Source organism: Catharus ustulatus, chromosome 1, assembly GCF_009819885.2.
Source record: "Catharus ustulatus isolate bCatUst1 chromosome 1, bCatUst1.pri.v2, whole genome shotgun sequence".
NCBI classification, from domain to species: domain Eukaryota; kingdom Metazoa; phylum Chordata; class Aves; order Passeriformes; family Turdidae; genus Catharus; species Catharus ustulatus.
Window position 1 is genome coordinate 64,040,715 of NC_046221.1, and position 72,089 is coordinate 64,112,803.

Consider the following 72,089-nt stretch of genomic DNA (forward strand, 5'->3'; position numbering starts at 1 on the left):
GAGCTGGATGCAGCACTCCAGGTGGGGTCTGACCAGAGCAGAGTAGAGGGGCAGACTCCCCTCCTTTAATGTGGTGTCCACACTTCTGTAGGTGCAACCAGAATAAGGCTGGCTTTCTGGGGGTACATGCACATGTTGCCAGCTCATGCTGAGTTTCCTGTCAATCAGCATTGCCAAGTCCTTTTCCTCAGGACTGCTCTCAATCCATTCCTCAACCATTTAGCTTGTATTTGTGTCTGGGATTGCCCCAGTCTAGGCGCAGGACCTTACACTTGGCCTTGTTGAAATTTAGACCCACTTTTTAAGCTGGTCAAGGCCCCTCTGGATGGCCTCCCTTCCCTCCAGCCTGTTGACTGCACTGCACATTTTGGTGTTTTTGGTAAACTTGCTGATAGTGCGCCAATCCCACTGTCCATGTCACCAACAAAGTTGTTAAACAGTGCTGGCCCCAGCACCGACTCCTGAGGGACACCACCCATCATTGTCCTCCACTTGGTCATCAAGACATGATTGGAACACTTTGAGTGAATCTGTCCAGCCACTTCCTTACTCACCAAGTGATCCATCCATCAGATCTGTGCCTCTCCAATTTAGAGGATGTTATGTGGTACTGTGAAATGCTTTGCACAAGTCCAGGTAGATGACATCAGTTGCTCTTCCCTTGTCCACCAGTATAGTAACCATGTCACAAAAGGCCACCAAATTTGTCTGGCATGATTTGCCCTTAGGCAAGTCAGGCTGGCTGCCACCAGTCACCTCTTTATTTTCCACATGACTCAGCACAGTTTCTAGGAGGATCTTTCCCATGATCTTGCCAGGCGCTGAGGTGAGACTGACTGTTCTGCAGCTACTTTGGTCTTTCTTTTTTCCCTTTTATGTTTCCCCTTTTCCAGTCAGTGACAACTTCACTGGGCTGCCATGACTTTTCATGGCAAAATTTCCAGGCCCTTTTAAAACCCTTCCCTATCTTTTGTTGAAGTTACTCTGGTACTATTGTTTGAAATGAATGGGTTGTAAAACAGATAATTGGGTATGGGAGGAGAGGGTAGAATGAACAGATATTGGGTACAGAAGGTGACAGATGAGCTGAAGCAGTGGTCATCCTGCTGCACATCTGGATCCACAAGATCCTGCAGCTCAACTAGATGTGTTAGAGATATTATCATACTCTCTTCCTAAAGCATGTATTTGCTACAGTACTAAGGCTGAGAAAACCTAAGGTTGAAGAGTCATAGCTGGACAGGACCTCTCAAAGCAAATTTACTCACCCCACTACTCCAGTGACCTGATTAATGATCCTGAGTCAGCTCTAGGTCCTCCTCCCAGAAAATCTCTTCTGTTGAGGATACGTTGCCTATTGTACCTTCCTCCCTGCTGCAACACAGCCTCTGCACCAAAGTATTACATGAGCTGCCTGAATTCCCTGGGCTTCACAGAGCTTCACAAGGGGAGGGGGAGCTGTCCAGAAATGGTTGGCTCTTGGTTCTCTCAGAGGAAAGGGGAGGGGGAGTAAAAACCCCACTGATCAATCAGTTTGTTTCTTTTTATTGACAATATGCAATATTCCTATAAATCCATCATCTGCAGGACAAGACAATTACCTGAAGAGCTAAAATACTCTCAGGTCACAAGAGAGGCTGAGATGTCTAGGTAATATCAGAGGCACAATTACCTACAGAGAGGAAGCAGTCAGGAAGAGGATGATAAGTACCAGCAATTTGCTTATATAACAACAGGGGACAGAGAGCCATATGTCTTCAGCAAAATAGCATCTTGCTTCTTCCAAGAAATTGAACTATAATCTCAACTGGCAAAATACAAATTTCAGAGTATTATTTTAGGATGAGGAATAATCTTACTACCAACTTTGCTTCTGTGCTGTGCCTGCCTCGCTTTCCAGTTTCTCCAGTTGGCTGTTCAGAGATGCTCAGGCAGAAGCTGTTTGAGCAGGGACTGGAAAAATTCCTGTAATAAACCAGTGTGAAGTATAGGTCTGTGTTCATTGCCTCTCGTGGAAGAACAGAATTAATTATTTAGCTGCTCATGGCCTTTGAACCTTAAGGGTTGTGATCTGAACAAGTATACAGCCTGTCCCTGAAGTTCACTGAAGTGCAGATGCTGAAGCTATGAGGCTAATTCCCTTCCATAAAGGCAATCAAAACACCCTGATGGCACCTGGTGAACATTAAAGGCATCTTTGGTTTCAAAGTCAGAAGCCCTTGGGAAAAACAGAGGTCACATTTGTCAGGTCACTCTGCTCTCCAAACATTGCTTTCCTCCTTTCTTTTTTATGTTTTCATTAATACTATCAAGCCTGACAAACACTTCCCTTCTTCTTTTCTTTTCTTCTCTTTTCCCTTTCTCCCTGACTCCCTTGATTTCTTCCACCATCTGTACCAGCTTGTTCTATCCTTACCCTGTGAAAACTTGTTCGAGAAAGTGACCTCATTTTCATGGTAAAGTAGCAAACCAGAGCTGGTAAAGCCAAGCACATCTGTTTTGTAACCATTGCATGGCTGTTCTCCTGTGCATTGGCCTGTTAGTCAACATCCATGCAATGTTATGCATGGATAGCAATTCCTGTACCTTAAAGCAGAACCACTACCCATGTGGCTCCTGAGGGTGAAATAAGCAGGGAACAGCTTTTATAGGAAAAGCAAAAAAACATGACACAGAAGTAGTGGTCTAGGAGTTTGTTTTCAGGAGAGGTTATTGGCAGAAAACAAAAATAAAGGAGTAGGGGAAGAGGAGAATTCTCCCTATAGGGAGATTTTTCTCATCATTTCAGTGGTGATGAGTTTGCTTCCTAAACTAGGGAGGCTCAGACCCCTTTCCACAAATTTCACACCTTATGTAACATAGTTGAGACGATTTCATTATCTATATAAGCTACCTAGATATCGTGGCAATACTTAATTATACACTTGCTAAGTCATTACATTTCATCACTAAATAAAACAGTGTTTCAAAGCTGGAAATACCTTGTGGAAGTCAGAATTGCTGTACTGCTTCTAACAACTCTGCACAGCAGAACTGAAAGCACCTCCTTACATGGGTCTAGGCATCTATGCCTATTATTATCTGTTGGTGAAATGGAAAAACATGAACACTGTTGGCATGGCAATATAGGGGCAATTTGTTCCCAAGCAGGCTCTTACCCTATAATTTTGTAAGTCTGTGAATACACTTAATGAGGAGGGCTACAGTATTTTAATGGATGAAAAAGTGCCTTTTTTCCTTGAAAAGGATTGCTACAGTGATTAACACCACTCTTTCTGAAAACCCTGCTATCTCTTGCTTATGTGTAAAGACAAAATTATTGAATAAGCCCTTTAATTTGAAATTCTTCATACACTTGTTCATGAGCAAGGTTTAGACTGCAGCTGGAAGTCCTCCAGGCTCTGAAAGGATAGACTGCTACAGGCAGGTTGAAACACACCTTAATTTCTGGAGACATTGAACTTTTGAGATCCTGCCCACAAACAATGGAGACGTCATTCTGCCATAACAGCATGCCCAGGACTGGAGGCACCTACCATCTCCACAGTCCTTGGATCTCCTCCTCTGCCCACTGGCATATGTCAAAATAATGTGATCCAACATACTACATCTGCATAGCAAAATAATGGCTAATACAGATATCCTACATAAATCACCTATATCCTATATTAATCACCAGAAGGTGACACTGAATTTTTCTCTCATATGTGCTCATACAATCCAGAGACACTCTACCAAATTCCCAGGGGCAAATTAAGCCAGTGATGCCCTTCCACACTTACCTGGACACAGAGCAAAGTGCAGAGTATTTTCACTACATATAGTCAATTTATTTACATGTAGGTGTTGGTATACTGCTACAAAACATTGAGACAGTAAAATAGAGGGCTGGGTAGGGTGAGTCTGCATTTATTCTTGGTTCACCTTTTAAGGAACGAAAACAATGGGCAATATTGGTGCTTAGAAAAAAAACAGCACTAAATGGACATGAAAGCAGTAACTCTGCAAGAACTTCTCCCCACAGTACAGCATCTGTCTGTGCTTCAAAAACTTTCCCAAGTTTTGGTCATGACTAATCTAGCCAACTCTGCTCTTGGCTGGACACAGGTTTGGTTTTCCCTCTCTCCATTTATAACTGGTTGACACCTTAAAGAGCGTGGTATTTTGTAGAGAGTGTTATATGGAGATCTACAACATTTTGTAAAACCATCCTCCTCATTCTTCTTTCCATCTATTCTGCTCCAAAGCACCTGTGAGAGAAAAGGATGGTTATAGGTGATCTGAGTGCTGGACTAGAATTAATTCCAGGAGGTAGACCTGATGAACAGAGAGCACAGGCCAGGCATTGGTGTTGCCCCATGGCAATGTGACAGTCATCTGATGTCACCAGGAGCTCACACACCTGCTCCAACGGCGCCAGGGCTGAGGGTTTTTCCTGATTGATGTGTGAAGCTGTTCATGGGCCTGTGTGGGTGGAGGATGTGGGCTGGCCCTGCCACCACACGACCTGAACTTCCCCCTGACATTGCACAAGAAGACAGACCAAGACTCATACCTGCCCACCCACACAGACAAGCCAGCAGAGATAAAAATACATGACCTTAAAAAACAGCACACAATCTCTCCATTTTAATTTTTTCCCCCTTTCTCACCAGTACCAGGTCTACAGACTCAAAATAAAGTTACACACGCTAAAAGGGCTGGGCTGCTGCCTTCACCACATTTGCTACCACATTCCTATGGCCACCCTCCTAGAAATTCCCTCAGATATTTCTAACTTTCCACTTCTCTATTTAATTCCAAAAATAAAAAAGGGTGGTGGGGAAGAAAAAAGAAAAAAATAAGCTCTCCTGTCTGTACGAAAAGTACAAGTTTGGCTTAAAGAAGTATCTATAAAATACAGAAGAACCAACTTCTCAAGTTTAGAAAAGCAACCACTTCTACCACATATGCTCACCTATCTCCTGAAAGAAAATTCACTGCTCAGAAATCCGATATTCCACATGCTCTAATTAAGGAAAAAGGAAATAGGTTTCAGTCTCTTGTTCAAGGGCCAATGAACATAAGTCAAACACTCACCTAAAACCATGAAAACACTTTGAAAAGAGTCAAAACAAACATTCTGCTAATTTCCCAGATGCATTTCCAGCAATGTTTCTAATATAGACGCAATGGGTAGGAAAGAGGAAAAGAATTTAGTGATGTGGAAAACTTACCTTTATAATCCATCCTCAGCCCATTTGATGCATTTGTGATGGAGGGATTTGTTCTTCCCTGCTCTAGCAGGGCTCCCAGGGTGACATAAAATGGCCAGTGTCACATCTCAAAAAAGCTACTATCTGAGAAGCATTGTGGGTCTCTGGTCACACTTATTTCTCTAGCACCTCTTAAATGCTTAGATAAAGTTAGCAAGAGTCAAGGGATACACGGCCCAGTAAGTCTTCATTTACATGCTGAAGTTTCAGGAAGGAAATATTCCTCCTCCAAGTGTTTAGGAAACTCCAAGACTTCCTTCACATTGAAAAAACTCTGTGGTGTAACCTTGTTACTTCACTTGCTTCCAATTGGCTTAGTGATGGTGAGTATTCATCACATTTGTACCAAAGAAGGAAAAAGTAAAGCACTAATCACAATTAGCATTTACATGCACATTTCCAGTTCCCCTGAACATCACAGTTATCTGCCCATGTCTGGCCCCTTTGAGCTCAACAGTGCTGAAAGAAGGTAGGTTTTGAAATCAGGGATTGCAACAAAGGATTGTTCATTAAACAAGCCAGATACGGCTTTTTTCCAAATCTAGAGACTTATAAGAACACACTCAAGGTTTTCAAAGTGAATGCACTTTTTACTTGGGCCAGCGAAATTGAAAAGGTGACAGTGACAGAAAAGAGATTACTCATCAAGAGACAAGACCTGATGCCGAGACACGGCCATGCATCCTTATGCCCATTCTGCCTCAGAGTCAGCTGCAGCAACAATAATGGAGATGCAAAGGTATAAATAAGAAATGTAACTCTTCTTATCTGTTATATTCCACCACTATTAGTTCAGTGTAAGACACACTGTTCTTTAGATGCGATTGCTATGGGAGATCCAGCCCCTTCCATCTTGTTTTGCAAAACACAAGCCACCTTCAAAAACAGAAAGCAAGTGCTAGCTTCCTTTCTCAGTGTGTTTTATTTGTTGATCATTTCCTGGGAAAGTGTTAAACACTTCTGCTAAAAATCATTGATCTGAAAATACTTTACTGCTATGAGCTATGTTACACACCAGAAAAAAAGCAAAGAACTGCAGAATCTTTACAGGTTATGCCTATGCCATACCTTCAGAGAAACTGTAATCTTGTATCTTTACAACTTTCTGTTTTCTGTTCACAGAAAAAGAGACATAATTCTGTGGGAATTAAAACCATGGTGAGAACAAATAAAGTATTATCATATATATTATTATTACCATTAGCAGTACTAAAGCAATTTTTATACAGCACCTTTTTATCCACAGAACTCAGGGCACCTTGCTTATGGTTCTCATTTTACAAATGTAAGACCTTGGGAACTTTGAGATGCAGTTTCTTTATTAAGGTCATACAACATGCCACTGGCCAACCCTGGGACACAGCACAGGCTCTGCAATCCTTCCAGATGGTAGGCAAAAAAGCTGGATACCCTGTTTTTTTTCTTCTTTTAATTTCCATCCCTGCCTCTGTGTATTTTTATCTGCCTCATTCGCATTTAACATAGTACTGCTTAAAATCCTGGCTTTCCAGGAGCACAACTGCTTTTTTTCTCTAGAACTGCCCTGCTTTGTGCAACACTGAGCATATACATGTACAAACACACTCAACCTCAATTTGTGCCTGAAGAGTCATCCTCCCTCTGCTGACTGAAGTACCACTAGAGTGCATATTTGGAAAAATGCAATGAAAAAATACTCAAAACTTTGAGATTCTGCTGTGTCTTTTTTCTGGCAGGGTAAAAACATTACGTACATACTATTGCAGTTTCTTCTTCTGGTCAGAGTGCATAACGTCACAATCAGATCTACAAAAGCAGCATTTTCCAAATAATTTGTATTTGTAGTGTATCCTTTCTCCCACTAAGACAGCAACACCTTTGCCTCTCATCCTGAGCTGTTCTAATAAATGCAGGCTTGGAAATGACAAAAGACAGCAAGCATGTCAAAAAAAAAAAGAAAAAATCCAAGCCACAAAGAACCACACATTTCAGGAACAATAAAAAACCCACAGTGATTCCTCAATTGCAGATAACAGTAGAATGTCATAACCATCTTCTTTCCCCCCTACCTCTATTTCATCTTGAATGCCTGGGACTGCCAGAACTCCCTTTAACGGAGCACAAATTTCCCTGCCAGCTACAGCTGTTGAAAATTTGAGCCAACCAGCCCAACACAGGTGGATGAATTGTAGTAAGTTATAACAAATTCAAGGACCTTCAGCTACCAGCTATACATCTTTTCACTGCAGAGGTACCTCTGCAAATGGAAAAGCTGCATAACTCTAGCGTCCTGCTATCCAGCTGAAGCAAGCAAAAAGAAGCATCCTTTAGTCTCACAGAAAAGTTCTATAATTTGCAGTTTGAGCTCCACAACAAGGTCTTTGCATTACATTGCACTGTCTTTTTCCTTCCCTTATAAATCTCCCATGCCAGGCAGCAGCTCCAAATTTTGAGGCACCAGTATGCTGGCACACTACGGAGTGAAAGAAGATTGAGTGGATGCAGTAACCAGTGCCCACCCAGCATGCCCAGCCTCACACAACCTCTCCCTAAGCCAGGTTTCCCTTTGCATGGAAAAATTAAAATGGAGAGTAACAAACACTGTGGTGTTTCACCCTGTGTTCTGTAGTTGGGATTTCAAAGCAAGGGGCCTGAGAATCAGGAGATGTTTTAAAGGCCCTCTGCCTATAGTTTGCTGAACTTTCATCTTTGAGACAAAATGTAAAGGCAGTTTCCTCTACTAAAGGCAGTTCATCTACTAAAAAATATCAACCAACTCAATTTTCTGTGTAACTGTAATACCTAGTACTTTGGAAGTACTTCTCTAAAGTTTCATTGTGCGTTTTCTGACAATTAACACAATAAATCAGTTACAGGCCTTTTCATACTCAGAAGTAAGTATCAACTATTCAGACACTAATCTGCAGTTACTGGTAGCAGGACAATAAACACTCTGCGAATTGTCTTGCTAAGCAAAAAAACCAAGTGGAATGCATGAAATAATTTTCTTACATCAAGCACATAGTCAGATTCCAGCTCATCTTCCTGCTCAGGTCTGTACACACTCTCAATACAGGAGAAATCTCATCTTTTAAGCAAACAAACACATAAAGGTATCAACTAGATTAGAAACTCCACAGAGCTGACAAATTATGATCTCATCACTTTTTTTTTTCCCTTTTTTTCCCCAAGCATTTCCTTTCCAAACTGAATTTAATTCATTTGAAAAAAATTAAGCACAGAATACATTGAACTCTCTGGAGGAGGTAAGTTGCTCAGCCATGACTGCACTACTCTTTCAGTCTGGTTTTAATTTGACTTAAACCAATTTATTAGTTTGATTCAAAGCAAACACAGAAACCTGGTTAGAGTGGATGCCACAGTACTAAATGACATATTATTACAAACAGCAAATATAAATGCATTTTAGAGAAAAAGAACTCTCCTGTCTTGAGCTATATGCAATGTATAAAGAGTTAAATTTAGAACAATAAACCATTACTTTTTTTTTTTTCCCCAAAGGCAAGACCTTGTAATTAGCCCTCAAGGAAAATCATCAACTTCCACATTGCTCAGTTCTCTGTCCTTGAGACATTTATGGCAAAAATAAGCCCTGTGAGGCCCCACGGTGCAGAAACGCCCAAGTGCAGGTGTGTCTATGGATATTTGTCTAATTTTTTTTCAACATTTCCACCCTGTGGCTGCTTATCTAGACTGCCCTCTCCCTTCTATATTAATCTCTGTTTATTCTCCTGTTTGGCAGCAACAAAAACACTCACACACTCCTGTTTATGGTCCTCTGGATCCCGCCTAGTAGCTGTGCTTTGACTCAACAAATTTCAGGAAAGTCAGTGCTGAGAAGAAATGTGCAACTTCCCAGCCACATCGCTCTGGAAGGAAATGAGCTGTGCTCTGTAGGGAAAAGGAATTTGCTTTGGAAGTCTAGACTGAACCCTTCCTTTTCCATCCCTCCTCCTGTTTCCCCCTCGAATATCTTTAAGACAAAACAAAAGGAAGCTGAAGAATGAAAAAGAATGATTGGGCAGAGTTTCCATCTCTGTGTGTAATAAAAACACAGGTGGACGTGGATTTAAATGCCAGCGAAGCATCAGCTAGAGGAAAAGCTGGAGAAACACAGGACTACAGAAGCACCCCAGAGAAAATGGTGTTGGCAGCATCTGGTGTAGCAAAAGGGTAATCAGCAGTGTGGTGAAAGGCAATATACTGCAGGCAGCCACTCTGATCCTCCTCTAGGCTGGATTTGTCTTCAGAATGCAGTAAGTAATGCAGCTGCTGATCTAGTTGCCTATGATTGTGACAGCGAGAGGGAACAGGCTGCAGGATATTAAGTAAATGTCCCTTGTTCCCTCAAACTGAAGACACAGTAAGAAAAGCTGGTGTGAAATAGGACTGGAAGTGCAGAGAAGCTTGAAACAATCAAATGAACTCATGTGAATTTTAGAAGAAGTCCACGGAGACTCTATGAACAAAGATAGAGGTCAGACACTTTGACCAACAAAGCCTCAATTTGGCAGGGAATGCCAGCAATAGAAATAGTGAAAAAAAAATATCAAGAGTAAAAAATATGAGTATATTATAAAAGAAAATCAAGAAATCACCAGATAAGTTTGGTACTATTTGATTCAAATGTGGACCAGAAAATACAAGAGCAAGCTAAGAGAATTTTCCTGATACAAAGAGCAAAAGAATGACCAAGGGAATGGACAAAGAAGTTTCTGGGTAGTGAGGATCAAGATGGGAAAAAAAGTCTGACTGTAAATTTAAAAATTACTAAATGTTATGGTAGAGGAATTTTTAAAACACATCGGCACAAGGAGTACCAAGGAAGGCAATCCTGTTAAGGAGGAAGCAATAAAATACAGGTGCCTGTGGGCATTTAAACTAAACTGCAACATGGGCAAGCACCAAGTTTCACAAGCTTCCTTTATTTCCTGCTTAAATGAAAGGATATGTTTTGTTTGAGTTTGTTTGGTTTTGATAAGAAGCAACAAAAGGGGAAAGAGTGGGAAACCAATCCATCATAAAATTCTTCTGGTGCGCACCTTGGGAATTCTGCACAATCTGAGTACTCTGAATTCATGCTGTAGAGATTCACTGCAGCTTATGTGACCTTCCCTCCACACACACATATAGGAAAAGGAAACCAGAGATACATCAAGAGAGCAGTGGGGCTGCAAGTTCACAACTTTCTCGTACCCAAGGTCAGAGCTCAGACATTGCCCTTGGTCTGTCTTTCACAAAGATGCAAACCAATACAGGCAGCACTCTCAGCATTTTCTGACTCACTCCCCAAGGACAAAATAAGAAAAGACAACACTTTAAAACACCCTTTAGCTCCTGCTGGCACACGTCTCCATATGGAGCAAGGGAGAGGAAAGGGAAGCAACGATGGGACAAAGTATCAGCCAAAAGTTCACAGGGAGGAGGGCTGTAAATGCCTGCTAAAATCACACCACTCATATCCTGAGATTATACTGGCCTGCAGCATGTGCTGGAGCTTAATGTTAGGTTTATTAGTTGTGCTACTTTCCAGTAAAAAAAAAAAAAAAAAAAAACAGAGAAGGGTTTGAGTTTGTTTTGTTTCCGACCAAGTGCAGGAAAGAAATTTTATTCCTTAAGGAAAGTTCTCAGGAGTAGGAATGAATATGAGGATTGTATGTCTGAATCATCCTGTTAATTCCCTAAATCCCACACCATGTGGAGTTCAGATAATGTTTTCAGCTAGGAAACTTAAAAAAAAATAATTGAAATTTATTTTTTTAAAAGGAAAGAAAAAAAAATTTAAAAAATAGAAGTGGTTTAGAGCTCCTCCCTTACTAAATCACAGTTGGACCCAGAAAGACCAGTTTTGTTTTTAAACAAAGTCAGCAAATTGCCCCTAAGCTGGTCGGTTCCAGTAATTGGCATCAGAGTAATAACAGTCACTCAGTCAGTTTCCCCTTTGCCAGACCAAAAATAACCATTCAGCCAAATTCTTCCCAAAAGTGTTTATTTCAGCTGAAGCAAGTACAGTTAGGTTGCAGACACATCTTTCTCACAGCTGGAAAATGAACACCTCTATACATAGTGTTGTTTCCACACCCCTCTCTACATACTCAGAGTTACCACTAGACATATTAGAGATGGAAAAGAGCTACAAGTACCTCTTCCCTTTCTTGTTAGGAACAGCAGCTACAGAATTACTTTTATCAGATGCTGCCTGTAAAATATAGCATTTGTGTTGTTTACAGCATGCTTGTAATGCACTACAATCCCCTTAGTTGTAATACCCTACAATCATTGGAAACTCATGGTGATTACAGGGATTAATAAATCAATATAAAAGCACCTTTTGCATTTATTTGAGGCAGATACATAGTTTCATACACCTAAAAAGCATAAAATCGTCAAAATCATGGTAAGTTTTCCAGAAGTTAAGTTAAAGCACTCCCAGTTAACAGACTTAGACATGCCAAGCAACCACAATACTATTTAGTGTACTTACAGCACAGAGAGCCTCAAGTGCTGAGATAATGTGAAGCCTGATCTGGGACAGCCCTTCCAAGACACCCCATCACAAGGACACTGTACAGCAGTGTTGGCCTTGACAGCTGGTTAAGAGTGATCCATGTGAATCTCCTAAGAGAATAGAGACATTACACAAAAGAGATTTGGACAATAATAATTTAGAACCACTAAATACAGATATTTCACACCACTATGGCTACTCATGTCCCCTCACAGTCCTTCCAGTCTTCAAGAACAGGAGAATCACACCTCAGTCTCATCTAAATAGATATAAACCAGCATTTTTCCTAGAGCTTGGAACGGAAATTGGTGCCAATGCTGGGCATAGGAGAATAACATGGAGTTCACAGACATAACTGTTCATAACTTTTGAAAAAATTAGCTGAGTGAGTCTCCTGGAACATTAACTAAAAGGAGCAGCTGAAAACATTTTTTCTGACCATGGTCACTCAGCATGAGGCAGTGGAAGGAAATAACAGTGAGTCATCTTGACAAAGGATGGAGCAAAATCTGAAGGAATATTGGATATAAACCCCAGGAGATATAGGCCAGAGTAAGCTACTGATGAATCCTGATGAAGTCACATCCAAAAGGAATTGATCTCTAAACTCCAGTCTCCAAAACACAACACATTTCTTGAATTACTTAGCTTTAAGTTTGCTTTAAAAATGTAGTAGGAAACTAATCCTTTTCATTTGTTACATTTTCTCTTCTAAAAATGGATAACATGCCTATACAATTTAAATGCAAATGTGACAATATGGTAGCTGTTGCTGCACCTATAGAACTGCATTTGTGTAGACATGTATGAACATGTATGCATGCAGTATAAGCCAATTCTATCTATACACAAACTATATAAGGTTTGTGCCTCCAAAAGATATTTTCCTGCATCAGTTCATGTAACAGAAGACGTTTCTTCTCTGATCCACACGGTGTTAGACACACTATTTCCATTGTAGAGGTATTTGCAAACATGCAACACACACTTATTCCGCTCTCCTTTTCAATTTTTTGACCTGCATCAGTTGACTGAAAATAATTACTCTGTATCAACTCATAAAAATACAGGATCTACACTTTAAAAAAAAAAAAAAGAAAGAAAAAAAAAGAGCAAGGTGTTCTTCTTACTAACCCACTTGGCTTCTTAAACAGCACATTAAAAAATGTGTATTTAATTTTCCTGATAACAAAACAGTAGTATTTATGTTTTGCACATAAGCAAAGGATAAAACCTTCACAATGCAACTGTTTAAAGCCCCATAATTTACACTTTGGTGTCATAAACCAGCAATAAAATATTTTAGAGATAGTCATAAAATTGTGATTCAAGTCCTTTCTTGTCAAAATCTCTGCTTCAACTCAGCAGTTACAGTCTGTGCAGGAATATTTACATTTAATCAGTGGCAAAGTTCACATGTAGTCTGAACTGTTCTAAAGTTTGTCCATTTTCTGATGAATCTTCCCAGCTCAGGCTCACCCCTGCGCCTGGAAGGGACTGGACATTTTGCTGCAAATGCTTTCACCTAAAGAGGCATCTGTCACTGCCCCCAAACTTCTCCATCTGAAATTACATGGAAGTTTGGGGCATGGCAACGAAAGGCAGAGCTGTCACTGAACATCAGATTTCTGGTGGGCTATGATGGATGTGGAATTTGGGAGCTGGTCTTGTAGCAGGGTTTGCTTCAGCTCTGGATTTCATTGTTTCCAGAACCTGAATTTTTGAGGCGATGAAGCACTGCACAAACTGAATCCAAAATTTCCCCCACTATCTGTAACACGATTATCTGTGAAATCTTTGAAGCTTACCCATGAACAGATCCAGTGAATCTGAGAGTGGAAACCAGAGGTAGACCCTCTGGAATCTGACTCCTGCCTTACCTTTTGGGCTGCCAGAAGCCATTATCCCCAGTCCCAGAGGAGTCCAGGGCAGCTAGAACCAGCTCCAGGGACACAGATGACATACCTCAATGGCAGGTGCTGTGTCTGCCTTACAGGCTGTGCTCCAATTCCAGCCACTTCTAGACAGTCTCCATACAGGAGATGTGTTTGTTTTGGCTCTCTCATTTCAAGTTTCAGGTCCAAATAATATATTAAAACAAAATACCACTCCAATCCAATTCAGACTGAAAAGTTGGAAACATACATATAAGGTGTCACACACACATCAGGAAGCTTTTTTCAACTTCTTCTCTAGCAGGACAAAGTAAATAAGAGGAAGTATGGAACATTCCGCATTCATAGGATGTTTCACCAAAAATCACAAGTTGCTTTAAAAATTATTTGAGATTTCAATCTACACTCATTGCAGTCAGCTGGAACTTTGCATTTTTTTAGGGGGGATATAAGAACATTGCAAAAGATGAAGCAGTGAGCTCTGGCAATTCAACATACTATTGCAGAAAATACCAAGTCTAGGTCTCATAGTAAGGTGTTTAGACCCAATCCACAAGGAGCAGAGTGGTTATGTTAATAAATAACTCACAATGAGTGATAGATTATCTTTGATTTTGCTGTTGACCCACTGAACTAGAGCAAAGACATTGGCCTATTACTGCAAAGAGTTATCAGCAGGATATTACAATAACTGAGCAGATGTCATACAACAGAAGATAAGTATGGGAAAGTGGTAGACATTGTTACATAAAATGATAAAGCAAAAGCTTGCATTTTGGCTTTCCAAATACTCATTCCTTTACTTGACCACAGGAAGCAGGGTACAAAATACAACCCCGTCCAGTGAGAAATATTACACTCAGGAAGTGCATAACAATTCAATTACTCTCATTGCTTCTTTCTTCGAAGAATAAATTCATTTTACCAAATATAATTTTTTACCATTTCCAGATGACTAGGGATGTGTCATTTCTTAAATTTATTTTAAAATTACAAAAATGTAAACAGTCTGCTAGCATTTCCTTGACAAGGCAAGCATCAATGATGACCAGATACAGATTTTAAAAGGTTTTCCTGCATGCTTCACAGTCACATGGTGTGGATTTGTTTTTCAGTTGTAGGTCTTATTCAGCTTGGAATCAGCAAAGTCAGTGTTTCAGGATGTTCAAGATTCCTGGAAACCTCTAAGAACCATAACATGTCAGGCCCTGATTTGGGAATGTGCCTACCTGTTTAACCTCAAGCACAAGACCTCACATCTTCATTACATGAAACTTTAATCGAGCATTTAACTTTGAACATATATTGAAGTGCTTTGCTGAATCAGGAAGGATCTGGACCTTTTTAAAGAGCAGCATTGTTAATTGACTGCAAAGATGTTATATCCTGCAACTAGGCTCTTAATGAGCCGTGCCTGCTGGCAAGCAGCTCTGATAGCACACAGCAGCCAGCTGGTCCTCAGAAGCAGGGCACGTGGATTGCTGCATTACTCATGGGCTAATGAGTACATACCCCCTCTCAAATAACTGCAGGACAGGTTGCTACTTGCTTCAAATATGCTGGTTTGTGTGCATACCTGGCCACTAGTCGCTAAAATTGGAAAAAAAAAAATTATCCTTTTTACAGTCATCTATAGTACAACACTGAAGTGATTTACTTAAATAGTGGAAGAATATACAACGCAATAAAACATCTTTTACAGCTGGTTAAGCACTGAAACAAAGCTGAGACGTCATAACTACAGGAGAGTTGCTGGTGAGGATGTTCTAAGGCAGTGAATACTCACAAAATAAAAGGAGATAAAAAAATCAAATCTCATGCTTGTTTCCTTCATGTTGCTTCATCTTTCAGAGCTGCACAGAATGCAGCTGACACTTCCTTCAGACTTTTTCAGAAGCTGGTACCAAGGATGTGCAGTTTGGGCACACATGGAACAAAGAAAGGTTTTGAAAAGTGTAAATATGTTTGAGGACTGATAAGTAAATAATTTATCAAAGCCGCATCCTTAGTGAAAAAAGAATTCTGTGATTAGGAAGCATGTTTCCAAATTATTTGCTTCAGTGTATCTTTAGCAACTTAACTTTGAAAAGCTGAGGAGATCACACTCAGCCATGACACAGGCGTGTGCAAATCATTTGAATTCAAAGAAGCTAAACCCACTATATCAGCTCTAAATTCATCCTAAGTGGGGAATTATCCATTTTGTGCATGTAAATGTTACCGTCCATCACTACAGATATTATTCTGAGGAGCTGCTTAAGAAAAGTGTTCCATGGTGTCAATAAAAAACTTTGGCGGTGTTCGTCAAGGGAACATTTGCTGTTTCTAGGCTACAATTCTCATCTTGTCATAGACTACCATATTGCAGAGCCTGAAAGTAAAAGCATATTGAAATAATGCAGCTCCTTTAGGCTAGTCCAGATTAAAATCAGGTTTCTCACATCCTTCTCAAATAAAAAGAAATTTAAAGGAATTTAAGCAAAACTTCATGTGCTTTTATTTTAATTGTAACAGAATCAACACCTTTATTCCTTCTCCTTTTTCCCATAACTCTTTGTACAACTTTCTCAAGTCAAATCTTTACTGTGTGTACTCTCTGTGTTCTCTCCATACACTGTGATCTGCTTTTAAATGGAATCAAACTATACGACCCCTCACATTCAGCTGGAACTCTTATAAAGCATTGTCATTCAAATTAAAGAAAACATTCTAGAAGTTTAATCTGGTTTTTGTTTCTTCTGCTCCAGCTAACATTGCTGCATACTTTGGATGGGCTGTAGTCTCCAGTTACAAACTTTTACATGACTTAAATAAAGCGCAGAGGATAGTTTAAAAAAAATATTTGGGCACATATTGTGTGAAAATACTTTTCCAAACTGCTCTGAAAACTTTGGCCCAACACTGGAGCCGCTGTTACTAATAATTTCTAATATAACTCTGAAGAACAAAGTTATCTTCAACCCTTTTAGTTGCTGTAGAATAGTTGAATTTTAGCACAAACTGTACCACTTTGACATGCGTCTGTTACCTTATTTGTGGCATCTTGAATAAGGCCATTGCTGTTTATGATAGGTAGTTTTGTGTTTGAAGAATCCTTGTAGGAATTCAGAACTAGGGGAACTAATTTGATATTATTTTCTTTTCTCCTTGAAGATGGAGTTGCTTTGGATATGTTGTCAGAATCTCTTAAGTAACACATTGCAAGGAAGCATATGTTCTCTTAATGTCCCTTTATTCAGAACTACAAATCGAGTTTCCTTTTCTTCTTTGCGATTTTCAGCAGGAGTTTGCACCATGGAAGAGCAGTGTAGCGTTCTGGTTCTTCCACCATCTCCAGTGTCCTGGAAATGACATCTGAAGGGTGGAAAGAGTGTCAGCTCTTCTATCACCATAATATTTGGATTCCTACTCACACATTCAAACAATTTTTGGGAGACTTAATTTAAACCAAGTCTAAGCATTTGTGATTTTCTTAGCCCGCAACCAACTCCCAGGACTTTCAGTTTGCAAAAGTCATCAGAATATTAATAACTCTTCTCCCTTGAATCACAGATACTCTGTTCCCATTTATTCATCTTTCTGTAAACACATTTTTTGCTTCAACAGATAGCAGATACATCCTACACATCTAATCAGCACAATCACAGTACTGCAAACCTGACTTTAATCAAAGCTAAAGTGTCCAGACTATTTTTACACACAGCTGCCACAAGTGTCTATTTTAGTTGTAGTGGGAAACTCTGCATTTTTCACACATCCCTTTCTACTTATCAATGAATAATATAGCTCTGTGTGATTAACCTCCATATATACCTAATACCCAGGACTCAGAAATCACACAGATGAGGCATGGAGGAAGTAGGTCATTCTGGCATGACAGTGTTTGTATCATGTCTCCATTAAAACCTGATCCCCAGGTTTACCAACATGTTCCCCTTCCTCTGCCCAGGAGGATTCAAATCTGGAGGAGAATGTTCGACTCCAGCGTGTTTAAAAATTATCTGCTCTTTTCTGCATTTGCTTATTTTAGGCTACCAATAAATTCCTCCTAACCTGATGCTTTCCCTACCCTTCTCTATTCCCACCACCTCCTTTCCTGCAGGTTGTTTTTCCCTCACTGAGATTCCAGTGGGTCTTGTGAACAGAACTGTAGACATACATTGATTTAAACACAGAAGTACAGAAGAACTTGGGAGTGGAGGAAGTGCTACAAAGAGAGGATTGTAAAGCTACCAGTATTTCAAGCAAGGCTTTTTATTTTTCTTTAATTCCATCCTCCACCACAGTGGACCCTGTAAAACAAGTGTCCCCTTTCTCCCTCATCCAGCCTGATTCTGTGCTGCTCTCTCTCTTGACATTACCGAGAGTCTCATGACTCAAAGACGCAGTTCCCAAAGAGAAATGCTCAAATGAGAATGTCATGACCGGTTGACCACAAATGCTACCATTATTCATCGTTAGGCTGGATTAGTCCTGCCCACCATGGATCACATCATTATGCAAAGGCATGAGCTAAGAATATGGGAAAAGACTGGCAAAAGGCCTCTTTAAGAAGCATGCCAAATTTCATCAATTCATTTAAAGAACAAAGCATATCTATCAAGGTAATCTTCATATATTCTGAATACTTTTACGTTAAAAGAAGTCCAGGTGTTTATTTCTGAACTTCCATGCACACATTTGCCTGACTTATATTTTCAAAAGAGGGGACTAGATATTATAACAACATCAACATATAAAAAGATTCAGCTGTTTTTTCCATAGCTTCATACACTACTGCGGTCATTTCTCTTGGCAGAAACATTTTAAAACCTAAGAAAAACCAGTAACAAACTTGACTTTCAGATTTTTACTTTTTGCCTCTTTTCTTTTTTAAACTTGAACATTTTCAGACTCGTGTTTAGCAGGAATATTTAGTTTTTTGTCAGTCCATTTCTTTTTCCTAGGCTCTATACAGAGAAGTAAGCTTAAAAGTCAAAAAAAGCATCCACTAACAAAATTAATGAAGAAAAACCTCCCTCAAGGGAAGACTTCTTTTAAATTAGAGAGGAGACTAATCAAAGAGAAAATGACAGTAATTCATTTTCAGGGCACCACCGCATGAAGACCCAGTAAGCAATTACACACAAACGTGACAATAAGCCACACACAGCTTGAATATGCTGGAGCTGGACCCACGTGGTATTGCAGCTCAGTGATTTCATTTCTCTGCTGCCTGGGATCATAGGGGATGGACAGTTGTGGTCGGCTTTGGCACACATGTACAATCAGGAATGCTGCAGAACTGTCATCACTCTCACATTGTCATTAGTGGCACAACTGAAGGCAAGCAGAGGAGATGTAAAAGGCTACAGCAAAGAGACCACAGCTTGATGTGCACTTGCTGCACCCCTATGAGCAGCATCAGAGGATGCTGAGATAAAGGAGTTACAAGCACCTGGTTTATTCAAGAAATGCAGGATCTGAAATGAAGCCACCAAGGATCCCAGTTTGTGAGCACAAACACATCATTCCTGACTTCATACTGACCAAGCAAAAAGCCTCCTGAGGAGCAGCATCAGCAGCACAAGCTTCATTTCTCCCCTTTCTGCCTCCATGTACTGTGTCCTTGGCATGTCCCCCACAGGAAGAGACATGGAGCAGAGTTGCTGCAGGAAACACGCAGGAGGGAAGCAGTACAGCTCCCCAGCCTGCTCAAGGCTTCACCTTGCACTGGTACTCAATTTCCCCTTGAGGAGTTGTTAAACAACCCCCTGACTACAGCCAGCGCCCCTCAGGGGCCAAGTCTAAGTGTGTTATTGTACATTTATGCAAGGAAGGTTCTCAGATTTGAAAGTATTTTTATGTAATATAAATTAAAATAAAAATAAATTTACTGCACTTAGAGATTAAGTGCATATATTCTGAAGAAAGAAAATGAAGAAAGAAATAGCCTAATGACATGTTTCCCACAGGCCCCACAGGTTGCTTGGAAAGCAGGAGCAGAAATAAATGTATAGCAAAGATTTTGTTATATGTTCATCTCACCTATACCAGCTAGTTTGGGTTGATTAACAACTCCATGAAAAAGAGCAGGAGGCACAGAGTGGGAGAAAGAATCTTTAAAGCTGCACTTACCCAAGGTTTGTATAATGCTTAAGTTTCTAACCCTTTAGCCATGCTCTAACCTTTTGCCAGTGAAACACACTCAGCAGTGTCCACAGCAAAGAAATCCAACCTCCTTACAGCAGCTGAAAATGTGAACTGCCTCCTTCATCTGCAGGCAGTATTAAGGGTCTGGGAAGCTCTGCCAGCTGTGTTGCATCCTCAGCTCAGACAGGGACTCTGAGAAGAGGGGTCAGAAAGCAGTAGCTGCTCCACCTAACCTGGGCACAGAAACCATAAAAAACTTCATATTGTGAAGGTAAGCAGCCTACACAGCATGCCTGGAAAATGGTGCTTTAGGATGGCAAAAAGCTACACTTTGATGAGGTTGTTTAAAAGCCACTTGTGAGTCTAACAAACAGTGGACTTAAGGAGAGATGGAAGAAATTGCTTATGCCAAAGGAATGGAAAAATGTCTTGAAGAAAAGGAAAAAAACCAAAACACTTCTCCTCCCATCCCATTTTTTTCCCTTCTATAATGTTGAAAAGAAAAAGCCTCATATTTGGTAATCCTGTCATAACATTCCTAGCAGGTAGGGAAAGACAAATATAGGGGAATTCCATTTACCCCAAAGGTTGGATTTTGTTTTATTTCAGTTCACTTTAGCTTTTTTCTTCTTTTTTTTTTTTTTTCTTTTTTTTTTTTTACCCAAGGCTTTGAACTTTTTTTTCTTTAATGTTTCAGGAAACCCTACAGAAATCATGTCCAGGTTTAATCTCTATGCCAAGTTCTCCACCTCTGTGCTTCATGCTGCACATTCAGTGCACGCCTCACTCTCTCAGAGCTCCTCCATGCCGCCCTGCTGAGACCCAGGCTGAGGGAATAAGAAATGACTCAAGCACCTCCCACTAATGCTGCAGCAGTTATTCATTTCCATGTCTACTCTGAAATCAAAACAAACCCCAAAATTAAAAAACTACATCAGGAGAGCACTATCTGAGAGCTGGACAAAATGGTTGATTTTTCACACCTCATTGGCCATTTTTGCTTCCTGCACTACTTTTTTCCTCTTCCCTTCTGCCAGACACCATCCCTCTTCCCACTGCCTCCCTCTCAGGAGGGCTTGCAAAGGACCCCAGGGCAGCAGAGTGCAGATGCCAGAGCCCGACCTCCATCCGTCAGTAGCCAGCCAGTGGCCTGACCTCCATCCATCCATCGCCAGGCAGGTACGGTGTGGGAATGAGGTTTGGTGCCAGTTTCCATGGCAATGACACCGCACACCGAAGGCGTGCTCCCCATAGGGCTGGTTTTTCACAGAGGTACAAGAAACAACAGGCTGAGCTTAGGATATATAGCTAAGCTGAAGGCATGTAAGGAGGAGCCACCACTGTCACATGAAGGCAGAGTGTTTCTCTTAATGTTTTCCTGTGACTCCCTCTTACTTCTTTTTTCCTGCAGCAATCTGTCCTATGCAGACATTGAAGAGCACCAGTTTCAGCAGCCCTCGCATGCATGTGGCTGCATGCAGTCATACATGCTTGCAGACAGGAGAGACCATGCCATCTATATATGGTCAAACAGTACTTCCAGTGACCCCTCTTTACCCTCTTATGTCTGAGAGAGTTTCTTAAGGGCTTTCCTCAGAACCACAAAGCCGGAGCTTTAATTCCTGACCTATTTCCAAAGCTCAGCAAAAGCCAGCACAGATGTATGTTCACCACAGAAACATCCTGTGATTTTGTAAAGCAATTTAAAAAAAAAATAAATCTGAAGTTGCAAGGCTAAGCACTCTGAAAGCTCTTGGATCAAAAAAGTCATTAAGAAAAAAAATAGTTATTGTTTGGTTTAATGTTTTCCGTTTTAAAAGAAAGTGATTTTGATTAGAGGAAAGAGCTTAATGGCTTGAACAAAAATCTAAGGGTTTCAAACCTCCAGCATGGGTGTAGCATTTGATAATTAAATATTTCCTAAGCTCATGGGAGGGCAGAACATCCTTCAGCTCCACAACCTTCCTGCCTCACTCCTGCCAAGGGGCTTGAGACATCCCTTGGAGACAAGCATGGGTTCCTAAATTCAGGGTACATCAGGTTTCTATTCTCAAAGTCCCATTTTTGGGCTGGCCACTGCGGGATCAGTCATTCCCCAGGATTAGGAAATGAATTGATCTATTTTCTTAAGTCATAAAAATATTATCTTGCCTTGACAATATTTTACTCTAAAGACCTTTTTCCAGAGCTGAATATCTTAATCAACCCTGCCAAGTAACAAACACACTTTTCTGGGCTTTTTAGCTCTCTCATATAACTGTCTTCCACAAATGCCAGACATCAAAGACTAATGTTGCCTGACGAGCCATAATTGACACAATGACAACCAAGTATCTCATATTATCATGTAATCTTTTTTTAAGAAGCGTGGCAACCTTTCCAGCTATCCACATTTCCTTTAAACATTTCACTTTAAACTCAGTGAAATGAATTTTAAAATTGGCAGTTTAGTATAATGAAGCATTTGCGAGAGCTGTAATGTCTTTTTCTCATTTTGCTCCTAATCGGTTCCCATAATTTGCACTTAATTCAGATTATCAACGTACCACTACTATAAAGGGGAGAAAATTGCACTGTTTGACTGTAAAAGATTAAAAATACTGCTGAAAACCTAGCAGGTAAAATATGAATGCACAAAACAATCAGAAAGTTCTCACACCTGGCGTGAGAAAGTGGACGCAAATATATTGAAAGTTCCCAAAAATCTTGGTCTCCTTCTTTCACATACTACATAGAGGAGCATGCCAAACCCCAGAGAAACATTCCCACTTCAGGGGGGAGGAAGTAAACCACATGCCTTCCATAAATAGTACTCTCCTCCCCTAAGTAAACCCTGTGCACTCAGCCTGTGACTATGCTACAGTTTAAATATTTTGCTAACCTTATGCTATATTTTCAGCACAGCGAAAACCAACACTGAAAAACATCTGCCCTCAAGTTATAAGTGGGAGTGCTTAAGAGGCAGCTTTTCTTCTGCTTAGGAAAAGGGGTGCCCTTGCTAGGAATGCAGTCCAATTCATCCTAGGTCATCTGGAATGGCTCGGCTCAAAGGTCCCGCTATTTACCCACAGCTAAGAAATTGCCTGGCTGCCTTTATAATGAAGCTGGCTAACCCTGCACAAGGGAAGGGAAGAGAATGGCATCAAAAGAATCAGTCTTACTGGGACTTTTAAATGAGAAATCAGCTGAGTAAGCCACTATCCAAAGAAAGGGGAGGAGGTTTCCTTGCACACATTATACAATTTAATTAATTAAGGCACATAGCAGAAGCTATTTGAGTGCAAAGACACAGCTCAGGCTGCTCCAGAGCCACTCACCAGACTCGGTTTGGCTGCATCTGGGAGGACACAGGCACCAGGAAAGGCCATGTTCTGTATGCTATGGGAAAGGCAGACTTCTTTTCCCTTTAAACTTTGCATTGCCTCGCCATACCCTCAGCTGTGGAGTGGAGCAAAAACCAAAGGACTCTGGTGAGAAATCAGCACCCACTCAGCCCTCCTCCAACTCTGACCCCTAAGTGAACAAATTCGCGCTTTGTGTCTTTGGACACGCCACTCTGAAGGCCATATATCATATATGTCTCCTTTTCCACTCTCTCATCAGCAAAACATCACTCTTGCTTTTAAAACCTTGACTATGAGGAGATTAAAAGCAGGGAATAGGGAGATTACAATGGCAAATACAACAAGCCTGACCTTTCAGTATAGGAATTCTGGGTTGAAAAAAGCCGACCTGGGCAATGCAGTGTAAAGAGGAAGAAGCAGAGACAATCAGATAGGCCAACAAAAACAAAAAAAAGGGGGGGAATCCCAACCACTACTCTTAATAACTAAGTTAAAAGAGTGAAAATTGTCGTCTTTTGATCTGTCTGTATCACAGGCACAGCTATCAACAATCAAGCTTGCTTAAAAACTGTGGTGTCTAAAATAATTCTCTCAACTCCTCATTTGCATTGGAGGAGGATTCAGCAATACAATAACACACAGATCCTGCTTTCAGTATTTTGCTTCACAGAAAATGGCTAGAAAGTTAATACCATGAAAACAAAAGCTGAGTCATAGCTGATCATATCATAACTGAAAAATAGCTTGAAATTACAAAATAAATTAGGAAAACAACTGCTAAATAACCCCAAACAAACAAAAGAACTGCGAAACAAACACACCAGTAAACCAAAACCAAACACACCACATAAGGAAAGCCTCCTGCAAATACTGCTGGTGAATTATCTTTTACGAGTTGGGTACCTCTGATTTCTAAACTCCAGCAGCCTACCCGTGCTCCCATCACATTTGTCTTCAGGGGTTACACAGAACAACTTTCATTTTACCCTAGTAATGTTCCAGTTAGGGTCACAAAGGATGTCACTTCCCTCTTCCTTCTTTACCACCAAGGAGGAGAAGAAAAATTTAAACCATAAAGTAGTTCTTTGGAGACCAAGAATGTGAGGACTTTGCTAGAGCTGACTGTGATCTGAACTCATTCTTTGCATTTCCTACCACAGGTAGCTGCCATGGCTGCACAAATCTTTCCCAGGGTAGAAAGCATTCCTGGGTTTGTCATTTAAAGGCTCTGATTGCCCCCTGTGAAATTGCCCCCTTTTAAAGAAAGACATGAGTCTTTCTTTAAAAATATAAAAATAGATGTTTCAATGTTCTTGATACATACTGCTAACGCAGACCCACAACAGATCCAGAAGGGCACACCACAAGTCAAATTTTTCATACATTTTAATTACAGTTTACACAAAGTGAAAGGCAGGTTAATAAGCTCAGTTCATTAAAAAAAATAATAAGAAAAGGCATTCTTGTATGGAAGAACAGGGGACTTAGCCTTCAGAGGGCTGATCAGAAAATACATATTACATCCAAGAGTCACTTATAGTTCTCAGCTGGGAAAGAGGAGGGAACAAAAGGGGCAGGGAATGGAGAAAGGAACAAGGGACCTTATTTAATAAAATCTTTTTACAGAGAAGTGTTTCTCATTAAACTGGTCCCTCTATACCAGAGCAGTAGATTCAAAAGGTTTTCTCCCATGTGAGGTTTCTCAAGACCATTGAACACACACAGTTCTGCAGACAGAGGAAGCAGAAGAAAAGCATTTCAAGCAGCAAAGCTCCAAGAACAGACAATAGGTGCCACCTCCAGATAGCAAGGAAACGCTTCCCTGAGAGACCCTGGCCACCCATATTTAATGTGGGTAGCTGAGAAAATGCTCCATTCTGGCCAGAGTGAGGCCCACCACCACAGCTGTTCACTCAAAGCACTGGGTGGCCCTGAGTGCTTTTAAATGGGAAACATGAACACAGAGATCTGGGTGGTGTTCTGTGTGCAGTGGCCTGAGAAGGAGGGGGAGGTGAGCCTGTCCCCTGCCAAACCTGAGTCCCAGCCCCGTGCCAGGGAATCCCATGCAGAGCCCCATGCACTGAGGTGCTGGGCTGAGCATCAAGGAAACACCACCCCAAACCTCCTGGTAACGCCACCAAAATCACCCAGCCTGTGACATATCCTTTCTTATGTCATGTTTTGGCTACCCCAAGTGTGACACTACTGGTTTTGGTAAGCAGAGAGCGTGAGAAAGGCGCTGAGAGCCAGGCTTACTCTACACCCCTTCTTTTCCTCACCCCACCTTCACCTCTCCCACTCCAGGGTTACAGTAATTTCACGAATACAAGCCGCACCAATTTGACCAAAATTTTGGTGGAAACCCGGAAGTGCGGCTAATATTCCGGGGCGGCTAATCTATTAACAAAATTCTAAAAGCTACCAACACGGAAGTGAGAGCCCGCGGCAGCCCCAAGCCAAGCTGGAGCCCGGCCGGCCCCGGCTGAGGTGGGAAAGCCTGGCAGAGGCGGGGCCAGCAGTGTGGGGGGCGGGCGGCTGAGCCTGAGCCAGCAGGGCGGGGCAGGGAGGGCGGCAGAGCCTGAGCCAGCAGGGCGGGGGAGCCCGGGAGAACTGGGGCTAGCAGTGCAGGGGAGCATGGCAGAAGCAGGAAGGCCGACGGGTGGGGCTGCCTGGCAGCGGGGGAAGCCCAGCAGAATCGGGGCCAGCAGCGTGGGGGAGCCTGGCGGTGCGGGGGCCTGCAGTGCCGGCCAGGGCGAGGAAACCCGGCGGTGGTGCAGATGGGAGGGGGCGGCCGGCGAGCCCGCCGGCGGGGCTAGGGAACGCGGCGCGCCGCGGCCGGCGAGCCCGCCGGCGGGGCTAGGGAACGCGCCGCGGCCGGCGAACCCGGCGGCGGGGCTAGGGAACGCGGCGCGCCGCGGCCGGCGAGCCCGCCGGCGGGGCTAGGGAAGGCGGCGCGCCGCGGCCGGCGAGCCCGCCGGCGGGGCTAGGGAAGGCGGCGCGCCGCGGCCGGCGAGCCCGCCGGCGGGGCTAGGGAACGCGCCGCGGCCGGCGAACCCGGCGGCGGGGCTAGGGAACGCAGCGCGCCGCGGCCGGCGAGCCCGCCGGCGGGGCTAGGGAAGGCGGCGCGCCGCGGCCGGCGAGCCCGCCGGCGGGGCTAGGGAACGCGCCGCGGCCGGCGAGCCCGCTGGCGGGGCTAGGGAACGCGGCAGCGGGGCGGTGCTGACGAGAGAGGGGGGCCAGCGAGCCCGGCGGCGGCGGCAGTACCACCCGGCCAGCCCCGCCAAGCCGTGGCGCTGAGCTGGGCCACCCGGCCCCGTCGGCAACCATGAGCGGGCCGAGCCTGCCTGGCCCCGCCCCGAGCCAGTAAAGCCCGCTATGCCGCGATCCTGTTACTAATTGGCCAATTTGTGAAAGCTGCGCACGGATTCTCGCTACGAACGAAAGTGCGGCTAATATTCGGGGTGCGGCTTATCTATTGACAAAGACAGCAACATTGTCGAGGCACCGGGGGTGCGGCTTATAATCCGTGCGGCTTGTATTCGTGAAACTACTGTACTCATCACAGGCCCCCACCTGTCCCTTGGAAGTGGCTGTGCCTGCAGTTCTTCATACTAAATGTACTTCTGAATGTGCAGTGGGGAGTATTAACACATGATCTGGTCTATGATTAAAAAGGGATTACTTTTTTTTCCCACCAAACAGGGTGAAAGGGAAATTATAAAGTTGTAGCCAGAAGAATATCATTTCCAAGTTAGACACCTTCAGTTTTAAAAAACCCTATGAGGTTTTAATTTATTAATGAATAGCTGCTGTCTTTGTAATTTTGTCATACTTATTCCATTACTGTCTGACACTTCCTATTGTCACTGCTTGAATTTTTAAACACTTCCACATGACTAGTGCTAATCTCCATGTTTCATGGAGGGCTGCTAATAAAAGGATAGAGATGCATGAGTGTGTAAGAACGATTATAGCTAAATGTGCTCTAAAGCCTGCTCTTAACATCTCTGAGTTTCTAGCATTTTCCCCTTCCCCCTAACTCACAGCACCTGAAAGGAAAAGAAAAATGAAGAAAATATGTCTTTCCCCTTTATTTTGGCCTTGAATGGGATTTATTTCTGATCAAGAGAGAAAAAGAGAACTCCTCATAGCAAGAGGCTCCCAGAGCAGGGTGGAAAGATGCAGGACTCTTGTGTGAAACAAACCTTGGCAAGCAAACAGCAAGCTTCCTATCTTGATTTTTCTTTCAGAAAATCTTGTAGAACTGGTACAACAAGCTATTGTGAACAGCTGCTTTGAGGATACAACCTCATAATAAACAACCTCTGATTTAAACACAGGACTACATTCACCTAGACAGTCTTTTATTTCTCTATTCCCAAGGACTTCAACACCTCTTTCACCCTGATTCTCTGTACCACAGATTCCTAGTAGGTATGTACAAAGACCTTATGCATTTGAAAGCACTATTAAAGCACCTTTTAAAACTCATATTTTCTAAAAATCCTCCTGTCCACACCTTTAAAGAACCATCAAAGAACAATACTGACTCCCCAGTTCCTTCTCAGCCTGCTCTATTGGTCTGTTTCCCATCCCCAGATTAGGTCTTAGGTGTTTATTACTGGCCCATTTAATTCCACTACCTTAAAATAGTTTAAATGCATAAATGTGAGCACAAAATTTTCTTAAAATTCTATTAAATTTACACCTTTACTGTAAAGATAACCATGGTAAACAGGGACAAATGATCCTGACTGCTGCTTGAACACATGTATTTTGTGCAATCAACACTGTTTTTCACTGCCTCATTCCAATAGCACCTTCTCCTTGCTCTGTGTGCACAGTGTGTGTTCATATGGGAAGCCCTTGATCCGTTTAACAATTTGCAAGTACCTCGAACTTCTTTACTCAGAGAGTAGTGAGGCAGTGGAACAGGTTGCCCAGAGAACATGTGGATACCCCATCCATGGCAAGTGTTCAAGGACAGATTGGAGAGGACTTCGAGCAACCTGGTCTAGTGAAAGGTCCTGCTCCTGCTCAAGACAGGAGAGTCTAGATGATCTTTAAGGGGCCTTCCAAAACAAGTCAGTTTGTGATTCTGTATCTGAAAGACTTGCATAGCACACCTGCTTCAAAGAGAGGTTAACACAACTGCTAAAAGACATTGCTTACTTGTTTGGATATTATTCCAAGAGCAATCCTGAGCTGAAAATAGTTCGTAAGAAATAGAGTTTTGGTTTTCTATGACTTCCACAGTGCCCCCCCACCCCAATTCCCAACTCACTCAACCAGAGTCAACCCACTCTAGTTCCAGAAAAAGCAGTATTTCTAAATGCTACACTTACAGCTAACAGTGCTGCACATACGTTAGAGCTGTCCAATTTTGATGCAACTGGCATATACACTGACAATTTAACAGCAGCCCTAAAGCTATGTCTAGCTTGCATATGCATACCTATTTACATGAATTGTTACCAAAAGAAATTCAAACCATCATGAGAGCTGATTGTTCTTGTGATTTCTGTTCAACATTAATGAAAAGCCTGCAAGCAAAAAAATGTTCTTCTCACCTTGAAATGACAGGGAAACTGAATATGCAGGCCAGGCTTTGAGGGCTATACACAGCTTTTAAAGTTCAACCTGGACCGCCCAAAACAAAGTTTTCCAAACTCAAAGCCCCTCAGATCTCATCTACTGAGCTCTTTCAAATACAGGACAAAGTCTAAAATATATACTCTTCTCACTACAAAGAAAGAAATATTGCCAACCCTCCAGGCAATGCTTTGAAAAATTATTCCTTCGTGCCTTTATATTTAAATAATGACATTTGTCAAAAACTTACAATGATTGTATTTAAGACCTTTCAATTCGCTTTAGGTAACAAGATCACACTAGCAGTGGTTTCTTTATTCATCCCTAGGAATCCCTAGGTAAACTGTCAGAAAGGACAAAAAACTCTGAAAGTCATGAGGCAACATGATCTACTTGTCCAGGGATAAAACAAGAGATCTTCTGATCATGAACCCAGTGCAGGTCGAGTTTGCAATGTGAATCAATTGCCTAAATGCAGGGATTGAGCCTAAAATGGCTTGCACTGGCATGGTGCCCTAGTACAATATAAAACAGTAACTGCTTACTTTCTAAACCCTTCTCACTTTCATTCCCCTCCTCCAGGAAATAGTTACAGACTATTTTTTCCAAAGATACTTAATTGCCTACTGCAGTCTCAGATCAAACAGGTATTTTCATGTTTTAATTTATGTCTACAAAGTTACTTCTGGGCACAAACTAAGAGCTAGACTAAAACTAGCTTAACCAGATTTTGACAGACAAATGTAAACCAACCAGCCTTATTGCCTATTTTGCATTTGAAATTTTGTGTTGATGCACAATTAAAAAAAAAAAAAAAAAAGAAAGAAACGGTGCAGTCACAGCAGAGCTGTGTTGTAAAACATAATTTGAAACACGTCTGCCTATTCAATTGATTCACAATATTCAAATGCCAGGTTGATTTTTCTCTCTGCCATGATAAGGGCACATGCACAAGGCAGAGGAGCTCATGAATTCGCAGGCCAGAAGGTGCTCTTGGGAATTTCCCTGATAGGCACTTCTGGCACATGGGAACCACCTTGCACTACTTCAGATTAACCATAGGTCAAAAACATGTACTGAGGCAGTAACCAACACTGAATTTATAATGAACTCACCCCACACTAATTTGTTTTTATAGCCACAGCCACAGTTACGGGCACTAGCGCTGAGCTGGCTCCTCTCCTCCTGTTATTTCAACATTCACATCCTCCCACCTGTTCTCATCAGTCTTGTGGGGTGAAAACACATTGCACAGTTGTAGATAAATTTTGTCACATGTGCCTTTTTACATTTTGACAGTGCAACAAAATGGAATTATCCTACAAAACAAATGCCACCACTGCACTTACCACACAGGGATCTGCCAGCCTCCTTTTCCCCCCTGCAAGGCTATGATGAGCAGCAATAAGAGAACACCACCCTTGCTTCATGAGGTTACTCCCTAAAGTTTAAGCCAAAAATAAGTAAACTATTAGGATTGCTATACAAACTCTGTGAAGTTTACAAACATCTCAGCAAGTTTCAGGACCTATAATACTAAAGGTCTTTTAACCTTGCAACATTATCCTTAACTCAAAGATTAATATCTTTCCTAAGTTTCTTCATTCAATTGCACTTTTTGAGTTATCAAAGTTCATAAGATTGCCTACCAGTCCATCTTTAAGCTACTGAAACCTTCCTCTGATCCCAAATGACAGGCAGCCTGTGGTATATTTTACCAGAACTTTTCAAGTTAATTTTTGACCTTTCCTTTATTCCTTCACTTTTCCATACTCCCAGTTTACTTTATACTTTGTCTTCAGTTTCTACTTCTTTTGGTTTTCCTCACATGGTATTTTTGTTCTTTTTTTCAGAAACTTGTGCTCTGCTCCCATTTCCCACATCTACATTACTGTGTCTCTTACTGAGCAGAGCTGAGCAATCAAGATGAAGCTAAGAGCTAACATTGTCCAAATGAATTTCAGGTAAAGAAAACAATTTTTCTGTCACTAACAGCAACATTGTATAGAATCCACACACAATTAGAGAACTTTTTAATAGGGAAAAAAAGTGGGTTCAATTTGTGTTGAAGTTATTCTTACTAGACTCTTAAGTGAATGTGGAACAAAATTTCATAGAGATTTAATAAATTGCTAGCTATCCTTAGTCATGTGAGTCTCTTTTATTTTTAAGCCGTCTGATAGTCAGTATTTATCCTCCTTACTTTGTTTATTAGAAAAGATAAGGTGTTACCATCACCCCATACCAGTTTGCACTTGTATGGTATTTAACCTGCAAGTTTATATTTTGATTTTCTGACATGCTGCCAGTGATATTTCATCCCTGGGCTGTTAAAGTAAGACACTGGATCTCCAGAGAGTGCAATGAGCATTGCCATTAGTTACAAAAGTCTATGGACTTTTCACAAACCAAGGGGTTTGAGAAAGCACAGATCTAAGTCTACAAAACTAGAAGTCTGTCAAAAGGTGGCCTGCTGCATGAACAACAAATTAAAGTGATCAATACCAGTGCCTGGATCTCCAAACTTTCTGTATCCTTTGCATCAGCAATAAACACAAAATAAAGTCACAGAATTGTTAGGGTTGAAAGGGACCTGTTGGTGACTTCACTGGCAAATTTGGGTACCAAAATATTTTAATTAGGTGCTCAAATATAGAATAGTATGGACGTTGGCAGAGAAGCCTTTTAGAGTTTGTTTGGAAGTTTTACACTCTTAGTAATTTGGGTGAAGTTCCAGGGAAGATAATGAATACCAAAGAAGACAGTTCTCTTGCAGATGCCAACTGTACTTCTGAGTCACAGAGAACCATCTGGTCATCTGGGTTTGATGCTGTTGTGATGTGTTGTGATATTATTAGACTGCTTAGTTTGATGCATGAGAAGGACACAGATTTAAGGTAAATCAAAACATGCCCCATATACATATATTTTTGCTTCCCAGCCATGAATTACTTTGGGGGTTGAAAACTTAAGGATTAATTTCACATTAAGTGAAGCCAAGGCAAAACATTCTCAGTCCAAGAATTTCTTAAACAACAAAGGTAGATTTAGAATTGATCTTCAGATTTTTTATTTTCACAAAAAAACCCAAAACAACAACAAAAAAACCACAAAAAACAAAACCACAAAACAAAACACAAAACACAAAAAAACCCTCAATAAAACTTTGTTCAAACATGTTTATATACTTCCACTGGAATTCCTCTCCGTCTCTCTTACACCCAAAAAGCTCTCACAACTCCCTTCTCTCAAAACACAATTTCAAAATCCCCTACCAGTGTTTTGCACCTAGACGTAAGAAATTAGATTTTTACAGAAAGAAGAATCATTCACTGGCACAGCCTCTCTGACAGAGTCCACATTGCTGGAGGTTTTTCAGATGCAAGCAGACAAGGTGCTAGATAATTGACCTTCCTTCCCCACGAAAAAAATAAGAGCTACATCTAATTTCTGAAGTAGCCAGTAAGAGCATCTTTCCCCTAATTTTTATTTTAGAAATCACAGAAAACAGAGCAGCAGTATACAAGTAGAAAGACTTGAAAACATACTTCAAAAGAACTTTTTCACTGTGGCACAAGGGGTTTTTTTTCCACAATATTTACCATGAAGCAACAGGCAAAAGAGAATTATGTATTTGAGGAATAACATGTTTTTAAGTTGCAAGAAGTAAATCACCTAGAATGTGTATACCTCCAAGGAAAATTCAACTATACAAGGTAGTCACTGCAAATTACTGATGCTGTGCTATTTCCAACTGTTCTTACAAAGGTAAGTGAAAAAAAAATATAGTTCAAGATGGTGGCAGGCAGTGATTTTAAGCTAATTTTCTACTTTCATCTCCTTTTTCTCTATTCACCTTCTTTTCACCCAAAGTCAAATTTTCCCGTAAGACAATTGGTGCTTGCCCAGAAAACATTGTAAAAAGCTTTTAAGTGGGTATGTCATGACCATTAGCCAACTCTTAAGGAGAAAGAACAGAAAGCATGTCACAACCACTAGCATGCTTCTAAACCAGTGTCAAGGTTATGACATATGTCAGAAACCATACCTAGAGTTCTTTTGATATTGAAAAAAATAGTTTGCGTCAAACGAGTTGGAAACAAGTAATTTTATTTTTCTCATGTTACTACTTGCCTACATCATTGTGTGATTTTGATACATAAGAACTATAATAAATTTAAATGAAGAGTTCTGTGTCTTGTAGACAAGACAATAATTTATCTTTTTTTTTTGAAAGAATTTATTCCAGGGTGTTGACTTCAGTTCAGTGATTCTTCCTCTGCCCCTTTTACTCTGCCCTGCTTGAGGAGAGATGAACATGAGTGGAAAAGAAGGGAAAAGGTTGTCTTTGTCCTCACACACAGAGGGTGGGGAAAAACTATCAAAGATATATAAATATGAAATAAAGAAGAAACAAAGATTATAGATTTTTTAAATTACTACTGCAAATTATAACCAGAGGGAAGCATTAAGAGGTCAGCAGCTAAAAACAACTGCCATACTAATTAATATCAGAGTTATGGTTACCAGGGCAACAACAGCTCCCCTAACTTTTCTTCTTTTAGTGTACTTATTATTTTTCCCGAAAATCTCTTTTTTTTAAGTAGCTTGGAAACTTAAGCATCTCTATTGGTACAAAGCACCTCTGAGCACTGCAGGATTCTTTGGGAATCTTGTATGTTCAGCACAGAGTTGTCAGACTCACTACACACACTTTTACCTTCTCAAGGGTTTACAATGTTAAACTGTTTTAAAAGCTAGAGCTCCATATCTTTCTTTCTAACATTCACTGCATATTTCTAGCACTTGAAAGTCCCTGAAAACTTGTTCTCTCAAGCATCGTCATCCCATTTCTGGACCAAAAGGGCACATACTTCCATCTGTATGGTCACCCTTGAAATCAATGAGCAATGCAAAGCTCTCTCTCAGTAGAGATTAAACAAACCACACAAGTTTGTTCAGACCAAGCCTGGGAACAGAAACCAGGTCTTTTGCATGACTGCACTATGCATTACTGAAAGGTTGCTGTGCTGACCTTTGTTCTTGGTCACAAAACATTACTGATAAACCATTCTGATTAATTTTTTTTTTTTTGGGGTTTTGCTTTAAGGCTTGGCCTGCTGTTTATTTGAATGAGGCTCAGGTATTCCTGCCCTTGTACTCACCAGTGCCTATTTGCACTGTCTGGTGAGGAAGAGTTGTTGCATCAAATCTCAGAGGAGATGCAATCTTTAGAATTATCTTAGTCTGAAAATTGAATTGAATGAACAAGAAGTGCTACTGCTATACTGCTTGGATGATTTACAGAATAAACTGCAGAAATGCAGGAAAGCACATTACAGCTAGGAACAACAAACACGTTGGAGGGATGGAGAGAAGAAGCAGCATATGCACAGAGGTGTCTTTCCCTAGGATTTCCCAAAAGCAGCTTGGGGAAGGCCCACTGTGGGGTGCACACTGATGAGGAATGCTTGAGTGGAAAAAAATTATGCTAATCACAAGGTTGTAAAATATGTACTGCACAGCTGGAGGTAGAAATCTTACGTAGCTGAGTGCAAAGCAAAGAAATCTAGACACAAGACTGAAAATTTCTTGAGAATTTCATATTGTGGGATCACTCAAAGAACTAAGATTCGCTAAAACCGATAGTCTTTTGTCATTTAATTAAATCACCCCAATACTATCTTAATGCTTTGTTGATAATTTCAAATATATTTCAGACTTTTTTCAAAGACCACTTTGAGAAAATATTAAGGGGTTGTTGTTGTTGTTTTGCAGAATCGTACTAGAGCCAGGATTATGACCCAAATACCATCACTGTTTCATATCCAGACACAAAATATAAACAAAACATTTTGTACACAAGAACATATTAATTAAAAACAAAAAAAAACTTTCAAAAAGGTAATAGAAAAGATATTGGCAGCTGTCCTACAGCATCAGAAATACACATGCACCAATACTTCCTAAGGACTGCATACTGTAGCTGCCAACTACAACCATAAACATATGACCTCATTCATAAAAGTACGATCTCAAAGCTCATGCCCTGTATCTACTTTCTTTAAATTAGCTGACATTAAGGACAGATTCCAGATCTGAGGAAGCTAACCATGCTTTGAAGTGTTTGCAATGCTGCACCAGAAGCAGTTTTGATTTTTACCACCAGGCTGCTAGATAAATCCTAATCTCACCATCAATTATGAAAGATTCTTATGACAACCTTGATTTTACAAAATTAGGTTATCTTCCAGCCTGTAGACATTTTCCTGTTGCATTCTGGGTTAATCCACGTGTAGAACTCACTTCTGTCAGAATGACAAAAACCAATTGATTTTGTTTCATGGTGTATTCTTATCAATGCTCTCCGCTGCTCTTAGCCAGTCTTTGACTGATAGGGTGTTAGAGGAAAGGTCCATTAATTGATTTGTAAATAATTACAGCTAAGTCTTCACTTTTGACTAGATGTCAATAAAGACCTATTCTTTTTTCACTGTTGAATGCTTTTAAATAAGCTTCAGTGTCCAACTTTCAGCCACAAAATTCATTAAAATCATTAGATACTTTTAAAGATGCACCCACTGGTGATAGCAGAGGCAAGAGTGTGTCAGCATTTCTCTTATACCACTTATAGGGATGGATTAGAGAGAAGAAAAATAAATAAACATATAACATGCCTGGGAAAAAAAAAAAAGGCAAATCAATTATTTCCTAAAGTGGGATTTAATTTTCAGACCTGGTGGAATTTCATCAGCTGTACAGTAAAAAAAACTTCATACGCAGTACTTGGTACATGTGTTCCGAAGCACACAAAGTGTAACTGTTCATTACCTGTGGGCACGCATGGACACAAGTAGTCAGCTCAGCCATGCTTCCAGCAATTTCTGAACCTGTTCACTAAATTCAGACACATTTAGCAAAGGACCCAGAGTCTCAAAGCCGGTTAGTTCCCACAGATTTTGTGAAAATAAGCAGCAGGGTATGCACGTGGGAGACCTTCTTAGTGCCCCAGTGGAGCAGAGGTCTGCAGAATGAGCTCCACAGCACTGAACACTCGAAAATTACACCCATCTGGGGAGAAAAGACATAGCCAAAGAGGCTAGAAAGTAGAAACACACACACACACACACACACACACACACACACACACACACAGCCTGTTATCTAGGCCCCCACATGAGGGGATAAAATAGAAGTCAGAACTCATGTGTCAATCAGCATCTGTTCTCAGAAACCCAGGTTTCACTGATTTTAACAGTTCTGGCTTTAAGGTTCCCATCTTCTCCTTAGCACCTCATGCATAACAGAAAACCCTGCATACAAATGTGCATTTCCCAAAGAAAGCAGAAACTCAAGTCTGAAATGCAGCTATATTTTAGCAACCCTTTCATAGGCTGCTAATGTATTGAATCTGCAACAAGACAATATTGAAGTTGTCACACACACAAAGTACAAATACCATTAACACAAGGAACTGCATTATATTTTGAGACTACATTTCAAGTGGTCAGCGCAAGGCAAGTTATATTTAATTCCCTGTACATTATGCAAAAATTGAGATATACAATCATATTGGGAAACTGCCTGTTATAAAACAATTGACAAAAAAACCTTCTTTATGGCTGCTTTCCAGAGACAGTCACCTACTTCCCATTAACAAGTACATAAGATTTCCACCTACTCAATAGAAGAGAAAGGTGCCCCTGTGTGAGTTTAAAGTGCAATTTTTGTTCCTAATATCTGTTCCAGCTGTCAATCCATGCTTTCTACCTGACCAGTATCTATGAGACTTTCAGTTCCCCCTGCCTTCAATGGAAGCAACCTTCCAGGAAGAGCTTAAGCTGCAATACACCTTAACTAAAAGCTGTGTGTCAGCACTTGTACACGTGTGTGTCAGCACAGCATCAGGTCCATGTACAAAGCACAGAAATAGCAGAGATTTGTGGGTTACATCCTCTTTCCTGTGACAGTTCCCATTTTACACCCAGCCAGTGCATGCGGAGCATCCCACACATTGAGCCATTTCAGGTACATTGCTCACAGGGTAAACGTATGAGTCACTCTCACAGCACATTTGCCCTAAGACTTATAAATAAAAATTCATTAAGAAAAGAGGCAAAAGTCCCCCTTGTTCTAACAGCAGAAAGCTGGAAAGCTCAAAGATTCCCAGTGTCACAGATCCAGGGGAGGCCATAGCTGCGGACAGTAAAATCCCATTTCCCAAAGTGTGATTCCCAAAGGTCATCCAGCCTGTACTTGTTCAGCACCTATGGACACTGTTCTGCTACCAAGGGGAAAGTCCATGAAACAGAGAGCAAGCCAAGCCAGAGGGAGGCTGCCTGTTACATGTTGCATGGTCCTGTGCCCTTGTCCCACTTACAAGAGTCACTGGGTTGCTTCAGCAAGATTAGGGAAACGGGTAGATGTATTAAGTAGTTTAGTTCCATCTGAAACATAAATAATCTCACATTTGACATCAGCCCTACACATGAGGAAGGTTTTTTGAGTAATATTTTGTCAGGGACAGCAGTACAACCTGCCACCCATGAAGCAAATGAACCTCTTATCTAATGAGTATTTTTCCTTGACTCAGTCACAGTAGGATTCTTGGGTATTGTTAAAAACTTAATGGGATACCCAAATGTAACTCAGATAAACACATTGCGAGGAAAGAAAAGACAGCAATGTGTTTCAGTTAAAACCTCTCTAACCTAAGAGTCTCTCTTTAAGCCACTCAGAAAAGCCTTTAAAATCTGATAATCACTTAATAATATTTCACACTTGCTGCTCAACCTGAAAACCTCAGCTACAGCTTTTGTAAACTGTGGCACCAATCTTGTTCCAGATGGCTTGCAAAATAATTTATAAACAACAAAGTTCAGCAGGTTCATAGCAGCTGTTTAATTCCAGCACTTTGGCCACCCACTTCAGCATAACTGAGAGCTTTCAATCAGTTTCTTCCTCTCATGGGGCCTTCAAACAGCAGCAGAGCATGTGTTCAACATGCTCTCAGAAAGTAGCCAGCCAAATAGGGAGGGTCAGTCATCTAGGCAGCTCTGTAGCATACCCACAGCATGCTCACATTGCCTTTTTTCCTCTATTTTTTTTAATACATAAACCTAGTTGAGAACAAGTAGGAAAATGTTCCAGAGTTTAAAAAAATGCCTTTGTTAAAATACACAGTTCCTACAAAACAATTCCAGTTTGCCTTCATTCAAATGCTGAATATAATCTTCCCAGTGGGAATATACTGTAAATACAAACATAACATCTCACAGGGTCAGAATGGCTTTTTTTTTTACTGGTTTAACTAAATGTATGCTAAGTGTTATAAGAAAGAGAGTATGTCAAAAAGGGCTTTCTTTGTACCTGACATATTTCCACTGCTGTTTCTGTTTCTTCCTCTCCTCTCCTCTCCTCTCCTCTTGCCTTGCTGGTGTTTACTTTGGCTCTGTTTTCTTTGTGTCCCTTCAAAACCTCCTTGTCCTGAATTGGCCTTTGGGGCAGAGAGGAAAAAGGAAAAGATATTGCTTCACAGTCACTCAAAAGGTCATGCAGTCTGAACTGGACAGGGACAAATTCCAAGTCACTTTAAGCTCCTCTGATCATGGACATATCCACACAGAATATTCTGGAAACTGCACAACAATATTAAGGTTGCATTAAGCCCAATAAAATACACCCTGCCTGTCAACACAGCTGATTAGCCCAGGCTCAATGCCCCATGAATCACAGACATATGGTTTCCAGGAGGCTCAGGATAAACAGAGTAGAATGGAGGCATGTCCTAAGTTCTAAATACGTCTGATGTCTGCAAAGGGTGTCAGGGCATCAGCACATTCTATCGATCCAGGACAGCAGCCCCCGGTGTATCTCATCATTTCAGGTGCTGAGAAAGAGGCAGCTTGTCTCCTGAGGAGCCTAGTCCTAGCTTGGTAAGCTTTTTACAAATTAGGGTGATTTGAGCTTGTTTGCTGGCCACTGCTGATAAGATACAGCATGCTGTGGTCTGTGAATATGTTTTCTTGCTTTGGCTTACACCAGCACACTGAGCCTGGAGGGGTGACTGGCAAGAATAAGGTGTTTGTGGTGGAGGAGACCACCTCTAGGCAAGCATGCAACTGAGAAAAGTGTTCTTTAAAAAAACATTCAGCAGCCCACAACTCCTGGAGCAACAAACAAACCAGTCTGACGCCAAGGTTTGTGTACCATCTCAGTAACCAATAGCCACTTAATACTGGATTCTTCTCCAAGGCATTCTCCTCCTCCCACAAATCCTGTGGTTTCCACAGCATACACAAATTTGTCAAAAAGAAAATAACACAGTTTTGTTTTATGCTAATGCTTAAACATAATTTGTATTGAGCTATGGTATAAACATTGGTTAAGAACTAATTGGGGGTTTTTAATGGATTTATGTCGTGCTCACAATTGCCAGGAACTATCAGTGTGTTGAGAAGAAAAAATATTTCTTTAGTTTTGACATACAGCAGAGGTTTTTAACTAAAGCAGACAACTGAAACAATCACAAGATCTCCAGTATTTCAGGGAGATTTTCAGTTCAAGAGGGTCTGCTTGCTCTCTCAGTAGCGCCCATGAGCCAAAAAGAAAAAAACCCACAGGCAGTAAGTTCTGCCAGCAAGAGTAATTTCAGTACCATACTGCAATAAAACAGTGTTGCAAAGCTGGAGGGTAGCACAAGCAGATACCAAGCCCACAGAGGGATCCCAAGCTACAGAAACAGCCCTTTCAGCTTGTGGAAACAGCCCAAAGGTCTCCATGACACCTGCTGTTCCTATGTTGTGCTCTCAAGGAAAGGTTGCTCCAGCAGGGCTTTCCCACACCACATCAATAGCCAGCTGCAGGTTTGAACAATGGCAGCAATTTGAAGCTGGACAAATTGAAGAAGCCAAAAGCTTCTCTGGCATAAATTCAAAGTTTGATGAGATGTATTTAACAGCATTAGAATCCAGGGAATAATTAATAAGTAGTTTAATAATAAAAGGGAAAGAGAAGGAAGGGCAGAAGGAATGATTCTGCAAACAAGCATAACTCTCAGTAGCTCACTGAGCCCTAGAAAGGTTTGCTAATAGGACAGTGAGGGCAACAGAATGCAGTCAGGCACTGTCAGACAGACAGCTGTCAGGCATTCTGGCATTTCAGTCCTACTGCTGCTTAACTGGCATAGCATTAAATTCCCTTTTTCAGGTGCAAACTCCATGTTAACCCTTTGCCCAGGAAAGTTAAAATTCCTTTCTATTCAAAATGTAATTAGACCACAAAATGCAGAAGTGTCTATGGATATACAAAACAAAAAACTGTGTAGGTTTAAAAAAACATAAAAGTCCATCAAGTAAGGGGTTAATTACAAGGAATCTGGTTGTCGATTAGCATCTAGTGTAGTAAGATCAAAACCAGCAATTCTGATGTGGTCTAGATAGTAATAAGAGTTAAATCTGCATTCATGGAACAATACAGTCAGAATTTTTAAGCACAATTGCCACTTTATTGTAAGCGTAGACTTATGCTTGAACATGATCCCAAATCAGCAGATTTTTAGACTGACATCTAAAATTACCCAGAACATAATTTTATTATCATAACGGGGTTTTTCACCCCCTTTTGCTCAAACTGAGACAAGCTGAATTTAACCCTTCGCAAATCACTAAATACAAAGGGATAGGGTTAGGGGTTTTTTTAAGTGAGAAAGAAAGAACGGGACAGGGGTGGAAAATTCCAGGATAACAACCTCCCCAGTTCTGCTCTGTTGTCTGCTCCTCTGGGAGATGTCAGACACCACAGCAGTCCTTGTCCTCAGTTTGCAGAGCTAACAAACGTAGCACAAAGTCTCAGTGCAAGTGAGGGTGGAAGGAATAGGTTGGGCTAAGCTCTGGAGGGCCACACAAGCACTGCACGGATGCACCTTCTCACATGCCATGTGATAAAACACTCCTCAGTCCTCTGCAAGCGGTACAGACGAGGCAGCAGAGCAGGGCACCGTGCATTGGGCGTGTGGCTGAAGGCAGGCAGCTTGCAACCACAGAAATAGCTCTGTAGCCAGCAAATCAATATTTGTGTGTTATTGTTCTCACATACATCCCATTTGCTGATCCAACACTTGTTCCTGCAGAAACAGGATCAGAGTGGCTGCCGGCAGGCAGCAGGCAACCAGAGCCAGCTCCCCCTGGAGCCGGCACACAGGTGTGCTGCCTCCAACCAGCAGGCAGAGATCTACGACTTCTTTTAATTAAGGAGTAATCCCTTTGCATTACAGAAAGGATTTGTAGAAGGGGGCACGGTTTCCTCCGGCATTTCTCCTCCTTGGCAAAATATCACGGCTCTCTCTCCCCAGCAGCAGCAGCTGCTTTGCATGACTCCTTGTCCTATTTCTGAGCAAACCAGACCAAGTAACACCATCTGCACATGTGACTGGCAGAGGTTCCCTTCCCTCACAGTGCAAGGAAAAGGAAACTAAGATGAAACCAGAGACACTTTCTGATACAGTGCATGCAGTTGTGCTCTACACCTCAGTCTAGCAGAAGCAGTCATCATTTTGGGACAGCAGCAACTCAGCAGCTGTGAGGACATCAGAGATGGGCCGCACCCAAGGGTGCTGACAGAGGACGTTGCTGCTGTAGTGTGTCTGCTCTCTCTTATCTTTGAAAAATCATAGAGACCAGCTGAAATGTCCCACACCTGCAGCAGGACAAGCATTGCACCTACCTCCAGAAAATGCTTGAGGATGACATAGTGAGTTGCCAAAGAATGGGTATAAGGTATGGCTGGCCTGCCGTGATCAAAGAAGCACTGTTTTTAATCATACAAACAGCCCCCATTGTATTCTTGCATAAGGGGAAGCTATAGATGCTATTACATTACCAAAAAGAAAATAATGTAGAAATATGTAATTCCCCTCTACATTCCCAACTATATGTTTGCAACTTTTGTGCAAAATAAAAAATCTTCATGTGCTTGAAATCTGCACAAGATAAAACAGTCACCCCAAGAAATCCATCTGCAATTCAGCCCATTAGAAAAGCTCATGTCAGGATTATCAAACGAGATCTGACTGAGGAATCTTCTAGAAAACATATACATGGATGACCACCTTCTAGAAGCTTTTGTCAGCCCTACAGACAATTCCTCTGATAGGCCTAATGCACCAGCCTTCTTTCCTTTCCTTATCTCACCCAGCAAATGAATGCTATTAAATACACTATCTTTCTTCAGTGGGCTACACAAACAAAATACACACAGTTAATTAATGCTGCAGTCATTTCTTTGATCTTCCAGTGAAAACAAAATTTAAAAGTCATACTATTTCAGCCTAGAATCTTAGAGTTAAAAAGCTTAGGAACTCATCCGGGACTTTGAATCCAAGAATCATTGGACTGATGTCATTAAAAGAGCTGAATTAGACTTGTAATTATTCCCTGATGAGTTCTGCTGTCTAGCTGAGAAAGGAGGGTATTCATTCCTGTCCTCAAAATTGGTTTACTTTAGTGAAAAAAACAGAAGGGCTGGGGAGAGCAAGAACTTGGTTTTACTGTGCATCTGATAGAATACAAAAAAATAAGTGTCAATAGTGAGCAAGCCCCCTGCCAGTCAATAGGAGCCATACCTGCTGTTTACATGGCATGGCAGCTTCCCTGAGATCCTCAGCATAAATCCTATCTCCACAGTTCCAGCTGGCTGTCCACTGCTTAGTGCAGTACCACTTCATTAACATGCAAATGCTTGACAGTTATTGGGCTTAAGTACATCTGCATATTTATAAACAACCATTCCAAACCACATCCCCATTTAAGGAAACTGCTTAATGACACTGAACCTAAATTCTCTCTCATATCCATTAAACAACAAGCTGCAGCCAGATTCACTCATTTTATATTTTAAAAAACTTCTCACATAGCTAGGTCAAAAATTTGCATCAATTTGTTCTTTTGTGGCAAACTTTTCTTTTTATTAAACCCCATTTTTCTAATGAAAAAGTAAAAATAGCTCAAAAAAAAAAGTTATGCTTTAGAAATCAATAAAAGGTAAAATTACAGCAATAAAACACAAACATCCAGTAAACCATATTTAATGTTTTATCCATATCCTAAAACATTCAGACAAAATATGCAACCTCTCTGTTTTCAAAGCAAAAGCTTGACAAGCATCAGACAACCAATGCACAGAATTGAATGTTGCCCCAGAAATCTACACACCTAATTTCCTTGCTCACAACAATGATTCTGCACATGTAAGGATGGCTTCTATGTATCCTCCAATTGAAGGCACGTATCAAACCCAGCAGAGACATCCCCACTTCTAGTAGCACATTCTATCCAAAGCATCTGGAATTTTAACATGAAGTCCCATAAATTTGGCCATGAACTCAGATTTCTCAACATTTTTTCATGAAAATTACATTTAATGATAAAAGAATAAAAAAATAGAAAAAAATTTTAAAGAGATAATTTATTTTTAAGTGGATAAAAACACACCAAAACCAGCAGCATGTCACAAAACAGTCATGAAGTATCAGAGACATTTTCATGGACAGTTCCTGCACATGAACTGTAAAACTGGAGTATATCATTACAGACAAGAGGTGAATGTGAGCTGCATTTGCATGTGTAAAAAAGGTACAGGTCTGAAAGTCAAACACCTTCTCTGTATAGAGCTCATCTGGACAATCCCTGCTATGACATAAAAAGCTCCATTGCATCTCCTGCTTCTGGCCTATTCTCTACAGAAACAATTTTAAGGATAACAGTGGTGAGGAGAAACTGAAATATCTAAAATGCCAGCACAATAATCTGAAGTGCTGCATAAATACCACAGTAAAATACAGAAGCATAAGCATTGCAAGCTTCAATTTGTTCATATTTGCCTCTATCTATATGGCTGTATCAGAGTCAAATATGCTCTCAGCTCTCTCTGGAGTTCTCTAAGAAATGTTCAACAAATGAGAAAGTAAGTCCTGGAACAGAGAAGATATGTCATAACAACTACCATTGCACAAAAAGCTGACTTACTAGGACAAAAATACAAAAATCTGTGAAACTGAACCTAAGAATTCATGGTGGGTTTCTTGAGGCTTTGTTTCTTGGGTTTTATTTTAGGTTAAGAAAATGTACAATAAACTGAGATATGCCCAAATGAGCAAAATATGAAAAAAATTCTAGACTGCACTCATTAAAAACTAAGTGTTTTTCATTTAGATGAGCTAAATTGCCTGCATATTTCCCATTCTATGTATAGGAAATGCTGCAGAGCAAGAGCAACTACTACAGCAACACAGGTGCACATATTTTTGTCTGCACATGGGATGTTGAAGCTCAATTACAAGATAATTCCATATAAAATTCACATTATAAACTATGATCATTCTCAAAATAAAAGAAAAAAAGTGAAGATAAAACATTTTAATGAGAAGATACTTGTACTGGATTTGTGTTTAAGACACTGTGTTTAAGCCTCCAATTAAGAATAGGCATGCACCCAACTAGGACTTCCCATTGCCTAATATTTGTCCCCATTGCAGAACATAAAGATTGAAGGTAGCATTTTAAAAAATCCTAACATATTTTAGCTTTTAAGGCTCTTTTTCAAAACCATGCTCAGAAATATTGTCTCACTGGAAGTCAGTGAAGCAGTCTTCAATGTCCAAACTTTTTAGAAAAATATTGGCCTTAAAAGTCTTCAATCCATTTGTAATTTCTGAAAGTTATACCTCCAGCCTAGAACTTCCCCCTCTGGCATGTCTTCCTACAGAGACAATCAAAAGGGCAGGTTTTTTACTGAACAAATATTTCACAAAGAAAATACTAGAATGCATGGTGGGATGGTTTGTTTTATGAGCAACTGCTTTGGGGTTTTTGAAGATAAAAAGTTCAGTTTTGTGGTTTGAGTTGGCCTGTGTACCACTTGGGCATTCATGTTCACTCTTGAACAAGTGACTATATAACTGATGAAATAAAGACTTTATTGGAGGTAATATACTAAGGGCATCTCATCATCAGGAAAATTTAATTTTGTGGCAGCTTACTGTTAGTGCAGAGGGCTGGTTCTACACAGCCATTTGATGATGCTTACCTTACCTTTCTACCTCAGCCTCTAAATGAGAGAAATGCTGCCTACATGAGATTTAATATCAACATGACCAATCACAGCTTCACATAAATGATGAACAAAATATACCAAAATAACATCAGCAAAATGGTGTGGGAGATGCAATCACATCACTGAGATCATCACTGAGTTTCTTCTCTGTCTCGGTGTGTTCTTACAGCTGAGCTCTCTCTGGTAAAGTAAAAGAAAATGGATCAAAGAAACTGCAGAAAGACATCAGTGGCTTGCACTTGGGACCTACCACGACCTCTGAGTCATGTATAATATGTGCCCAGTATGGGGCAAAAAATAAGGACACTGAGTACACTACACTATGGTTAAAACAACTTTTTATCAGGAGTGCCAGGTGGAGACATGCTTGGGAGCAGTCCCTCCTAACTGAGGCTGAACTATACCTGCTCCTTTCAAAATTCATCAGTCGCCTAAAGTCAATACCAAGGATTTGGAAGATAGATGAAGTCCAAGAATGCAAAATATCTGCTCTAAGGAAATCCTCTTTAGTTCCTTCCTTTGATATAAAGTGTCAACCAGAGTTTAGGGTTTTTGAAAAAACCCTGAAAAATCATGTTACCCCTTTTAAAGCCAGGTTTGAAAACCACTGCATAAACAATCTAATTTTAAAAACGAACACTCACACTGCCTTGAATTAAGTTCTACTTTATTTCTATTACTGAACATCATTGAAAGAAAAGGTAAAGTGTCATTATACAAGGCACAGACAGGAATCTGAAATACAGAAAGCAGATCAGACCCAAGGCATATCTGACCAGCCTACTCCTACCAGCATAGCACAGCTGATTATTGCCCACTGTGTGCAGAACACTTTGAATATGCTAACAAAAGAACATTCTGAAGAAAATCAAAGTTTAGGACACTTTCTTAGTCTTTTACAAAACTAATACTTTTAGATAAACAGCACCCTCAATTACCAAGTGGGTCAGATATTTTTACTTTCAAAGACCTATTTTCCAGCAAATTAAATTGTTTGGCCTGAGATTTTGCTTTTCTATAAATATAAACTTCAGTTTTCACAAACAAATGAACTGAAGAATACACACTGCAAAATCCTGGCGGCCTTTCCTTTGGAAAGCCTTAGAAGACACTTGCTTTGGATCAGGAACTGGCAACATGCCTGTCAATTATGAGCATGCCTTCTTTTTCTTTCCATTTATTTTTTTAACTCAGAATCTTCGTAGCTCTCTCTACCTGGTAGAAAATTTAAATCTGTGCACAGACACTCTAAGTTTGTGCTGGCATTGCTTTCCTTGCTATTGCAACTAAAAAGCTGGTGTTAGGCTGTAGAGGATCACTCTGCTCCTCAGCTGGTGAAGTACCACAGAGAATTGCAGGAAGGAATTAATTATTTTGCCCTCCTATCAGGGCTGGAACAGCATACAGTTAGTGCAATTTGCTCTTATACTGCATAAAGGGAAAACAAAACATCAAATAGCTTGTCAGTTTAAAGAGTGCTTTCTCTTTGAGGGGAGGGAGAGGTGAGAAGGGATGTATATGTAAATGAGGCAGAGAAACTACAGAGAAAAAAGATGCAAGCATATAATTAAAAATCTGTATCATAATGCCTACATACAACATACCCACTGAGATTACAGGACCAATATTGATTCTAGCATCAAACTTTTCAATGTTACATTTTACAACTTAATAACTTTCTTTTAAAATATGCTTTTAATGTCTAATCTTTATTATAGCACAATGGGCCCAAGATGATTTTTCAAACAAAGATAGACTTTTATTGAACAGAAAGTGAAAACTTCTTTTAAACTCTGATCCCAGCTTTTTAATGTGATCCAAGCAGTAGAACGTCTTAAGCCACATAGTTTCATTTCAGCTTGCACAAAACCAGAAGTTCTCCTGTGTGTTATGGTGTACACCTACATAATGAGCATTTTGAAGAGCTACATGGCCAGGTGTTAAAGACACATTCACATTTGGGTTTTACCTGAGTAAATTTTGCAATTTTAAGGTGACATCCCTGAAAGTATTTACTTCTGTATTCAAAGGCAATATTTAAAAAAGGTAAGTGGTCCTCTAATACAAGGAAGGTATTTATTCCCCAAGCAATTTTACCTGTGTTTTGTTTTCCAATAAAATCAGGACTTTTGACTTGGTAAGAAAGAGGTATCTTCAAGAAGGGGAAAGGCTTCATCTTTATTAAATCAAAACAGATTTGACCACTTGTCATTCTCCCAAAATGCAGATGATTATGAGGTCTAAGACAAGAAGCATAAGCTTAGCAATTTTATTTTTTTTCTTAAGGCTCTGGCTGTCTCATATGTCAGACAGGCATGTGTATTATGCATATCCAGCAGGGGACAAAGATCAGAAATTTAAAGGAGCTGTTTGTGATTTTGGATGGGATGTGGCACACAGATGAAAGAGCAAACATCTTTCCCCTTGGTTTAATGCTAGCACTAGATTCCTAAATTAAGCCCAGCAGGAAATAAACATCCACCACAGATTTCAAAAGATATCTCACATCTTTGTATTAAAACGTGTTATTTTAAGAGTCCCAAATGCTGCATGTCTGATTTTTATTAAGTCCAGAGCCAACGTAGGAAGTGTTATTTGACTTTACTTTAAAAGAAAGCAGAAAATATCACTGGACAATGGGATGTAAATTGCAGGAAGCCAAAACAAAATTGAAGAGTATGAGATAATGGGCCTGATGCTATTGTCTATAGGAATACTAAATCCGCAGGTTTCAGAAAGTTCCAACACTGAAAATTCCCCAGACAAAGTCTAAAACTCTCAGGATAGGATTTTGCCCAGCTCAATCACAATACACTAAGCTTTTATTTTGGAGTTTGCAGATACTATTTTTTTTCCCTCTTCTTTCCCACTGACTTTGATGATGTTTTGGGATTAAAACAAGGAGTAGACAGTTCCCATGAGATGAAAGACATAACTGCAAAGAAACACTTACTTAGAAGATTTTAAAAAAAAACAAAAACAACCTCTTGGAGTTTGAGATGCTGCTATGTATTTATTTAAAGAAACACTCCCTTGAAGAAGCTTAGGGTTCAATATTTTAAATAAGTTTCTGCTTTATCAAATCTTATTGGAAATAAAATGCCTTTTTTAAATTGCCAAGATGATCAAAATTATAACAGTACATTCCCAAGTAGGCCAAGTGTATTTTTACAGGCAGAAAGAATAGTTCCAAGTTCTTCTACAAACTTTTGCCAGTAATTAAACCTAAGCTTGTCTCATTTATGGCCAATTACAACTCCCAGCAATCCCTACTACAGTGATTTCAGCAAGGTTCCACACATCCCTCTCTGTCAGCCAACTTCCAGCTGGGCACAGAGTCAGCCTTGCTGTGGCAAAGCCAGAGCTCAAGAAGCTCAGCCAGCATCTCAGGCCAGACAGAGCACAGATCCGATAGGCTCACACATCGCTCAGAAAGGACTAATTTATCTTCCTTTTCTAGCCAGTCCCATATTTCATAACATTTTTATTGCTTTCCCCTTCCATCTCTATCCAAACTTCCTGTGGCCAAGACAATCAAAGGTTATTGGGTGAAGGGATGAGGCAGAAGAGGTGCAGAGAGAGAAAAAGGAAAAAAAAAGAGATAAGAAGGAAAAAAAAAAGAAAGTCTATTTTCTTTGGGAAGTAGGCTAAAGACTTTGACAGCAGGCAGAATTGTGTGCACATGAATGAGTTTTCTCACACTCCTGGGTCAGCTGACCCAGAGGAAAAAGACGACTTTGGTTTCTGTTCCTAACACTACTTCTGCATGCTATGTAAGCCAAGCTGATTTATGTTTCCATTTGTGAAGGCTTAGGATAAGCTCATAGTAATTTACATACATCTTCCACATTGTGGATAAGAGTAATTTATTAGGTATAACAGGCTTTGAGATCTCTGGGTAAAAAATACAAAGAGCTAACTCAGTAGTTGCTAACTCAGGGCCTGACTGTCATCAGCAGATGCACAGACTTCTTCAGGTACCTACATTCATCAGCTTATGGCTCCAAGTTACAGGTCTCATTTTAAATTTCCAACACCTGCAAACTTGAGTAATCCACCTCTGTGAGGTTTTGGTTGTGAGGTGGATAAGATATTGGGTTTACTATGAACTCAGGTTAAAAATTATGCAGGACCATTAAAAAATGCTGACAAAAGCAGAAGTAAATACCAGCTAGCATCCAGAACTCATCTCCCATAAAAGACCAGTGAAACTATACCTAGAACTTTCTGAATGTTTCAAACTACAGGTATAACAAATTGGCCCATCTTTGCAAGATGAGTTCATCCTTTGCAAGTTGTCTGTTTATATACATTATAGTAAAAAGCATAAAATTGTGTTTGCTGCTCTTTGCCAACTTCAGAATCTAGGAAAGCATGTTTCTTCCTTTCATTACATTTCTTAACTTGCTAATGTACTTAAAGTTCATATTTCTCTACAATCCTAAAATGCAGGTTTATCCCTTTATATTTGATCCTACATTTCATTCCAATACCTAGGCTATTATATAGGCTTTGCCCTCAAAATTTGCCCAAATTTAATGGAGCAGTAGCACTTTGTTAAATTGTTCCAGAAGTGTGAAATACAGAATTGCTTTTAAAACATGATTTGCTTTTGTTTTCAAAAGAGGCTGTGACATAACTGCTATTTATCACACTGAGTGATGTCATTCTATTAACATGGGCTGGGGCTGTCTCTGGGACATGTCTGTGCTCAGTGGTCCTGCATTTAAAACATAAAAAATACAGTAAAAATACTTTTAAAATTACAAATGTGAATTAAAACAGTTGTCCTGGAAATTCTGGTTTGTTTTAATGCTGCACTGTCAATAGATTTGTCACTGGAAGCAGTGAAATGCTAGAAGTTTGGTATCATTACCTCAGTATATTCAGGATTTTAAACTGATCAAAATATGGAATTGATTTTTAAGGATTCAGCTTAGGGAAATAGGAGGAGATGCCTGGAAAAAAAACATCAGTTCCATCTGCAGGGTGATTAGATGTTCTGGAGACTTATGCTCTAGTACTATAAAAAATTGCAGGTGACTTTGGTTACTAGAGGAGCTACTAGTCAGCCTGAATAATTTACATATTTTTGTGTAGTGTAGCTGCAAATACCTCTCTCAGTTTTCTTTTTCAGTCTCAGAATGTAAACATTCAGAGCTATCATGGAAAGGAAGGTCAAAAGGTTGAAGACAGGAACAAGGTACTCCAGAACCTAAGATTCCATCAAAACTAAACTTTTATTTTGCAGCCAGTACCCAGGAGAAAGTTTACATCTCCTCTTCCATTAGCTGCTCTTAAGATAATTTCATATCAAGATATAAGACATAAGACATATCAAAATAAAAAACATATCCAAAGACTGTACCACAGTGTCCAGAGAAGGTTTAACACCCTTCATTTGATGCTTAAACACCAAAGACCAAAAGGATTCACTGGGCAGTAGTAAATTATGAAAACAGAATAAAGAAAAAGAAGAGATTAGGATTCTCTAATACTATCACATCTATGTAATGGGAGATACACAGACTGAAAATCAGGCAATTTAGGAAGTCTAACACACTTCATCTTTGTTTCAAAACACACATCAGAACTAATACTAAAGTTCACTGAAAGAACAAAATAAAAGAAAAAACAAAAACTATTTTTCTTTATTTATCTTTTCCAGTATATACTAGCATCCAGTCCCCCAGTTCATGACTGCACTCTTTCCACAAGATGCCATTCCTTTTCAATACTCTGAATCAACCATGATAGTTGAACAAGCGATCATTAATTATTTGAGTTTACCCTTACTATTCAGTGTGAAGCCCCATGTCTTGTTTACCATGTACTGTTCAAAGCCTGATTTGAACAATGAATTATTCATTTGCTTGTGGGCTATCCTACAGTGCTCATCACAACATCTGAATGCATTACAAACATTAAGTGATTCATTTTCACATCATCTTTGTGTGATGATATGAATGATATCATTGTATGCGCATTACAGAAGCGGGGGCATGACACAGGGGTGGTAAAGTATCTGTTAATTCCAAGTACACAAATGGAGGCTTGCAGGAGCAAGTTTCTTCAAAATACTTACATGTGTCACACCATTCTAGCCAGCTTCAGTAGCTCATGTGGATCACAACCAGAGGTGATGTCAGAGCAGGTCTCTAGAAAATGAGGAGGACGATCAGAATTCCCTTATCACATTAAAACATTTTGGTTTTAAACTATAATATACATTAGATATGATGAGATAGTGGAAGGAAAGAAATTCTTAGAAGAAGCTGTTACACTGCAGAGGTATAGAAGGAGGTAAACAGCAAAAATTCAGATAAAACAGATGCACCAATGCACAGTAAGAATTTGCACTGTGCTGCTTTTTCAGAGACCATCATATTTCAGAGGATATCTATTTTTCATTAGACATTGAGGAAGGAGTGATAAAGGATGAAGAAAAACTGAGGTGGTAATGCTTTCTTGTCCTGTCTTCTACAGTCAGACCAGTTGATCTCAGGTTGCACAGCCCCCTGAGCTTGAAGACAAGGAGTAGAATGAAGCCCCCATAATCCAAGGGGAAATGGTCAGTGATCTGCTATGCCATTTAGACACATGAATTCATGGAGCCAGATGGAATCCACTGAAGGAGCTGGTGGAAGTGCTTCACTGAGCTGCTTTCCATCATCTACCAGCAGTCCTTGCTAACTGGGGAATTCCCATTGACTGGACATTAGCAAATGTGATGCCCATCTACAAGAAAGGCCAGAGGAGGATCTGGAGAACTACAGGTCTGTCAGCCTAACCTTGACGCTGGGGTAGGCTGTGGAAGATCAGCTTGAGTGTCTTCATGTAACGTGTACAGGATAACCAAGGGACCAGGCTCAGCCAGCAGGTGTTTATGAGAGGCAGGTCTTCCTTGGCCAAATTTATCTCCTTCTGTGACAGGGTGACCTGCTTGGTGGATGAGGGAAAGCCTGTGGATGTTATCTCTCTGGATGTTAGTAATGCCTTTGATACTGTTTCCCACATCACTCTTTTGGAGAAAATGGATGCTAAAGGATGGAAGCACTATTAGCTGAGTAAAACACTGGTTGGATAGCCAGGCCCAGAGAGTGGTGGTGGCAAGCTAGTCCTGTTTAGCATCTTTATTGAGGACCTGGACAAGGGGACTGAGAGCACTCTTGTCAATTTGCAGACAACACCAAACTAACTCGGTGGGAGTCTCAATCTGGAAGTCTCTACAGAAGGATCTGGACAAGCTGGATTGATGGGCAGTCTGAGGTTCAACAAGGCAAGTCCTGCACAACCCCAGGCAGTGCTACAGGCTGGAGGCAGAATGGCTGAAAACCTGCCAGCAAAAAAGAACCTGGGGTTGCTGGTTGACAGTGGCTGAACATGAGCCAGCCTGTGCCCAGGTCCCAGGAAGGCCAATGGCATCCTGGCCTGTATCAGCAATGGTGTGGCCAGAAGGACCACGGCAGGGATTGTCCCCTGTACTTGGCACTGGTGGGGCCACACCTCAAGTGCTATGCTCAGTTTTGGGCCCTTCACCACAAGGAGGACATTGAGGGGCTGGAGTGTGTCCAGAGAAGGGGAATGGAGCTGGAGAAGTGTCTGGAGCACAGGCCTGATGAGGAGCAACAGACAGAGCTGGGGTCTTTAGCCTGGAGAAAAGGAGGCTCAGGGGGTTCTCTATTGCTCACTACAACTGCCTGAAAGGAAGGTTTAGGGAGGTGGACTTGGTTCCTTCTTCCAAGGTAGAAGGACTCACTGCACAGGAGCACACCAAGACCGCCATCAGAGATTTAAATAGGCTTGGGACTGTGTGTGTTTAAACAACAGGGACCATCTTTAATCTTTCCCTGTTGGATGTAATTCACTCAAACACATCTGACCTCATTTAAATATAATTAAAATCTCTGTTTGCTAGTTGTAGGTATAGTTTCTATTATGACAACTTTTTCCACAGTTTAATCTTTTTCCCAGTGTCTAAACCTGACAAAATCGTACATCCAGACCGTCTGCCATTTTATTTAGCATTCCAATAAATGGCTATCCTCACACAGGGTTTACCTTCCTACAAGTGAAAAACAGTTCCAAATGGTGTTAAACTTTCCTAAGTGACAGACATGAAGACAAAGCTGCTGTAGTGGAAAAAATCCTCTCACAATTACTGTACTACAAAAATAAAGGGTTTTCTGCTTCAATTCCAATAGCCATGGTATTTCCAAGAGAAATACAGCTGGATATGCAAGTTAGCACATGTTTTGTGTTCAGCAGCTGTAACACAGCCCAACAGGCTGCTAGTTATAGACCAACACTGATTTTTTTCAGAAGTGACCCAGAACCTGTTCTCATTACTGCAAAAGGTCTCTTACAGTGTGTGAGCATGTTATTGGAGGATGTCTTCCTCCATGCCTTCAAAAATCTGATTTAATTACTGTAATCCAATTCGAATTATAGAAACAGGGCAAGTGGATTTGTCTTATATGCACTTGCAGTGTCTTTCATTCCTTGATGCCAGTTTTTTTTTCATGGTTTTCTAGACAGCCTGGGAAAACTCCCTCTCAATTCAGTAATCCAAATGAATTAGCTGCAAACCCAAACGGCTCCTCTAGTCTTTGCAGAAGTCCCCATTCATCATTCAGGAAAAAAGGGTTCAACACTAAAAGCAGTGGTGCTACCACAGCAGAAATACGCTACTTTGGGTTTGTGGCTCTCTGTGAAAGACTTTTGAAATCACCTGAAATGTCTACCATATAGCTGATGGTATCACTGTCACACACCAGACATCAGTGCCAGATGCACAAGTCTGAATCAAGGTCTAATGGGAGGGTTTTTTTCCCCTGTGGGAAGGCAGAATGTCTAGAGAAAAGGTTGTAAGGAATTCAGCAGGGAGGCACATAAGTCAATCCCCTGGCATTTATGTGTTTCATTTGCTTGACTCCAATGCTCCAATTTCTGTCAGTCACTGGTTTTAAAGAGGCTGAGTTTAAAATGCCAACCACTGCTGCAGTCACAGGCCAGCCATCCAACCACACTGACACCAAACCTGCTGGAGAGGGGACAGCATGGAAGAACTATGCTCACATGGCCATTTCTGCTCAGAACTTGAGCTGATGCCCAGCTCTTACTAATTCATGTCACTCATGGTAGCTGTGTCTTCATATAAAATTTTCTACCTTTTTTTGGTCTCATTACATATTACACTAAACTAAAAGACACTTTGGCTTAAGTAGATCAAAAAAGTAAAATTTGCTTTGGGAAATAAACTTATCTCAAAAATTCAGCTCATCCCAATTTTAATATAACACACACTCCTAACCAACCCTTCCACAAGCTTTAGGCTTGTTAGGAGACTGTGGGGATTTTTCAAACACCATTTCCTTCTTATGCTTGACTGTTTCAGAAACAAAGTTGACATGTGTTAGCAGTGAGTAAGTCCAGGAAGAAATAAGATCTTAGCATTTCCTACCCAGAAGAATGGAGAAGTTAAAGCAGAAAATGTGAACTGAGGGCTTTATGATGTCTGAGATCCCAAAGACAACAGCCTGTGCTTAAGCTCAAGAGAAAAGAGAAAGGTGAAGTAGTTCAAGATTCAAGAGTGTAAGCTGGTTTACACAAAAGTCACCAGTAGACAGTTTTAACAAAAAAGGGCAAATACCAGTTCTACTCTAGCTTTCTATGAAACACCAACTAAGTACATTCAGACAAAAAATCTGCAGCACAGGCATTGTATAGTTATAAATCATGTAAAAACTGCTTGTATTTGTGCTGAAGTGTGAATTTGCTTTACTTTATGCTCACCACAACATTTGTAAACAAAAGAATTTCTTAAAAAAAATCAAACACCTGCTAATTTGTAATTGTGTAAATAGTTTTACTATGCAATGGTATTCAGTAATAAAAAATAATTTCCTAATGCAGTCCTACTCTGACAATAGCATTCATCTCATTTAAATCTTCTATATTACATATATATTTTTCCCTTCAATATATTGTTTAGGTTATGGTTTATGTTACACCATCGTATAACACAAATCAGCTTCTGCTTAGGGGTATAACTAGAGGACACAAGACTAAAAAAAGGATTACTTCTTTGTATCTACTTACAGTAATTTCAAGACTATAAGGCGCACCCTTTTGACTAAAATTTTCCCCCAAAACCCGTAAGTGCGCCTTATAGTCCAGTGCGCCTTATATAATGGACAAAGTTGCGAAATTTGCCAAACCGGAAGTGTGAGCCGCAATGGGGGGGGCAGTGCCGTGGGAGCGCCGAGTTGCGAGGCGGGGCGGGAGTGGGCGGCCACAGCCGGCAGGAGCCACGAGGGGAGGGAGGGAGCCAGCACCGGCCCTGGCCTGGGCGCGGGGGAAACGAGAAGCTGGGCGGTGTCACCCCAGGCTGGGGGGAATGAGAAGTGCGAGCCCGCAACAGCCCGGAGCCCAGCAGAGCCCGCCCGGCGGCGGCATCAGGGCAGCGGCAGCCCAGTCCCTGCGGCCACGGGAAAGCGGTAGCGGCGCAGACCCTGCAGCCACAGGAAAGTAGCGATGCAGCCCCTGCGGCCGTGGGAAAGCGGTGGCGGCAAGGGCACAGCCCCTGTGGCTGCGGGGAAGGGGCGAAAAGCAGCGGTGCTGCTGCCAACTGCGGGAAAGCAGCGAGAAGCGCCACCGCCGTCTGGGGGGAAGCCGGGACGCAGTGTGGTCGCACGGTGGGAGTCGGGAGCCATGAGCTGTGCCAGCCGGCGCCGGGGGAGGGCAGGAGTGTCGGGGCCCGCTGCCCGGGGAGGGCACCTGGGGCTGCATTTAAAGGCTACATCGATCTTTGAAAAATGTTTGCAAATTGAACACCTGCCAGTAATTCATTACTTTGTTGCGCGCCGTGTGGCTCTTCGCTGCAAAAAAAAATGTGCGCCTTATAGTCCGGTGCTCCTTATCGTCATGAAATTACTGTAATTTAGAAATCCATATTTGAAAAAACCCAACATTAGTAGAAAGTAATTTATATATTGGGCTAATAATTTGGGAAAAAATGGTGTAGGCAGTTAAAACATTGCAAGTAATATCACATGATTTTAATAAACTACTTGGAAAACTCTCACATAATATTAGGTAAATATATAAACCTTAAGTGATAGCAAGTTTTGAATACAGTAATTTTGCAACTGTGTTTTATCATGGAGCCCAGGTGCCATGGCTGTGACAGATTGAGCACTACACAAACTTTACTTTTCTCCTCATCAGCTGCTAGAAGATCACTCTAATGGCTCCCTTAGGCTGGGTTCAAGGAGCGAAAGCAACACTATCAGGACAGCTGCAAAATTTGATTCCTTCTTTTGTAGCCTGCTTCCCTCAGGCCAAACTGCGGAGCTCTCACATGAAGGGGTGAAGGGAATAAAAAGGAGACTTTTGTCGCTTATACACACCAAAAAATGGATTTCCACTCTCACAACAGAAAAAAACACCTTCCTGTCCCGTCACAGGTTGCAAGGCTGTGGCCCTACTGAGTAAGCCCCTGAAGGGAGAAGCTTTTTGCTAACCGTGTATGCAGTAACACTGCTAATCCATGAACATTCAAACCACACCAAAAAACAGGAATGAGAATGGCCTAAAAATCTTCATTTTAATAGAATTTTAAACACATCTTTAGATAAATGTTTATGCATTTTCTCTATATTCTCTCTCCTGAAGTTTTATAATAAAATTCACTCTTTCTGTCAATTTTTATTTCACCCCTCTCCCTAAAACTGGAAGTGCTTGAAAGAAACTTTGCTTTTTGTAAAAAGGAGCAGCAAAGCCTCACAGAATTGTTTTTTTCCAGGTGCAAATATCACAAATATCAACCAATATCTAGAGGCTACAGTTCTAGACTGAAGCTGGATTAAGTGCTTTGCAAAATACTCACTTCATATTTAAAATTAAATTTTTTAAAAAGCCAGCCAGTGACTGATTGGAATGATGCTGGAAATGTGCCAGGTACTCTATTCAAAACACCTTGAAACAAACTGCACTACTGTCTATATTTGGAAACCATAAAAAGTTGCAAAACTAAAACCATATACTTGTAAATATATATGTTCAGCCTTCATGGTTTTCAAAGGAAGCAAGTACAGATAAACTACAAGGATAACATATGGTTGGATATGAATTTGGTTTACATCTGTTACTGGTTAATTAGCTCAAACTTTACCCACAGCGGAGTTTTGAAGATGCAGGGACATGTGTTAAATACATGAGACATACATTTTGGAATGGTGAACAGTCCTAAAAGTCCCAAAATTCAACTGGTAAGTCTTTCAGCCTTGCAGAAACACCTTGCTTGGTTGGAACAGTTCTTAGTGGGTTAGGCAAGAAGAACTTTCTCGAGGAATCTGGATCTTTATTCCAGTTCCCATCCATTTATTCGTCTCAAGTCAGTCACTCACAGGCAGTCTCAGTTCTGTCACAGGGAAAGGACACTTGATGTCACAGACCTGCTCAAGTAATGCACATAACCAAAGCCAGGAGACAACATATCTCTGTGTTTCTTGACCAAGGTTTTATCTGCACTCAATAGTCACAATGAATTTCACGTACACACCTTCCAAAACAGAGGTTTCCCAAAGCAGTCTCCCCACTTTGCAGTTTAACATAAAATACAATTTTCTTTTTTTTTTAAACAAGTCCATCTATTTTACTATCATTATGAATGTGAAAACATCAAAACTGTTAAAGCAAACTATTGAAATGGTTCTATCCTATATCTAGCAGCTATTTTTTAACTTAGCTAAGAAGTTAAAGCTAGCATTAATACGTATTTAGCAGACAACATGCTGACTACCTGGTCACAATATAGGGATTGTTATAAGGCAATAACTTTCCATCTCTGGAACCTGATTTTTCGTTTTTTACACATGTGAAATAATAGCTATAAAATGGCACTAAGATAGAAAGAAAACTATGTAGCATCATGATCACCTGGTATCTCCTTAAATCTCACTCATACATATCTAAACTTTCAAATAAAAATGGAAAGATTTGATTGTAAAATACGTGTCATAATAATTGCCAATTTTTTTCTATTTTAAAATTTTATCTTGGAGTCCTTCAAAGGTGCTAATTTTGATACAAGCTCTTTAACCCTAAGAAAATTTTCTATCAGCTATGTCAGTTGGTATTGATTGTTGCTAAAAAAACAAATAAGAAAAACAGAAGTTCCCAATACTTGCACTTGGATCAACATTCTGAGAGCTAACTATAGGACACTACAGTTTATTGATCTCTCTTTTACTGCAATAACACATCTACATTTCTGAATTGCATCAAGGAGTAACTGCAGAGGGTTTCAGAACCTCAAAATAAAATAAAAGAAAAATACTCCAAAACCTAAAGACAAAAAAAAGGGTCAGTCAAGAGTGGTTCTATTACCTGTTTTACCATACACTCAATATATGTATTTTGGAAAGATATTTTAGTGTTGCTTCTTTTTTTATTTTCTGGTTTGTTTTTTTTTTTTTAAAGATTCACTATTTTAGATTACAAATTCATATTGACATCAACACTCACCCATTTTAAAAGAGGAAGTTACTTTCCTCCCACAACTTTCCCTCATGAAGTCACTTGGTTGAGTTACAAAATCCTGTTAAAGAGGTCATTTAAATAAGACATATATCAGTATTTTAAAGGTCAGCTTTCCTGCACAGGTATCATTTCTACTTATTTTGAGTGCAAACCCCAATAATCACAAGTTCAGAAAATTTACACTGCAACCCAATCCTCAAAGGCCATTGTCAGCTGACAGCTCTTTGTTAAGCAGAGCAAAACCCCTATCAGATCGTGACAGTTCTATAGGACTCCTAGAAAAATTTTCCAGCAATAAGAGACCACCAGGCCTTGCAGTCTTGTGAGGTTCACACAAGCTGATGTGAACTCATCTTTGTCCTGTACTCCAGTGATACTCTCTGAGCCCCATGAGGTCAGATAAATCTAGGCATTCTGGTCCCTAAGAGATCTCCAGGCACACCTGGATCACCTAGGAAAGGAAATATTTGTGTGCAGACAAAAACATCCATGCACCAACCTAGCCAGAACAAAGCCATGGTGCACCTCACTACCTTCCAACACAGCACTCAGCAAGGGAGTGTCCTCCCACCAGACTTTATTTTGCTGTGTTCATTGACTATGAAGGCTCAGCAGTAGGGAGTTACAGGCACAGTAGACAAATGAACTGGGGAAAAATCCCAAACTTACACATGTCCCAGGACTGAGCAGGTATGATGAGGTACAGAGTTGCAGACGCAGCTGCTGCACTGTAAGACACTGTTAGCTATCCAGCCTGCTGAGCAAGAAGCTGGAGGCAACACAAAGTTCCAAGTCATGGCAGCCAGGCAGGTGTACCTATAAACCTCTTAATGCTTCTTCATAGTGCTTCAGTCAAAAGCAAGTGAGATATTTTATCCCACGGCATTCTAAGCCTTTGATCTGAACTGTGATAATCTAATATCTAATGCACAACTGAGTTATTTCCTCCCCTTCTCCATGCTCCCTCCCTCACAGCAAATCAAATTCTTTCAACCCTGTAACATATATCCTATCTCACTAGAAGGACACATATCTTTACAGATGCAATGTTTATTCGAAATCTCAACAGGATAAAGGTCTTGTGGCAACAGAAGAGTTTCCTTTCTGCACGGAAGGTGAAAAGACCCACCAAGTATTCAAAAGCTTATCATGAATCTACTAAAAATTATATTAACAAAATAATAATTCTGATTGCTAGTACTGAAAATCTTACCCTCATCCCAAAACAATGTATTTCTGCCAAAATCTTTCTGAATCTGAATGTTGCTTGCTGAAGTATCATTAATATGCTTCCATCCAGTAGCACAGGAAATGAATTGTATCTGGTCTGCATGGAATTCTAAAAATTATGCACATATTTATCAGCCTAGTCCTACATGCATAAATCTACCTTTACAATTTCTGGAAAACACTGATAAACACTGCTTAGGAGACAAAAAATGTACAAAGAAAGAAAAGGAATGAATTTACACGGGAATTTACTGTGTCTGCAGGTCATACAAATGAACCCAATTTTTTCCCACAATTAAATCTATGGTGTTATCAAGACAATCAGTTTATTTTAAGACTGTCAACCCAATATATAAATTTCCTTTTGTGCTTGAAATGCCTTTATCAGATAAGATAGCTTTTGTTTAAATTGCTATTTTCAGCCTTTGCTTTGAGGGTTTTGAATATACACAGTGAAGTAACTTGAGATTTCCTACCCTGTTTTAAAATGTGTTTCTTCTGTCTGTTTGTATTTTGTAATTTCCTGTCAAATAACCTCACCATAACCAACTTTCCTTGCTCCAACCTACTTCTTTTTTTTTTTTTTTTAAAGCCATTCCCACTTCCTGAGGATGGTAATAAAACACTGATTACATTCGGCTGTTATCTGTCTTTTCTTCCCCTGCTTCCCCCTCTCTCACTCCCTTTGTCAAAGCCAGCACTCAGGTTTCAGCTCTTCATGGGCTGAGAGAGGCACATAACCAGGAGAGGAAGCAAATCAGACTGCAGGAATCCACATTCATTAGAGTTTATTGGGTCAATCACCAGCTGGAGCAGAGCCAGACAATTAGGCTGTGCAGCCCCTCAAGTCTGGATGCACGGCTCTCCCAGTGCCAAGCGTTCCGCAGCAGGGCACACGTCGGAACCGTGCCTGGCCGGCTGCAGGGCCAGGGCAGGGGGAAAGAGGAAAAAGCAAAGCAGCAGCACCTTGCTGTTTCAGATCAGTTACCACTGACTGGAGGAAAAAGTGTAGTAAATTTCTTCTTCATTAAGCATGAAGCTGCTGATATTCCCAATTCTCTCACTGGTTTTTTGCCAATTCCTACCAAAAATTCAGTTTGTTGAAACAGAGCCTGTAGACTATTTAACTTCATCTGAAATTCTTTAATAATTCTCTCCATTCTTTCTTCTCTTCTATTCGTCTTCAGCTGCACATTTCTGTTTCAGCCAAGCTTAGTCCCCACTTCCTGCTTTCTCTCTCTCCCTTCTGTTCCCCCTTTTCAATACCCACAAGAAGTCAGCCCTACCTATTTTAGCAGTTTTTATTTTCCTCCTTTTCCCTTGTCTGTAAACTTGTTGCAAGTGCAGGCTAAAGCCACTGCACTCGCTTCCTCTCTTCCAAATCTATACTGGATCATATCCAGCCCAGTTTCCGCTGTTTCCCTTTGAATTAAAGTGCTTTCACCACAGTAATTCATGATCTCTTCCTGGGCAAGTCTCAAGGATCTCCCTCCTACATGGCCCTCCTTCTGATATTGCTGTTCATCCTTGCTCTGACATCCATCCTCACTGAGATTTCAAGTCAGTCTGTCTTTCCTGTCAATGATACTTCTCTCTTCTGGGCAGCCCATTACATTGAGAGGCACTTCTTACAGCCACAGTATTCTTCCCAGTTTAACACAATTAAACTTTAGCCCTCACCTCTGCAATGATGGTTCAGATTCCATTTAGGGATTGCCAAAGCAGTCTAAGGTGGTCTGGAAAGAAAGAAGAGGGGCATTGGCCAGGAGCCTTGGAAGTTTATGAAACCATGCTGTTAGGCACATCTTTTCACCTTCCAAGACATCTCCTCTGCAATTAAACACGTGCATCATTTTACCACCCAAATTTTCAAATTCTACATTTTGCCACAAACATAAATTAACTTCCCCTAACACTAAATGCCTTCCCTACAAAGCTTCATCCTCTTCCTTCAATTGATGCCAACTCTGGGAGTTGTTTACACAGCAAATTTAACATCACTTGTGACATTTCATTCTCTCCGTCTGAGTATCAGGTTCAGTCATACCCTTTCAGTCACTTTCTTCCAGTCTCAGCATCTTAAAGTTCTCACTCTGTACTTTATTTTAACCAGTCTGACAGCATTCTCCCCTTGAGTGCCCCAAAAATGCCACTGCCTTCTGACAGGGTAGAAAGGGTACAACAGCAGGTCATGTTACAATCTCTGTTGAGTCAGAAAACTGTCAAATAAACCCTTCAGTTTACTAGCATGGCATCACATTTAATGTTCTTTTCACACCCTCTTCTTCAACTTGTTCCTAAAGTTTACATACTTTAGGCCTTCCTGAACTGATGCAATGATACTCAAGAGCCACAATGCCAAGCACTGTGACACCACAAAACTATTCCTGTTCTAGACAGGAGACACAATTAAGGACAAAGCATAGAGCGCAGAGGTGGGCAGTGAGTGTTGAAGGATCTGCTAAAAATCCTTGCACTCATACCTTCAATTTCTGAGTGGGCACTTAGAAAGTTCATCTACTCCTATGTGGTTCAGGAACATTGCCATGTTCAAGCTTTCTTTCCATCACATTCAGATTTTTTCTCCCAGTGGTCGCCGCATGGGTTTCCTCAAATGGGTATGAGGGGAGAGTTGGTTTTTTCACACAGAGGTCACTTCTAAATTATGCTTAATCCCTGCATGAGCGGCAGTGTTACATACTAGTCCTCTTGCTATTTGAAAGTTATGTATATGGTTCAAATGTTCTTTTTCTATGTGTATAAACCTCAGTTGTTACCTTCCATACAGCCCGAGTTCTAGCAACTCTAAATTTCAACTTTTTCTGACAACTTCTCCTTCCTCAGGACACAAAATTCAGACTGCTGGAGTGCTTTCACAAGCTCCTAGTGCCTGCTCTATTCAGGTCCATGAACTCTCAGTGCAGTCAACTTACATTGCTAGCAGTTCGGCAAACTCATGTTAGCTATCTCTCAAAGACAAATTTTAATTAAGGACAAACTTTTAATCCTCCCTTCATTTTAATTACAGTAAATTCACGAATACAAGCCGCACTGAGTATAAGCCGCATCTCTGGGTGTTGGCAAATATTTCGGTTTTTGTCCATAGATAAGCCGCACCCGAATATAAGCCGCTCTGTCGTTCGCAGCGAGGACCCGCGTGCAATTGGTAACAGAACCGCGGGAGGGCGGGGTTTACTGGCTGAGCTAAGGCTGTGCAGGCTCGGCCTGCTAGGGGCCGCTGACGGGGCCAGGTGGCCCAGCCCGGCGCTGCCGCTCGGGGCCGGCCGCCGCTGCCACTGGGTTCGGTCACCCCGGGTCGGCGCTGCCCCGCGGTGGCAGGCAGGGACGGAGCTTCCCCCGCTCCTACAGCAGCGGGCGGGGACGGAGCTTTCCCGCGCCCGTGGCGCCGGCGGCGGGCGCGGACAAAGCACCCCGCCTCCTCCCTGAGCCACGGCAATGGCAGCGCGCACTTCCCCCCGCCTCCCCGGGCCGCGGCAATGGCTGCGCGGGGCTCCCGTCGGCTCCCGGAGCCACGGCAATGGCGGCGCCCCACCCCCGTCCTCCCTGGGCCGAGGCAATGGCGGCGCAGGGCCCCCGTCGGCTCCCCGGGCCGCGGCAATGGCGGCGCGCCCCGCCCCCCGTCCTCCCCGGGCCACGGCAGAGGAGGAAAGAAGAGAGCTCTCCCGCCTCTCTCCCCGCCCCCCGTGCTGCCTGCAGGGAGCCAGGGCAACACAGTAACACAGTAACAATCGCGGAATGCCGGCTTTTACTGGCAGGTGCTTGGCTCGGCGCCCTGGCTGGCATGTCTGGGGTTGTAAATGTCAGAAAATTATTCACATATTAGCCGCCCCCGACTATTAGCCGCACTTCCGGGTTTCCACCAAAATTTTTGTCAAATTGCTGCGGCTTGTATTCGTGAAATTACTGTAAATCGATTCCTGATCACTTGATCTTAAGTTACAGTGATTTCACGATTATAAGCCGCACCATTTTGACTAAAATTTTGGTCTGAACCCAAAGTGCAGCTTATAATCAGAGTGGTTTATATGGACAAAGAACGAAAAGTTGCTGTTTTAGTTTGGAGGACAGGTGTCTGCTGAGAAAGGCAGGAACTTTTCTTTGAAATGGAGAATGTAAACCCCCTCCCTCCAAATTATTATAGTTTTGAAATCAAGGGGTTTTCAGGCAAAAATATGGGAATTAGGAATAACAGTTCTTTTCTAGGGAAATTAAAATAGAAATACAGTACAACAAAGAAACAAACTCCAAACCCTGACAAAGTCAGAGTACAACCTGACACCCCGTCAGGCAGGGTGTTGGCAGCAGTTGATTAAATGATGGTTGCAGTCCTCTTGCAGTGACAGATGTGATTCAGTTGGAGCAGTGATTCTGTAGAAGGTGCAGTTTCCCTCCGGAGGTCCAGTGGTCATGTGGAGAAACCCAGTTTTCCTCTGGAGTCCAGTGGAGAAAGGGGTTCCCTTAGTGTCCCAAAACCTGTGTTTTTATCTTGGTAAGAAATGTTGGGCTCTTCCTCCTGGCTGGAGCATCTCCCAATGGGATGAAGTAATTTTATCAGTCACACAGTGGGACTCAATGGGCCATTAGCAGAAAATTACTCGCTGGAGGAAGGATGGGTTGTGAAAAGATAAAGAACAATGCCCTGCCTGGTTTCAATGGATGGCCCATTAGCAGAATATCTGCCGTTGAGATAAGGATCACTGCCCCCACCCTCAACAGATGGTGATAGAACAGATACCTTTTATCACACTCTGTATTGCAACGTGCGGCTTATAATCAGGTGCGGCTTATATATGGACAAAGAATGAAAAGTTGCTGGCACCCGGAAGTGTGGCTTATACTCAGTGCAGCTTATAATCGTGAAATTACTGTACTTCCCAAGTCTAGCTTTTCTATGATCTCATTATTAGCCGCTATAAACAGAACAGATACTCTTTTATTCACTATGTCCTTTCTTGGTATGTTTGTGGGAAGGAAGTAGGGTGATTTGGGTTTTTTTAAATGATCTTTCACAGTTACACTCATGGGTAGTATACTACTTTCTCTTACTGTTCTTCCTGAATGCAGCAAGTGCTGTTCCAGTAAGATTATTATTCTGCTATGCACCGATTGTTCTCTACAATATTTGTCTTCATAGGTAGTTCAGATTCCCCTTCCCTAATAACCTGGTATTTAAGTACAAACCTTTTCCTTGTTTCTAACTGACCACAACCAATCACTTTACCAAGTTAAGCACAAACCTTTCATTAAATGACCTGCCACTCCAATTAAGATCACTATCATTTCTATCAGTTATACTCTTCTTTCATTGTCCAGTAATGCATCTTCTCCCTTTTTGACATCCTGCACAATAAAGCCAGGCATGAATATCACATGAGCATCTTCAGACCCTTTCCCATCCTTTCTTGACGTATTCAACTGCTGGAACAACCTTAACAAAACATACTTCCACTCCACACAGTGACACAGATCATCCCTTCAGAAATATTCTAACTTCTTGAATGTCACCCAGAAGAAACATAGCCCAAGCTTTTCTCTCATCTGCCAATCTTACTTACAGGCCTTCACTAGGAACTGGGAGAATTCTTATCACCAGAATCCAGATTTTCTGCAGAAGTTGCAGTAAAAGTGTAAATGGGAAAGGATCTGCATATCTTGATGAGGTTTTCCTAAGAAAGACCAAAACCACTGAAGTTCCACTTTAAATTCTAGCAAAAATCTGAGGGAGGAAGGTATACCATGGGCAGATGGAGAGCAAGAGTCAGTGTCCAAAAATTGTACAAATTACAGATAGAATAGAGGTAGAATGTTAAGTGCTTCTAAAAGAAAGTTATTTTTTTTATTTACAGAAGTGTAAAGTATAGGGAAATCCAGAATAAAAGTAATTAAAACAATGTCTGGGAGACTTTTTGTAGAAGCAGTCTAAAGGGACAGTAGGACAAATGAGCACATGCCAAAAACAGAAAAACAAGGCTGAGAGGCAGAATCGTAAGGGGGGGGGCAAGAGCTTCAGCAGTTTCTTCTTAAGTCCTCAAGTATCCAAAAAACATCAGATAACATTTTGTGAGAGATGCTAAAAAAAAATGTCAAACTGAAGGTGACATTGGTCAGAATTTTGATCTGCAACCTAAGTCTAAAAGAATTGGTGAAATCAGCACTAGGAAGTATCACATATTTTTCTCAAAAAGGATTCATGTACAAGCACATCTGAGTCATCAGAAGAGAAGGTACAGACAGCAAAGGGAAAACTGCAGAATTACTTCTACCCTGAAAGCCATGTCTAGAATACGTTCACAGACATACACAGTGGTAGAAGGAAACAAGTCATAGAAGTTAAGGGAAAATATCCCTGCTTTAAAAATAAGAAGCATAGCGACTGCTGAAGGTGACTAAGGGATTCTCAGTAGGCCTTAAATACTGAATTAAATATTCATATACCCACTTATATGATTTTTTGTTTCCGAATCAGCAGCATGCCACAAGTTATGCTGATTCTGCAGAACAAATCTGACCATCCAAAACCTCTGAGACTTGTTTCTGCCATGCTACAACTCCACAGAGCTACACTGCCTTGTTAATATAAAGTGAATAGTTTTGCATGCACTGCATCCCAGTACCTGTGGGCTCTGTCCAACTGAGCTCTCTATAGGGACACAGTTGCTGAATATTTCTTATGTTTACCATTGGAAGAAGTTTGTGCAATACCAGTTGGGGTGATATTTATCAACAGAATAAACATGCAGAGGGATTCAGCACTTGTAGTCTGTAACGAAGCACAATGTACTACAACAGAGACATCGGGCCAGCGCCTAACTCCACTTGAAAAAAGACTGAATAATTTAACTTCTTTCTAAAGAAGCAGCCTCTGTAATTCCCAGTAGAGTAAGCCTATGAGGTTTAAATAAGTTCTCAAAAAAAAAAAAAAAATCTGTAGATTATTTCACATCACCAGCTGTCAGCCAATAGCCTGGATAATGAAAATCCACAGTTTTCTGGCTTCCTGCACAGCTCCTTGCAGGCTTCAGAGTAGCTGTTTCTCTCATTTGCCTACACTCACTATGATTTCCTTTCTCTTTACTTCAAGAATTTATTTTTTTTACTGCATCTGTAGGAGATGACAAGAGGGATTACTGCTACCAGAGATGTTGCATATGACCTCTTCTTTTATGGGCACCATTTGTCACAGAGGTTCATTAGACTTGTGTTTCCTAAACTTACTTCAGTCAAGGAATGAACTTTTAAGATGGATGAACACTCACAGCATAGCTGTTTTAAACAAAACCACCCTGGTTTGTAAATAAGAAGTGATTAGAGAAATTTGCTGCAGAAATCAGTCACATTAATCAGCTGGTTGTAAAGTAGATTGATGTACACCAACTAGAGCTGTCTAAACAATTTTGTTAACCTTTAGCAAAAATGTGAAGGAATATGCTGCAAAATTGTCCTGTTTTAAAAGGATAGGACATGCTTCTTTTAGGAGAACAGTTAAGTTCCAAGATTATTATTTTGTTCAGATTTCCCCAGAACAATTGGCCCAAAAAGAGTAATTTATAGTTACAGTACTCTTTCCACAAGTTCATTCAAGGCTGCAAACAGCAACAGTCTATGGCAGGACAGGGGGTGTTTATTCAAAGGCTGATTGTAGATGAAGACTTGTGGAAGGAGACTGATGCTCAGTCAATGTACTGTGAAAAATTAATCACCAGAAAACCTTGAAGAATTTTTTTCCAGCATTGCTTTACCTCCCATGTTGTAACTAATTTTACTTTTTTTTTTTTTTTCTCAGCCAAAATCACAGTGGAATTGCAGAATAATCTGTGAAATCATTGCTGATAATAGTCCAGGGAAGAATGGGTTCAACACCTGCAGCAATGGCCATGCACACCTGGAGATAATGAATATGAGCATAAAACACCCTCCTTTCCCTCAAGAATAACTTCAAAATAACACTTAAGAAATATATTCCTCCATTTTTTGGAGGAAGCATTTGATTCATATTTCCAGGTTTTCTCCCACAACCACCACGAAGAGAAAACTGATTTAAAAGGTGAGGAGCAAGAGAAGAGAAATCCAACAAGCAGTCTTTTAAGTAGTTTTTTTCCAAGAGGTACAGTTTTCAGAGAACATCAAAGTAGACATTGATAACATCACTCTCACATCAATCATAATATGTCCCAAAATACCTGGAAACTCTGAAGCTAACATGTTCAGAAGAAATCCTTATAATGATCATGTCCTATCCTTAACTCAATTTTGCCCACACTAAAACAGTAGGCAATAAAGGCCTATTATTATGGGTGCAAGTTGGTAGACACTAGCACTAGAACTTCCAAAGCAGGATGCATGTTACACAGTGTGGGAAATTTAGACAAACTCAAGGAATTACTTTTTAATTTTTTTAATATCCATCTACTTCCAATAGTTATGAAACCCTGTTTGGCCAGGTAGGCCAAATTTAAGTTTGGAGTCAAATTCTCAGTAAGTTTGATTCAGATTGGAGAGAGTTATAAGTTAGGCGTCTGATAACACGACTCTTCTGTTACAATCACATCTCTCACTTATACTCAGCAGGGATATTTGTTTAAGCGACAAAAGAATTTGGTATCAATCCCTCTTGCTGAGTAAGCTGCACTTGATCTGCACAGCCAATGAATAATAAATCAATGCAAATTACACCACTTTATCACTAACAACCATTTTCTGGTCAGCTACACCACAGAATACAGTCTCTCCCACAGGAGACAAATAACCCCCAGTGTCTTAAAATAGGAGTTATTTATAGCCTGCAGGGAAACAATTGTGCTCTAACATATAATTTGCACCACTGTTTATATTTTCAGTGAATCTGACCCTTGAAATCTTCAGCTACAATGAAGACACAAGCTGCTTTCATCATTAGTGCATGATGCTGCAAATTACATTAATTAATATTTGAACGTTCAGCTGTTAGGCAGCTCCCCATGTACCTCAAGTACCACCTTACACTTGACAACCAGGTCACTCAGACACTGTTTCTTAACCATCTGTAGCTTTTCCGGATAACAGTTTTTAATAGAGATTGTGCCTGACTTAAGGTAGGAGCTATCGAAGATAAAATAAATTTTCATGTCCTGACGGCAGAAAACTTGAAAGAGGAAGGTTTATAACTCATTCTCTATTAGTGCGGTAGAAAGTCATTCTTCTTCCAAAAGATGGATGGGTTTAGCCCCTCAGAGGTGTCAGCAGCTGCACAGATTTGGAGAAAGAGTCCTCGAGGGCACACTGAGGCCAGTCAGGGCCTCACCTTTTGCCAAGAAGATGGATGCTCTTTGTGTAGCATCATTTTCACAAGCATCTATCTATAGCTCACCATTGAGCACTAGAGGAAAATAGCACATCAGTGCAAGCCAAAGCTAACTTCCCCTATTCAAAACACACAAGCATGGAATAATAAAACACACTCCCAAAACATCACCTACAGTTCACTACCCACACAGGTTCATTTTCGATGCATAAACTTCAATCTGAAGTGAAATTCTCTCCTCAGTAATGACAGTTTTGATGGCACAACCAACAGCAGTTTTCTGCTGAATTCAGGACCTAACCTTCTGGACACAAACACAAACCCACAACTTGCAACGCTTTGGATGCCATTCAGTGAATAAACCTGTCACAGATCATGGCACTTGAAGCCTTGTGAGGTTTGAGCCACACTAAGGGCACCAAGCAGGGTGACAGCATGCACAGGAAACTCGTGGCACAGAGTGATGTGAGGGGGGAAAGATGCCTCTGAGCCTGGAAGCACCCACCTAGTGGGATCTCTCCCACTGCAGGGAAACCCCAGCCTCCACGAGGCTGGACACAGAATCCATCTATCAGACAGCACTGTCGGCACACCCAGCCACATTCTGGCTGTAGTGCATGGGTGGATACAGAAGCCACTTGGAGACCTGCCCTCTGTGCCTCTGAACCACTCCAAACTCAGCCAACTTCAGCTGCTCTGGGGTCTGAGGTTATCAGGGCAGAGATCTCTGCAAATAAAGAAATACAAACTGTGGGTGTCTGTTCTGACTCTTCTCTCTTTGTGACCAAGAAGCTTCTTTCAGGGCTGGCTTAACTGGCCCTGGAGGCTTCCCAGAGAGCTGTATAATAAAGATGATTGAAATGCAGACTGTGTCAACAGACACTTCCTTTGAGAGAGGTAAACAGGAGGACAGCACCTTGTTCATCAAAAACAACCAGACATACCTATAGGGCATGTAGAGCCAGCCAAGATCCTTTGGGGTTTTCTCCTTCCTTTTAAGAAGAAAACAATTATTAACTTTTTTTCCCCCAAATTTAATATTAAAAGAAAACGCTGTCAACGCCCACGGTGATGTTATGTCAGCTGCTTATGCCAGGTCAAATACAGTGCGACAGGAAGCAGGGGCTTCACATGAATACGATCCTGTTCTGCTCCTCCCTCCCAAACACAGACTGCTGCACTGCACTCAGCACCCAGACCCATAGCTTTCTGCCCTGTCTGCTCAAGAGAAAAGCATTCTCCTAGAAGGTAAAGGCAATTACATGCCAGCCAGTACCTCTTTTGAGAGTTCCTGTATGATCAAGTCCTCCCATCCCAGAAAGGACAGTAACTGGACATTCATTCTTCCTTGGTCTAGAGGCAGAGGTGGAAACAACATAGTGTAGGATAGTATTTTCAGCCATCCAGCTCATAAAAGCTAGCAGAGGACAACTACCTGGGATAGCATTTCAGTAGTCATCATGATAGCCAAAGAAAATGAACACACTGACTGAGAAGGTAAAAATCAGAACCCATCCAGAAAACTACTCACTTTCTAAGTTTCTCTAGTTTTAAGATATGTAAATCTATTCTCTAATCCCTTTATTAAAATGCATATTTCTTAATCTTGCCATCCTTGTTATCCTAGTTCCCAGTTTTTCCCTACTGTGTCAGATGAATGGAAGCAATGCACCAGGGCAAAGGCAGCAGCAAGGCTGTTTTGAGCCTTGTCAAGCACCTTTTCCCATGGGAGCGTAGTGGATAGGAGGACAGATGACTAGAACTTCTTTCAGGACAGGGCAGATTTTAATTCCTCCACTATCCAGCATTAGCGACATTTTCTCTTCAGCTATTCAGTAAATTTCCTGGTACAAAGCACCATGGGTGGTGCCTTAATAACATGAAGGGGACACAAGGGGCTGGGCTGCTGTAGCCATCTACACAAGAGCCCTTGTTTGCACTCACTGTTTTCTCTGTGCCTCTCCTCCCACCACCAGGAAGTCTTGACATGACCAAAATTTGCAGCAGTTATAACACACCATGCTAACAGCAAATTTTAATTAGAGAATTTGCCTCTGGTGTAATGCAGTAATAAAGAGAAAATGGGTGTCTCTGCTTTCTTCTGAGCACCTCTGTATGCAGGCAGGTATGGACAGACCTGAGCTTGCTCTGCCTGTGCTCCAAGCTGGCTCCCAGTTGAAAGCTGTGTAGGCACAGCATGCAGTGCACAAGCAATTAGGGCCTGCACTCAACACACCTCAGCTTGCCTAGATGACTGCAAATAGAAATGAGAATTGTGCCCCTGTAGCAAAAGAATTAAGGAAAAAAACCCCACACTTTTTCTTTACATCTAACACTTGTTCACACTTGCCCTAACAAGCTTGCCAGTTTTGTCCTTGTCTTCTCATAGTTATATGCTTTTAGAGGTTTTTTTTTGGCTTAGCATTCATTATATTTAGGTCATTTGCAAGTATTAAGCTATCATCTGCACAGAGATGATAGCAAATATAACAGAAGTAATACTAAGAGAGGATAAACCACAGTGGGTAGTGGATTATAACAAGGAACCAGTGAAGCCTGGATGACCCTTATCAGGGTGAGCCACCTCTTGCTCACACCTCTAAATTAAGGTTTACCACTTATGTTTTACTCTGGCTATTTTAAAAAAGAATCACAGAAGAACAGCATGAACAAAGAAAAAAACAAACAGTGCAAAACCAACAGAAGCATCTATTCTTCTTATTAGGAGATTTACCAAGTGCCTAACCAGTCAAAAATCAAACCACTAAGACAATATAACAAAATTGAAGTGATTTTTTGAATTCTAGAAATTTTAAGTACCGAGCAGCCTATACTTCTGTTGTCTGCCTCTGATCTTCTTTTAACTCCTGTTTGGATGATGTTACTGGAAAAAAGAAAAGGTTAGGATCAGCAGGGTTCTTATTAAGAACTGACTTCTCCTCAGCACCCCAGAACCACATGAAGGCACCCATCTTCAGGCAGGATGTCAGACTTTTCTCCTTGCTGTTATTTCACTAGCTGAGCAGGAGCCAGGTGATTTCCAACTCTAGCCTGGGGGTAAGTAGCCTTCTCTGCCCCTCCCTCAGCTTTCCTACCCTGCCAGGCTAGTCTTCCCAGCAGGGCAGCTACCTAGCGGGAACTACTGACTCCAACCTCCAGCAGGATCCTGCAAGTCCT